This window comes from Netta rufina (genome assembly GCF_964035555.1).
Source record: "Netta rufina genome assembly, chromosome: 2".
Taxonomy (NCBI): Eukaryota; Metazoa; Chordata; class Aves; order Anseriformes; family Anatidae; genus Netta; species Netta rufina.
In genome coordinates this window covers 98,486,209-98,551,681 of record NC_140124.1, presented here as the reverse complement: position 1 = coordinate 98,551,681, position 65,473 = coordinate 98,486,209, and the positions used below count along the sequence as shown (strand labels likewise).

Here is a 65,473-nt window from a genome sequence, read left to right as displayed (position 1 = left end):
AGCCTGGGCTCCAGAAGGCCCATCAGGTGTTGCTGAGCTAACCAATGTGATTCACTGTGATGCTTCTACATCTGTAGCTACATTTCCATAGGAATCCCTAACTGGCAAATACACTGATCCTCGTTGCCTGACCAGTGCATAGGCAGAACTCAGTGACCCACACAGGCATCACCTAAGAGTTTAATCTGCTGCCACTTTTCTTAACCCATCAATTTCTTTGGTGTAATCCCACATGCTATCTATGGTTAGGCTGTGGGCAAGGGATGTCTCAGACTCACAGACATGAGTAGAAGGCTAGAGGTGAGCTTGGCACCCGCGTGCCTGCAGCCTCCCTTGCTGCAGCTGCCCAAATATGGGGGGCTGAAGCTTGGCAAAGGGTCCCGCTGTGTCAACAGGCATGGAAATGGGAGAGAGGCTGCACGAGGAGAGCTCAAATCAGTTCACTGTCCCCAGGACAGCCTCACCTTTTCCTGGGGCTCCTTCTCTCTGGTGTCTCTGGACATCCTAGGCCTGAAGACATGCAGTGCTTTGGATGCTTTTCCTTGCAGTTTGGACACTGGACCATGACAATGGCTCTCAGGCAACAGAAATAGTTAATTAAGCAGCAAGCCTCTGAGTGGAGCTGTCATGCAACAGGGTCAATTTAACTCTTTTGCCTTGGACTCTTGTCCCAGGACCACTGCCTCCACGCAGTCCAGAAGGACAGCCGAAGTTCAAGTAAACAAAAGGTTATTGGATGGCTCAGGCAAGAGGAGGAACAATAAAGTAAACTGCTCGGATAACCACGTACAGATTGATTGGTGGTACTATTGTAGGGCAATGGTAGAGGTTGAAAAAGTTCATTCAAGTTTTGCAGTGACAGAGGAAGAAAAAAATAGAATAAAATCAAAAACAAAGCCTTACCCAGTTATATTTATATGAAAAGTCATTCCACACAGACACTGAAGAAGTATACCGAATAGGAAAGGGAAAAAATATTTTTATCACACACACCCCCTCCACAGAGCTTTTAAAAGGGATCTAAACCAAATGTTTAGAAAATTGTTTGCTTAAAACAATACTTTGCTGTTTATACACTTCATATTTACAAATAGCTTACTAAGACCAAGAAAGATTTTGACATATAGTTACCCTGAAAAACAAAAACAAAAAAACACTATATCCAAAGTTTTTCTCCTCCCTAACTTCTTTCAGGTTTGGATGTTTTATGGTCCTTTATGGATGGTAACTTTTTTGGGAAAAATAAAGACACCACTGCACTCATTCAAGGTATCGGCTTTGTTATGTCTCTCCAGTTAAGCCCACATCCTGGCATGACTATATTCCTCATTACTGTAGAAAACCTTTTTTTTAAGGTTAGTCAGCTTCAGAGGATCTCTGCAAGGATCACAGCAAACACTGTCCCCTTAGTCAACTTCATAAAGACACGTGTCTAAGGTCAATGGAGTTTTTTTCATGAACATGCCCTTGCATGACACAGCTGATCCCAACACACCATCAAAAGAAACTCTCATAACCTATACAGAAGCACGTGCTCTGAAAGCTTAGCAGCTTTCAGGGGTACCTGTGAAAGCAGTCTTGCAAATAAGGATGTATTCACAGAAAAGATAGAAGCACAATAAACAACCCTGAAACTTCACCTTTATAACCCAATTCCCCTACAGCTGGACATTTGTTTAAAAATCTTCAGCTGTAGTTAATTAAACACTTGGCCACAGAGTGAGTCAGCAATTGCTTTGAGCTAGCACGCCACTGGCAAGCATTCACTAAATGCACACAAACACAAAATCTCCTTTTCTGAAATGGGTGTGCAGTATTTCTTCCTCCTCTGAACCTTGAACGCTTTAAAAAAAAAAATTCCAAGCAACGGGGGAATCATGTAAAAACTCCACTAGGAACAGACCAAGCCCCTCTATGACTCAGAGCCAAGCCATTTCAGTAAGGCCAGAGTGTGTTAGCTTAAACTTACGGTCAAGAAGCACTTGGCCCCAAAATTTTTTAGAGGTATTGAGTTTTCATCTGCCTCTGCCTAACATTGAACTAAAGGTGTAGTAAATCTGAGGGAGCAGGGCTGCGTGCAGTACCCGTGCTGATCCCCAGTCACCTCTAGCTGTGGCATGCTTTTTCTGCATCACCCGTGGGTGGGTGAGTTTTGAAGGAAGAAAACACAGCAGCAGAGCTGACAAAAGCCAGGTAACCCCACGCAGCACATATCCCTGTTATTTTATCTTGATGAAGAAAAAAAAATAAATAGATCACCTCAAGCTTTTAGGAAACCTTTTGTTCCTCACTGGTCGTGTTGTCTGGCAACAGAGCAGCTCTGTGTTTGGGCTGAGACCTTGGCTGGGCTGAATGCTATGTTTTTGCACAGCTACAAAATCCAGACACAGGTTTTGCCCCACTGAAGAAGATATTAAGAAGTTGAGAGAAAAGGCAGAAGAGAGGTATTCATTCTGAGGTAGAAGTCTGAACAGAAATTTTCAAAAAGAAATATTTTTCACTGCCACTTTCTCATGAATGAGCAGATAAGCTCGAGAATTGTTTTTTTATGACAGCTTTCCCTGTTTCAATTATTAACATACATCTATATATGTGCAGCTAGATAAACAATTAGGAGGATTATGTAGGTCCTTTCAACAGCACGGGTCAATAGTCCATTCGTGTTTTTTTTTTTTTTTTTTTTTTTTTGCATTAAGCAACCTTAAGACCTTTCTACCTTAGTTCAGTAAATCTGTTTACTCTGCTCAAGTATTTCTAATAAGCACTGCATCTCCTTCATGATTGTGCCTCTGGGGCGCAGCTGCCTTTGCACTGTGTTGCAAGAGACGTGCCAATCTCGCACTTACTTGCATTATTCTTTTCTATTGCCAATAGTTTAATGACTTCTGACTAGTCCCTTACACTAATTCTATTTTACTATGACACAATCTCTAAGCTGCTCGGTGACACGGTATTGTACAATATTTTTAGAAACTGGAGGAACGTCTGGATGTAAATGTCAGTATTTGGAGTACTACAGTCTGAAAAATAGCATGTAACATGTCAGTGAGCTTTTTAGTTGCCTTTCAGAGTAGAAATCTGAACTCGTGATGTCCCTGAATGTATCCTGTGAAGTTTTTGTTATCAGGGCAGGGATACGAAATGCCTGCACCCTAGTATGGACACATTAGTTGTAATAGTAAGACTCAAACTACTTCATGAAATGGAGAAATCAGGAGGATGATAGCCAGGGTATATGGTATATCTTTGATCAATGTCTTCGCCACTTGAAAGCCAGTAAAACTTGTGATAGTGTTTTCTGTTTACATTGCTTATATTGCAACACGCTGATTAAAATAATCCCTATTTTGTTATAGGAAAGAAATTCTGTCGTGCTGAGTGGATTTGGAATCTACATACAGCTGATCTATGAAACAAATCACTAAAAAATATGCTTGCCTAAGCAGACATGTTCCTGGAATAAGGCTATCCTTATTCCAGAGCATTGTGGCATGGTAGTAATTTATTGCATCAACTGAGTTGACCCCTAAATCTAACATGAAAGGAAAATTAACCTTTTAACAGCATCATATGAGTGGATTCAAAATGAGATTATTACATGAAGATTTACCCCAGGGACAGAATAACTAGAATGCAGTATGCCAGGAGAAATACTGTGCCAAGTGACATGCATGCTCCCTGTGTTTACTTTAAAATAACACTCCGAAGCACAGCACGCACCCACAGTTCGTCACAACATTCACACTCCTTGGTTACTCATTTTGTTCTCAATTTCAAGACAAAGCCTGTGGTCTTAATCCATTCCACACTTCAGATTTTTATTGCTCTGGTAGTTTACAAAACAAAAGAAAAATCCAACACTGACATATAGAGATTTCTATTTAAAAGGGAATTTAGACTCATCAGCTTGCCTGCTAACCCTGTTACTGACACCCTTCCTAGCAGAGTTATTAGGGCTGGTCAGCTCCAAGCAAGATCACAGTTTCTTGTATTCTGAGTTCCGTACCCAAAGCATAGTCCTTGCAATGATGAGTTTAAAATATGTGCATTTTTAAAGGACAAAAATAATGTAGTTTGGTGATTTGTTAGTAATGCTAACTCTATGAGTGTTTGTTTTAAATTCAGATTAGCAGCTGGAAGTAAGAAGGTCATCTATTTTTAAGGGGTTCATAATGAGCTCATGCTGATTTGAAGAACAAACTGAAACGTCCCCGCTTGGAAGCCTGCGACAAGCCTGGAGCTGCATTCCTGTGCCTCCTGCAACCCAGCAAGTCACGCCTACAGGAACGGTGCAGGCACATCCACGCTCACACTAAACTAGGTCAGAGTTTGCTCAAGCTGTAACACTTTGTCCAAGAACCAGGGTAAATGTTCAGGTGGTTTGTCTGTTCCAGAGAGAGAAAAAACAATGCTGGATTCATGGCAGAGAGAAGAGAGAAAGATCCTCTGCAGCTTAGCAGTTAGAGCTCAGAAAGAAAGTCCTGGCTGATTGTCCTTGCTTCATACTCCATTTCTGTTTTCTCCAGCGACTGTTCTCTCTGTCTCACCTACTGACACTTATTTGCCAACACCAACTTAGTGTATGAAAAAGTACAATTAGTTGTGAAGTCTGATCCTGTTGAAGTGCTTGTTATATGTGGTCTGAGACACCAGCCTGCCATGGGACCTCGAAGCAGACAAGCCTTGTTGGTCAGACTTGTGCATCCACTAGATGCTGAGCTTCTCAAGCATAAAATCATACATCCCTCAGCAAAGGTGGAGTAAATTATCTTGCATATGCAGCTAAGAATCAGAGCAGCCCACCCCCAGGTGCTGCCAAGAAGCTAGTTAGCTTTAAATCTACATACCCTAGTTCGTTTTCTAGTAATTTGTTCATCCATATCCTCCGGTCTGACAGCAGATCTCAGCAAGACAACAAAGTACATAATTACTTGTATTACTCAAATATTTCTGTTACTTCATTAGGGTCAAAAAGTAATTCTACAGAATCACCTGAAGATAAAAGAATTTCCCATTCTAAACCCAGAAACTGTGACTGCTGAAATGCCAAATTCCTTTTATAATTTATGAAGTGCTTGTACTCCTTAGACCCATGCAGAGACTGTTACTCACTGCAACCCTACTCTGAAAACAGATCCAAATAAACAGGCTGGGAATCCATTCAGTTTACAAATGAAAGGCCAGTTTTGCTTGCTTCCAGTTACCAGCCCACCAACCTGTGGGTTTCTGTGTCGTAAGCTAAGCTCTTTTTTCACGTGAACCCTCAGGACCTTCATAGAAATCATACCTATCATGCTCTTAAGGACAACCCTGAAAGCCCTGTTAATATATGATGAGTGATGCTAAAAGCATCAACTGGCTTCAGAAATGTCATTAAGGGAAATACTCCACTTTTTTGGCTTACCATTTTCCACTCTAACTACCTTCTCCTAGCCCTCAAAGCAGTTTCCAAAATATATTCTGTCAGTTATTTACCCACAGCTAATGGACAGTAACCTTGTAATTTCAAGCAATGCGAGGCCACATTTATCCAGGACCTAAGTAGGCGGAACTGCAGAGCTCCTGTGGAGCACTCTTACCTTGTAATGGGATCAGTCACTCAGCTTTATCCAAGCACCAGAGTTTACATAAAAAGGAGAGATTACTGCAATAACTGTGCTACTGGATACTGTTCATAGACACTGGGAATCCACAGGATTTCTGCAGTGTTCTGCTCAGGGACACCAAAACCCTTCCCTAAGGTTTTCTTGTGCCTAACTCCTCTTGACTGACAGCGCTACTTTTCTCTCAGTGAACAGAATCAACTGCTCCTGGCATTATGTGGGAGACCTTATTGCACTGTACCTGGAAGGAAGGTGTGGGGAGCTGGGGCCTCTTCTCACAGGTAACTAGCGATAGGACCAGAGGGAATGGCCTCAAGTTGCACCAGAGGAGGTTCAGGTTGGAAATGAGGAGACATTTCTGCTCAGAAAGAGCAGTCAGGCACTGGGATGGGTTGCCCAGGGAGGTGGTGGAGTCACCATCCCTGGGGGTGTCCAAGGAAAGGTTGGACATGGTGCTTAGGGACATGGTTTAGTGGGTGATACTGGTGGTAGGGGGATGGTTGGACCAGATGATCTTGAAGGTCTCTTCCAACCTTAATGATTCTATGATTCTATGAATTATACCAAACAGGACAGAAGTCAAAATCTATTCCTTATATGTGAGACTCGACAGTGCAATCCATTCTATTCTGAGCTCTGTGTTGGCAGCCACCAAGATCTACCAGTAGTTGCATTGCGTGTCCCCCGTTTTAGCAAGCTGGCAAAGAAAATTTCAAGAATTGCTTTATGCACACTCTGGCATGTCAGAAGATCGAGAACAAGTCTAACTACTTTTCAGAAAGAAGAGAAAATCCAGCATTAATCCTCAATCAAGATGCAATGTGCCAGCATCAATTCATGCGCTTGTTTGACCTCCCACTTACAAGCCAAGTCACTCACTAGGTGAAATATTTCAATACATAATGAATTAACCAGGAGAATGAATGCAATGTAACATAAAAGGAAAGCTAAATCAGGAAAGTAAAACTCAAATATGCAGTGTACCAGTTACTAGCTTCACACCAGATCTGGTCAGTCATTACAGCGAAGGAGACAGTATAGCTCCCTCCTCCTCCTTGTTTCTTCTGTACTATTTCTGAAATCCTTTTCTATGTTCAGCTCATTCATTCTGACCGAGTCTCAGATGACAATTTTCACTGCCACAGCCTTGCAGAAAACATTGCAACAGTTTTGTCAACAAGACCACAAAATTCATAAGCACCCGTTTACCCTCAGCACTCATTCAGGAAACAAAAACAATAGTGACTTCCTTTTTTCTTTTTTGCTTCTGCAGAGAGAAGTACTGACTTACAGATTTGTGCTCAGGCTCCATTTGCCTAGCTTTTACTCCCTGGCCAGTGCCTCTCTGGCATTCTGCAAACCCTTGACTGCAGCACGGCGCTGGACACAAGAGAAAGAAAGGCATTAGACCACTGTGCCAAAGTCAGTGAGCAAAAGAGACATTTTCCTTTCCCCATTTTATCAGATGAAACAAATGAGTGAGTGTACTGGCTTTACTCTGCACAAACCAAGAGGAAGACAATGCTGTCTCCACTGAAGGGAGCCCACTTGCCACTCTGCATACTTTTGAATAAGAGAGGATGGTCAAATTAAGGTCAAAAACGCAGGGCACAAAACAATTACTTCAGGATACAAAGGCAGTATAAATAGTGGTGTTGTATAAGTAAGCACGGTAGGAATACATCTGGTTTAAAGCACAGACCACCAAAACCAGCTTCTCCAAACAAAAACTAGTATGAAAGGAAATTGCCAGATCATTAGAGCAAGTAACTTGGATGGGATTTTGGGACAAAGGGCTTTGTTCTGCGAATAAATCAGTCTCTGCTTTCTTTTCTTTTTGCTGTCAGACTATGAAAACAATGACTCTCCTTAATTCACTTGTGTTTGTGGTTTTTTTTAATAGCACAGTACTTCTTTCCTCACCACACCCATCCTTCTTCTTCCTCTCATATTAGCAATTAAAAGCTAAAGTCTCATAAAAATTCCTCTATGACCCCTTATGGAATGCAGGTCTAGCCTTACTGTAATAAAAAGGAAATTTAATACTTCTTTATCATTTCACATTTAGAAAGCTGCAACAGTAATGCTCACCTCTCAGGAACAGCTTCCATCAGCACCCGTGGAGGGGAATATGAACAGACCAACTACAGGGAGCACGCTGTGTGCATCTACAGTAGGTTTTTAACATGGATCAGTTTCCCTGTTGTCTCCACTCACTGCATTTTTGGTTCACATTGTGGAAATTCTCTGAGCGTGCCAGCTAGACTGCTTTGAGATGGAACCGAGTTTGAAAAGATACTCCAGGGCACTGCATGATGTGATCCAGCCCCAGTAAGCAACCAGCATAAGGAACACAAACAGAGCTATACCATATCAAAGTTCCCAAAGCATGCATAACACAGGAAAAAACAAAACAAAAAACAAACAAACAAACAAACAAAAAAAAACACATCTCTCACAACAAGCATGTTGCTTTTTGCTTTATGGATGCACTTTGATTGCATTGCCCTATCTGTGGATGCCAACATAATTATCCCATTTGGAAATTCTTGCAAAATTATTTGAAAGGTTAAGCTTGTGTTTGCTTTTTGGTTTTTGTCTGGCCCAAACATGCAAACTTAAATGTTATTTTAAAAACTAACAGAAACTTCAGTATTTCAAACCCAGTTTACACGTCTAAATATCAACTTAGAGTTAATACATCCTTTTTAAAGGTCATCTGTAACAAGTGGATAAAGCCTGAACTTTTAGCTCAGTCACACCACATTCAGAACAAAAGCTAGGGCAAGAACAGGATGGTGTAAGAAATTAGCACCAGACAGAATCCCAACTATTGTCATATTGTCATCTATACCTCAAGTTAAACTTCTAAGGCAAAGATGGTGATGGGCGTACTCTAAGGGTGTATCTGTATCTCTAGATCAAGACTGATGGAAGAGAACAAAGTTGTAAGATACTAAATGCCTTCACCATTGAAGCTGTGCAAGATGTTTACTGCAAGAACCCAAGTTTTATTAGATCCTTGGCTGCTTTAACAGTAAAGGAATTACCACTTAAGGAATCCCATAAAGAATACGTAAGACTACCACATTGTCTTGTGCATATGTAGCAATGTGTTTAATGCCTCAAGTCACAGAACTTCCCCCTTCTCCCTGCTAAAATATATTTATTAAAGAGCTGTTGTTTACAGCATACCATTTCTTAGTTTGGTTTGGCTTGATGCAGGGCTTACACTGAATGCACCTTCCCTGGTGCTGCCAAGGGTCAGTGCTGACGTTACAAGTCCTGGCCACTGTCAGACAGGCAAAGCTTACAGGGCCACTGCTAACAGCGGCTACTTGGCGCTGAGTGCTCCACAGCACACCATCCCACCTCTCAAATATAAACTTCCCTGCATAAGGGAAGCATCCAGCTTTCACTGGCAAACAGGTTTGTCTGAAAAGTGTCCCAATATGCAAAAGCCTCCCTTCTGAGGCCTTCAATAAAAGGCTGAAATTAAAAGTATTTAAGCCAGGCAAGAGTAAGCAATTAAACTTTTATTCATGATCATTTACATATGCCTCAAAATGTTCACCACAAAAAGGCAGACTTTCAGTTATCTTGTATTTAGCATAGAAAATGGTCATCTCTGTAGTAAAGCACCAAGGAGCACACAACAGAACAGTCAGAAACAGATTCCACGTTATCAGTTTTTTCCCTTCACAATGTACGACAACAAAGTTGAAGATTACATAAAAGTCTAAAAGTTCCAGAACAAATTCTAGAGTCACCTGAGTGCTTGGCAGGAACAGTATTACATAGTAGTAGTTATATTACCTGTAGTGGAATTACACGCAGCACTTATTTTGTGCCTTTTTTATTTCTTTGCTCAGAAGAGTTACTTTTCACAAAACTGAGACAAACATTATTGGGACAAACACTGGGTTTCATATTTGGTCTGAATTTTCCAGTGGCAGCCAAACAGAACAGTTTGCCGGTAGGAATATCTACAACTGTAAGAGCAGATGTCAAGAGGGAAGGAAAGAATCACCTAATTACAGTCTATCATCTCATTACATAGGGCCCAACCATGTACAGGCCCTTACATACTCATTACTCTACTGAGCTTTTCCCCATTATGCTTATTTAAATTAGCATTTCAAATTTACTTAGAAGACAACATGATTTTTGAGTTAAGTAGTGTACATGGACAAATGCATGTACAAAGTTTTGGTAGTAATTTAAAGCTGCAAAACTGATATGCAAAGAAAGTCCTACAGACCCCATTACAGGTTAAGAAGAAATAACCAGAATCAGGGTGTTACATATAAAACTACTTTAACAAAGAAACTCATACAGTTATCAAGTAATTCATTAGAGAATAAATTGTTATACAAAAAGAAATGCTGCCTTTTTATCACTTCAGTACAGCAAATAAGAAGGCAACATTAAGAAAAGTGCACAGCGGAGAAGAACTGTTCAGTTTTCTGAAAAAGTTGAATTTGTCTTCAGACACCAGGCTTTCATCAGGAAACACTGGGTTAGGATTGCTTATATTCTCTCCCCGATCAGTCTCTTCTTGCATTAGTTCTTGGTAAGGCGCTTACTCTGACATGTAGGAACGATACATCAGGGCCACGATAATTGCTGCTATTGCCGGGATCACCCAGTTGGACCATGAACTAGAAAGAAGTTTTTGAAACAGCAGTTTAAGAAGTGACAACCACCAAGTTAAAAAAGCCACTGGTTAAAGTCCTTCCCTCCCAACATATACTTCAACATTAGGGCAAGAGCAGGACACCTGGACTGGCCCAGTAATGCTCTGGCCAAGTAAAAAAGCTTGTCCTGCTCAGACTTCACAAGAGAGCTTACAAATTTGTTTAGTAGAAGAATAAGACTCTAGACATGCTTAAAGTCATGGCATGCTGCCCAGAATATCATTCATTCAGAAGCCATTTAAGACATTACACACGACACTTTCAAGTACCCAAGCTCCCCACTCAAAGGAATATGGAATGGTGCTCAGAGGTTTCAGCAACAGGCAGCAGGATGTAACTTTACAAAGTTATTTCGGCAATTTTGAACATATCCTCCACATCACCCCATTCTGACAGTTTTTTCCTTTAATTATAGCAAATTTTAAAAGTGAGTGAATCCATGTCAGTAGTCAGCAGTGGAACCAAGTGTCTTCTACTTATCTACTAGCCTTCAGAAATGAAGGCTTGTACAGCACAAACAATTCAATAGAGACTAACACACACCAATGAGCAAAAAATTTAGATATTACATTAACATGCTTGTAAAATGGTACATAGATGCCAAACTGGACTTTACACAGAACAAAAATGATTGTGCTGCATCCTTTGGCATCTATGCTTCCTATAGATGCTATTCAGCTTTCTGAGCTTCAGGAACATTATCATGGGGAGCTTTGGGTTTGATACCAGATGTCATACTGTACCTGGAATTAGACTGCACAGTGGTTATAAGAGGTTCCTGGAAAGGAAAACAAAAAGATATTTACATCAGGTTTCATACTAATTGCCCCTCAATTTCTCAAAAATTAAGGGGAACTAATTTTGAAAACAACTCTGTGCATTGCCTTTGGAAAACATTTTATCAGATTTGCTGTAACAGAACTGTCGTATTATAAGCCAGATAGCAGCAGTTTCTGCAGTCAGCACTGCATTGGAAGTGATTTCCCAAAATAAAAAACTTCACTGCATGTTTTCCATGAAGTTAACGTCAACCTCAAGATACATTTTGAAAAGCTGTAGTTGCCTAAAAGACAAAGATCCATTGCTTGTCTAAAATCCCATCAAAGAGACTCCAAATGAATACATGAGAATTTCTTACAGGGAAGCAAGGTGCTGATTTACATCCACACAAGGCTTATTAAACTCAGCTTGTCAGTGTGGTGTTTCAGATTGCTTAAAAACTGCTGTCAAACTATTCCAGCTTTTGATTCTGACTTGTATTTCTTGTTCCATTTGCATAGAAAAAGAACCACTACAAGACCAAATCCTAGTTGGGTATTTATGCAGTTTATATGAAGACTTAATCATCTGAGTATTACTAATTGCACATGGCCCTAATTGCTTTTAAAAGATCCAAGCACTGAAAAAAAAAAAAATGTACTTTAATAGTACAAGATCCATCACTGAAAAATGAACTGACTGAGCTATAAATATTCTGATACCAAGGCAAAGAGTGAAAAAGATCCCTCACAGGGATCCTGCGTAGGTTTAAACAGGCTACATTTTCAAAAGCCCGAATTATCATAGGGTGATGCACAACAAATGACATTTTAAAATAACACAGCTCAGTAATTACATCCATATTGTTTTTGTGAACACCTCCCTAGAGAATTAACCCCAAAGCCAACCCATGTGGAGCGGCTCATGACCACACCATTAGGGCTAGCACCTTCTACGACAGACTTGCTGCATTCAGGGCCAGGGAATGGTTCCCCCCAACACTAAGACAGGAAGAATGCAAGCCAAAATACCAAAATACTATTAAAATATTAATAAATTCACCAAAAATACGTTTTTCAAACATTATGACACAGGAAAGTACCACTGATGGTACTTTAAACTGTGCAAGGATTAAAAAGACAAGCACAAGGCCTGCTGAAGGTTCCTAGAGGGCCAGGGCATAGGTTTGTCACACATCCAGAGGGCAGTTCTACGTGAAGCTGTCTTATCAGCTATGCCCACACATCCTGTTAGAGCAAAGTGTTCTGTGTTTCCAGAGAGAAGCTGGAAAGCACACATTAGTGTAGATAACCATGACCACCAGCACTAAAATGAGGGAATAAGCCAAACAGGAAGGTAGTAAGATGTCATTTGGATCTCTTAACTCCAACTGACTGTGCTTAGGCCAAACTACAACCCTATGTATTTCAATTCAGTAAGATTCTGTGAGTTTCCTATAGTAAGAGGTGGTATTACTACAACTTGCACTAGGCAATCTGTTTCTCAGTTGCACTTACAGTTGTTGCTCTTACAGCTTAAGTGTAAATTATCCTGAATTTCAAAAGAAGTCTGAATGACAGATGTTTTTATTGGTGGGAAGAAGCTCTAAATTCCAGTCACCACTGGATTTGTTAATTTTCCTAGTATACTAGTTCAATTAGTTATGATGACAGATCAACGGACTTAAGAGATTTATGATCTGAAACACTACACTTAAATAACCTGACTTATTTTTGCATGTGAGTATATCGTTTACCCAGAGATACACCACCTACAATGCCCAAAAGAAATAAGGTGACACTTTAAGAAACAATACTTACTGTTGGTTTCTGAAGTTTTGCTCTATCATCCTGCATGAAAATAAGGAGAGAAAAAATGAGTTTTAAATAAACATCCAAAACATGAAAAAAGTCAAAGAATAATTCAATTCAGTTCACGATTCTGTTCTGTTAGCATGTACCTATTTTTCCCTAGGAAACAGACTTATAAAAGAGGTATCAGTATGTGTTGTTGAGCTACCATAAGCAAGATCACTGCCTTGAATAATACTTCCCAGGATACAATAAAGAAGTGAAACTTAAGTCTTAAACTTTTTTTTGTGCACACGTTTTTGCATTTCTTTTGTCTCTCGACAGTACACGCCTCTTTAGCTTACACATGGATTACAGTGGTACTAGCTTACTTCTACCTAGTCTACTCATATTTATCAAACAAAATTATCTAACTAGCTTTGGTCTAACATCCAATACAAACATCCCAGATTCTATGGATGTCTCAGAAACCCATGAAGATTTACTTGGGATAGTCACATTCATTTCAAAAAGAAACAGCATATCTTCTTGACATTGTTTTATTTATCACAACTATCAAACTGCGTGTTTCATATTCAATAAAAACAGGCATTTATCAAACAAGGATGAACTGGACTGGTGGCAGGTTATGAACAATTTTACTGTTATCAGCTGCTGCCTGAAATAGATAAATCTAGGGCATTACAAGTATGCACCAGACCTGAATTACTTCATGCTAGCAGAGGCTACACTAGCAATATTCACCAGGAAAGGACCTAAGACAGGAAGAGGATCAGGACTCTTACTCTTAAATGCAATTTTCAAGACAGAATGTTTGAAGTTGAAAAAGGCAGTGATATTCACCTCAAATGAAAGACAAAACAGACAAGACAGACAGCTGAGGACAAGAGAAGAGGCAGGGATGGCAGGCAGTCTCTGCACACTACCTGCCTGGGTCTTCCAACAAATGGATTTCAACTACCACCACGCAGGAGAGCTCAGAAGAGGCATATCTGAAGGCAGCCATGGCCGCTACAGCAGCTCTGTACCTACGAACTACAAAGACTGGTGCTTGGTAAAAGTACAGGACATATGGAGATTACAGGAAAAAGAGGAAGTGACAGATGGAAATGTCAGTGACAGTGGGAACACATCATAAGCCTGGCAAACAAGTTGGTAATACAGCACAAAATGAGTGGAGCCAAAGAAAGGAAAAATACACAAAGCATCCAATTAGATTATGTTTGCACCTTCCCATCTGAATATCAGGAAGCACTTGTTTACTGTGGCGGGTGACCGAGCACTGGCACAGGCTGCCCATAGAGGCTGTGTGCTCTCCTCCTCAGAGACCTCCAAAAGCTGCCTGGATGTGGCCCTGGGCAGCCTGCTCCGGGTGTCCCTACTGGATCAGGGGGTTGGAGCAGGTGACCTCAAGATGGTCCCTTCTAACATTATCCATTCTACAATTCTGCAGCAGCAATCTTCCATATATACACACGAAGATCCAGACTGTAATTGTGGATCAAGATGGAAGCCTGGCATATACGTGTACAATGATGAAAGCATGAAAGTTGCTGAGTAATCACTTTACACATTGACTTAAAAAGAGGCCTAGACATTCCAACATTCCACCTTCAGGGATTATAGAGTCTTATTATAAAGCTCACAGGGTACAGCAAGAACAGCATAATTCCACATTCAGTTTATTCAAGAACTAAGCTGTAAAATATTCCAAAGAAGGAAAGTTTTACACATAACCATCCTCACATTATACTAGTCAAATCACTTTGCACTAGGGAAACAGTCTCAAAAACAAGTCTATCCACAAATGTCTGCAGAGCTGGCATCCAACCCAAACAGCAGCTCTCTTTATCTTGAAGAAAATTATCAGAGAAATAACTAGACATAAAGACACTATAGTAGACATTACATACTGGTACACTTGCATACTCACCGGATGTAGCTCCCCAATAATAAATGATTCGGACAGCGTCCTTGCATCTGTGGAGTGGCCAACATCTTCAAAGTTCTCAGTAGCATCTCCCCCCGCTTGCTCCCTGAGGACCTCTTCACCACCTGGGTGCTGCAATTTTTAATCAACGTTTATTTGTTATTAAAAACCATCGCACATTCTGAAAACAGAAGTTCATTTCCACATTTCTAAAAGTCCTTGCAAAAAAGAGTCACTAGACATGTCTAAAGCAACTGTAAACCTCCCTCAATAACTAGAGGGCTCTGTGCAATCTCAGAATCCAAAACCAAAGAAGCTAGGTCTCTACTCCAGTGACAGATCGGTAACAGGCTAAGGATGGATTTAAAACATTACTGGTATCAGCGTTTTAGCAGCCAAACTGTTATCTAAAGTTACACTGTGCTCATATTTCAACAGGAAACATTTTTACCCAAACAGTGCTTTATACAGCAAAAGGATAAAAGCCAAATGGTGTAAGTTGCAGAAAGGAACATTCCAGGTAGGTATAACAAAAAGAGATATTCACAACAAAAGTAATCAAACATTTGAGCAAGTTGTGCATGTTCCCTGGACAACCTCCATCCTTTCAGCCTGCCTAGCCAAGGCTAGGAGGAACCTGACCTAGTTAATCATAGCTCAAGCTGGGGCAGGACCAGATAACCGCTAGGAATCCTTTCCAAAAGAAATTATTGCATGGTTATCTAGTAAGCCAGCTACTTTGGAGCTGCTTCAGCACCACTGAAAGCTCATGCAAGACACTACAATAGCAATTTTGTTTTAGCAGACCATGGAATCCCCAAACGGCACTGTTGGTAAAACCCCTGAGATGGAGAGAAGTCACTCCCCTGCACCTCTTGATGCCTCGACCCACCACCATTCCCTTAACCAAATACCTGCTATCCATTGACTTCTATTCTTCCCCGGGATACGCTTTTGGGATTGCAAGCAGTTCCACATTTCTGTCCATTAAATAGCCCCATATATATATACACCAAGTGACAGTGCATCTTCTGGTTACTTGAGGTTGAGAAAACTCACTGCAGTTACTCTGTTGTTAGGTAAGTAACCAAAAAATTCACCACTCAACTTGCACGTGGAAAACTATGAAACTGTTCTATACAAACAGGAGTTGTTAGATGAGCAATTTGAGACTGTTTAAATATGGCCTTGGATTAAGGCAACCATATAATAAATACTAATGCCTCACAAAGGAATGGAAAATTAAGTCTCCAAAGCCTTATTTCATTTTTAACACTCCTGACTGCAGAATCTAAAGTGATGAAAATAGGCAAAACTTCTGTTATTTAGAGCCATGCCTAGCGTACAACTGAACAGAAAAGCCACATTTACAAAGGAGATGAAAGAAATGGCTTAAACATTTCTATCAGCCCAAGGAATTCAAGTTTGCATTTAATTCAGATCCACCATATTAACCTCCTATCAATCCTTTTCTTCTAATTGGGGAAAAAAAAAAAAAAAGTAAGACTTGTTCATACAGATTAGGAAGACAGTATGACTACCGGTTCCCAGCTGTGACAGAACTCCAAAACTTGAGTTAAACTTGTGCCTTTGCAAAGATTTTTTTAAAGATTGAGAAAGTTCCTTAAAAAAAAAAAAAAAAATAACCAAAACATCACAGCTAGAAGCGCAAGGGATGCCTACCATGACTAAGCAAAAGCAAGATTAAGCAATCGATACAGAGATTAGGCATAGCAGCTGAGCACAAAAAAAAAAAAAAAAAAAGTTAAGAGTACATGTAGAGTAAAGATTATGCAAACAGGCCTGCAAACATGGCACGCTCATCAAATCCTGCCCTTGAATCCTTTCTGATAAGTATTCAGGGAAAGGACTAGACAGACGTTGAGAGATCATTAGAGTTCAGTGCCTTGAAATCCAGAGTACACTTAGGAAGCTGAACTTGGATCTAACAGGCTCACAGATAGTGTCGTAACTAAGTCTCCATAAAATTCACTCCATGGTTTTTATACCATGCTGAAGTACTGTGCTCCCCAAAATAACCTATTCTCAGAGGCATGAGTCATGCTGTATAAACTGTGAAATGCCACATTGAAAGTATGAAATATATGCAACATCTCGAGCAGGAGGCAGAACTCCTTGGAAAAAACACGCTTATCTAACAAGACATCAACACCCAGCAAGAGGAACCAACGCGACACTACCCATAAAGCATTAACGGCACGTATGTTTACATTCATGCATAGGGTGAACCCAAGCCCTGCTCGCGCAAGTCGATAAAACATCAGTTACTGCAGCAAGCTGTCAGAGAAGAGGATCCCTAGCAGTACGACTGCATCTACGTTACAGCCATTTGGGTACTTTAACAGACTGCCTGCAGGCTGCTGACCACAGCATGGCCATCCACTGTGTTCCCAAATCCTTCCTGTGTGCTGTTACAAAGCAACCAAGTAGCTACAGGAGCAGCCTCACTGAGGCACTTCAGCTTTTCTCTGGAGGTTGTTTTCAGTCTGACCAGCAGCTGATCCCTCCAATGCCACGGTTTTGCAGAGAGTGTTACCACAGAGGAAGTATGGCCATGACCAACTCATCACACGTGTCAGCTGAAGGGGTGAAACTCATCCTGACCTCTGCCACTATAGCTGGATAGAAGTTAATTTTTTCCCTTGCGTCAGCAAGACTATGGCAAAGATAAATGCACAGTGCTTCCAACTTAAGCCAACTAGCAGAAGATATCCTTAATAACCTACTAGATGTACTTAAAAGTATTTTGAAACTTCATGCATTTCTTTTTGAAAATGTCTGCTTTAAAAACGCAAATTTACAACCTCTGTGCAAACAACCAGCACACAAAACATGCAATTAGTGAAGATTTGGCCTTCCCCAATGAAAGGATGTAACTGAAAAGCCTTACAAATTCCAAGAAATTACTTTTGTATCAAAAGCTTGGCATTTTCTGTGGTTCAATGAGTCTCTCAAAGTTTGTCTACACAAGGCCTTTGTTCGCACTTTGTCATACAAAGCTTGCTACCAGGATTTCCATTTTCATAAAAAGCCTCTTGCTAGCTCCCTGAACTGGAGGCCTACACTGTACCAATAATGACTCCTAAACTGAAATGCTATGATATAAATAACAAGTATTTTTGCAGGTAAAATTGTGGTTCGAGGGAAATAAAAAAGCTTTCACTAGTCTAGTTCATTCCTAGGACAGTCCCAATACAGTGTATCTAAGCTAGACGTGGAACAGAAGTCTGCACAAAGCCAGCAAAAGTACTTAGCACAGGCTAACTCCTAACAGCAGCACGTTAAGAAGATTTAGATGAAGCAACTAAGCAGTTAAATTCACTGTTATCATCTGGGTCAAGAGTCTAATTACTTCATTCTGAACACCTATCAGATCTCACTCTTGCTACAGTCATGCAACTTTCTCAGTGTCATAGTTCAAGACTATTAAAGTGTAACTACCTGAATTCACAACTCCTATCAACCTTTCTTCCCCCCTCCCCCCCCCAAACTGGGGGAATCAAGTCTTGGATCCAATTCAAGTCCCGGGGGAGATAACTGAAGGCCTCCACCAGTGGCAACCTCAGGCATTCAAGTTTTACACTCTACTGAAAATACAAAGGAGCAGAGACAGAACTAAAGGTGCCCTGAAAACTTTATTGTGTAAAAAAGACTAACACTTGTTTGCTTTAAAGCCACTTCCATGTAGTCCTCCAAATTATTTCTGTAAGCCATTCAAGTTCCAGGACAGAAATTCTGCACTTATAAAATTTAAGGAGCACAGGAGAGTACTTCTCCTTATGAGTTCACAGTTTTGAAAGCCATCATTAGGGTTTTAGACAAAGTGCAAAAGAAATGCTCCATAGTTGAGTGCCCATTTTCCCACTTAAAAAAAGATTACAGCTTGCAGTGTGTGTTTTGCAAAGAACACTTAGAACTGCTATTTTCCAAAGCATTTTCAAGTCCTCCTGCAAGCTTCACCACAGCTTTAGGAAGTGATAGCACCAGTTTTTATTTTTAGACTGCAAGGTTCTGCAGTAAAAACTCACGCAGTATTTTGGCAGACTTAAGAATGTGCCACTATTGGCACCCTTTGATGTAAACTACTCATTAACTTATACTACTCCTCCACAACATCACATGAACGTAATTCATCTCCACATGGTGGGGAGACCAGTTTTCACTGGGATGCAGTAAAACAGTATTAGTTTTTCTGCACTTTATTCAATCAGCACTCCAAAAGATATTTTGTGAGAGCTGTCCATGCTGTTTGGAAACAGTGCTGTCAAAGCACAAGCTTACAGATCATGAAAAAAAGACATCGTCCATTCATATTTTCACAATATAAACTGTACATCCAAAGCAAGCTTTAAGACCACCAAAAGGACTGTATTAGATTAATATTAAATATGTATCTAGTTAGTTTCCAGAACACAGCATTTCTCAGAGGCTGAGGTGTTGGCTTCTCTGCCTAGCTTTAGGAATCCAACCACGATTTCAGCAAAGGAATTGGGAAGACCCTCACCACAACAGGAAGCAGAGATCAGGGTACTGATCATTTCATTCCCATTTTAAATAAGCCCAATCACTCATTTAACTCCTGAGATCAATGTCAAACAGTCACTCCTGAACAGTAGAATTGCTTTCTTAAACTACAGAAAAATACTATCAAGCAATACCACCGTACTTACTCCGTTACTTGACACTTCTGATCACACACATATGGAATTATCTCCAATACAGACAGATATAGCCATAAGATCCTGCTGTCAGTTTGCATTCACTTCTCACAGCTGTTTTTCCTTAATGGATGTAGGGCCTGAAACTATGAAAAGGTTTCTCAAGTTTTCTGTAATACAGGTCCAACAGCTTTTCGATGGAAAAAAATATGATATACGAGTTCCCAGCCCCAAGAATATTCTTTCACGTCAAGAACATTCAGATAGCACACCCTAAAAGCTGAGGTCTCCAGATTTCCTCTTTTAGGGGATAAACATAGATAATTGAAGAATATTCAGAGATATATATTCACATGACAGTTTGAGAGATCCTACTTTTTGAGGAAAAAAACAGTTGCTGGAGTCTTCACCTCCAGTAATCTCTAAGATAAGGTGCCAACGCACATAATCCTTTTTTTCTCCAGCACTTCATCCCTATTTCAAAGGATCTTTTTATTTTTAAGCCTTGTCCTTAGGAAACCAAGCCAATGTGGTGACCCTGTGTGATGCCTCCACACAGCCCTACCACTCCCAGTGCGCACACACTGCTCCCAGTCCACTTACTAATTTCAGTCAAGTGTTGGCAAAGGCTGACGGTTCCCCACACCCCGGAAAAAGTTTCACTAAACATCTGCGAGCTTTATGCAGAGACAGCAGCTGTACAGAGAAAATACAGCCTTTAAGTACTGTAATGAAGTGAAAGGCAACAGCATACATTCACTTGTTAAGCAAGAAAACATCCAGTGTATCCGTAACAGCGAGGCACTGTAAAGTTCTCAAGTTCATAAGCAGAAAGAAAATAATTCCAAAGGTTAATGCAATAGTTGAGAGACTTTTTTGTTGAACTAAGAATTGGAACCAGTAAAGTCAGCTTCTGTTCCCAGTTCTTTACTCCCCAGTAAACTGATACGCTTAGATATTACTTAGTAGGGAAGAGGATTGAAGCGATGCATTAACAGTGCTCTCTCTGAAAGACTAATAGACTTAGTTTAATAGCCTATAACTAATTCTTGAAATATTTTAAGCTTTTCTACTTCCTGCAAGGAACACCAATAGGTAAAGCTGAATTTGACCAGTAATGCTATAGAAACTGCTCATGTAATCCCTGCTTCCCTGAGCAGTGTTTATCACAGTCCAGAACGCACCAGCAAGTGGCTCGCTTCAATTTCTCCTTATCTGTCACGTGTAAATCCCTCAAAGTGCTTGACAGACCAGAATGAATTAGTACATCACTTTGTAAGTTAACCACCTATCAAAAGCATTCAAAAAAGGCAAAACCCAAAGTACCCTATGAAATGTTTTAATCCAAGGGTTCTACCCTCAAAAAAAAAAAAAAAAAATCAATACAATGAACACTAGGATATTCAAGAACTTTCCTTGGGAGTGCAGCTGCACTTAGATAGTCATTTTCAACAAAGCAATCTGATCTCACTCCTTTATTATCTTAGCATATCAACCAGGAAGTTCAGCTCCAAAGCCAGCCATATCACAGCAAAAACTGTTTACCGTGAGGCTAAAGCCTGAGCCAGTATACCACAGTGCATCAGACATCCTGCAACTGTCCAAGAAAAAAAACCTACTTAACTGCTTAAAAACTGAATTCTTTTGGTTTGATAGTGAATTTGCCAAGTTATCCTGAGAGCTGAAATCAAGTCTACCTTGCAAAACATGAAACTAATACTTATCCATTTCGCATGCGTTCTGAACAAAGGGGCAGTTTGCCTCACTGTGCAGCTACTTAAATCATAAGCTTGTTAGTTCTTGGATTTGTCAAACGTTTTTCTGTTTTGTTTCTCTTTTAAATGAGGAAGACCTCACAGAACTGTGTACCAACCAAAACTGAGCGAGTCTCCAAGAACAGCTCTGTTTCTGAGACTCCATGAAAATTTTTTCTTCCTCAAGGCTTCTGGAGTTAAATTAGCCTTGCCTGTGTAAGTAAACATTTCCACACGTAGGTAATGAACCAGACCAGGGCTACGGCTAGATGAAAACCAGTTCAGGAAGGATTGGTAGATGCAGTTCACGACCCAAGTGCACTGGCACACAGCTTAAGAGTTGTCTTGTCAAATCCTTATTTGCAGAACACTCCACTTTAAAGTTCAAGCGCTTACAGTCATGAAAACCAAGACAGGGCCACACGACAGCAGAGGCTCACACAGTGCCGTGCCACTACAAGCTAATGTAAAAGCGCAGGAACTCTTCTAAATCGGGTGCCAGATCTTTGCGGAGTGGGGAGAAAGCTGAGAGAGAAAGCTCAAAACATCACGGATAAATCACTTTGCTCAGGAGTTGCATTTCTAAGAATTCAAAAGAAATTTCAATTTCTTTTGGCACTCGGAGGGACCCGAGTTTACCTCAGAAAGCTGGCACGCCCCCCCCCCCCCCCCCCCCCCCCCCGCCGGCCGTTTAACGGTCGCCGCTTAACGGTCGCCCACCTCGTCGAGGAACTTGGTGACGTCGTAGATGCGGTGGTGCAGGATGATCCAGGTGCTCTGGCTGGTGTTGTGCCGCTGCACCTCCTCCAGCCGGTAGTAGCGGCCCCGCCACGCCTCGCCGCCGCTGCCGGCCTCCCCCGAGCCCCCCATGGCCGCCCGCTGCTGCCCAGCCTCGGCGCCGCGCACACGGCCCCCGGGGCGCCCCGCAGCACGCCTAGAGCCCGGCCACCGCCCCGCCCACCGCCCCGCCCTCCCGGACCGCTCATTGGTCTACAGGCACGCCTGTCAAGCAGAGAGGCGGGATGCCGCGCCAGGATTGGAGGACGCCGCGGGGAGGGGCGGGGCTTAGCGAGGCGGCTGCGGGGCGGGCTCACAGGCTCCTCCTACCGCGCCGCCAGGAGCGGGCGGAGCCGTCCCCTCCGCGCCACGTGACCCGGTCACGTGCGTCGCAGCGGAGGTTGCCCGCCCCAGCCCCTCGCGCGCCCCGCCTCAGGCGGCGCCATCTTGCTGCCCTCCGGGCGCTGCTCCCCGCACGGCGGCGCCGCCCCGTGGCGCTGACGGGGAGCTGTGTGGGGTGGTGGTAAAACAGAGTAGGGAGATGAAATAAATGTATTGCCTATTGCAAGCTAGAGAAGCGTGAAACAAAAAAATTATAAAAACATCTTCCATGCATCCACTCTTCCACCTCCTCCCCCTGAGCGACACGGGAACAGGGAATGGGGGCTGTGGTCAGTCCCTCACGCTTCGTCTCCATTGTTCCTCGGTCACTCCCTGACCCTGCTCCTCTCCACAGGCTGCAGCTCCGGCCCGGGGCCTGCTTCTGCGGGGGCTCTCCATGGGCCGCAGCCTCCTCCAGGCCACATCCACCTGCTCCACTGGGGGCTCCTCCACCCACGGGGGGGCTGCAGTGTGGAGATCTGCTCTATGGGGCACCCATGGGCTGCAGGGGGACAGCCTGCTCCACCTGGGGCCTCTCCACAGGCCGTGGGGGAACTGCTGGAGCACCTCCTCCCTTCTTCACTGGCTTTGGTGTCTGCAGGGTTGTTTCCCTCACATTTTCTCACTCCTCTCTCCCAGTTTCTGTTGTGCAGCATTTTTTTCCACATTTCTTAAACCTGCTCTCACAGAGGCATAAACACTGCTTATCGGCTCACCTCTAGCCAGCGCTGGGTCCCATTTGGAGCTAGCTGAAACTGGCCCTTACCTAACACGGGGCAGCTTCTGGATTCTTCTCACAGAAGCAACCCCTGCATCTTCTCACTACCAAAACCTTGCCACATAAACCCACTACAAGCAGCAAGGCTGCTTGGGGAGCCTGGTCCAGCCTCCAACCACAGGTGCTTCCTCATGGTGTTGCTCAATGCCTGCTGGCCCCCATTCTGTGGTGCTGAGGGCCCAGAGAGCAGCTCCTTCACCTCCTGACAACTTTCTTTAGCATGCCTCTCCCTGTTTTCCTTCAGTGTTATTTAAGCTAAAACATCAGCCTCTTTGCTGTGGTCACAAACGTTTTTGGTGACTTTGCTTTCTTTTTGGCCCAGGGCAGCTCTCCTCACTGTGGTACCACCACTAAGGAAAGTCATTCAGCAACTTTAGGTCAACAGTACCCCAATTTACACTTTCCACTATGAATACAGACTATTTTATTTTATTTTATTTTATTTTATTTTATTTTATTTTATTTTATTTTATTTTATTTTATTTTATTTTATTTTATTTTATTTTATTTTATTTTATTTTATTTTATTTTATTTTATTTTTTCCTTTAAAGAGTTTGTTTCCAGTGTAACTTAAGTGACATAAAGTTTACAGAATGTGACCTCAAGATCCATTTCCTGAAAGCTGATGCTTAGCTAGTGGATTTGCACTTGTGCTGGTGCTGTTGGTTATTTGCGTGCAGGACAGTGTCGTACTTCCTTGCTGAATACCATACTGATTCTCAGGTCCTGTCTCCAGTTTATTACAGTGAACCAAATGGGAAGAGTAACTGCAGTTCTCCACAGCTTTGTGTCATTTTCGGTTTCAATAAGGAGGCTCTTTATTCCATCATCCAGGTCGATAATGAAAATAATAAATACTACTTAAAAATTCTATGATTTGTCCTTCTGTTTTGAACAAAAAACAGTGATGACCATTATCTGACTGAAGTTCATCTTAGCATGAGTTCAGTGTTGGTTTCAACGTCATGTGCTATGATTACCAGCATCTAGAGATGCAATTTCTCCTACACACCTAAGGCCTGTTACTTGAAGAGAAGGCTGTTGGGTTTATTTGATATGATTTCTATTTAGTACATCTATATTAAGTGGTACTTTTCTCTCTCTTTTACCTCTCCCCCGAAGGGACAAACCATTTATCAGCTCTCTGTCCCATTAGCTTTTATGATCACTGGGAAGGCTTAACTTACGCTGAACACAGTGAGTCATTCCCACAGGGGAGTTGTCCTCTAACAGCAAGCAAATCATTGGAGCACTGCAGCATGTGTTTTTACAACATCTTTTCCACAAAAATCCCCAGATGGCCATTTAGAATTCTTTTAAGCATTAATGAAAGTTGAGGACCCAGCCTTTCTTTTCTATGTTTGCAATCTGAGAAGATTTTTTTTCACATTTGTTTTAAAGGGTGCTCTGCCTTAAGCCATAGCTTTGGGAATTATCTAATAAAGTGGTAATCTTGACTGGCATTTTACAGAACCATAGAATATCCTGAGTTGGAAGGGAACCACAGGGATCACTGAGTCCAACTCCTGGCTCCACACAAAACCACCCCAAAATCAGACCCTATGTCTGAGAGCGTTGTCCTTCTTGAACTCTGGCAGTTTGGTGCTGTGACCACTGCCCTGGGGAGCCTGTCCCAGTGCCCGAGCACCTCTGGGTGCAGACCCTTTCCCTAACCCCCATCCTGACCCTCCCCTGTCCCAGCTCCATGCCGTTCCCTCGGGTCCTGTCGCTGTCCCCAGAGAGCAGAGCTCAGCGCCTGCCCCTCTGCTCCCCTCGTGAGGGAGCTGCAGGCCGCCATGAGGCCTCCCCTCAGCCTGCGCTGCTTGGGGCTGAACAAACCAAGGGACCTCAGCTGCTCCTCATACACCTTGCCCTCTAGACCCTTCACCATCTTTGTGGCCCTCCTTTGGACACTCTACATTAGTTTTACGTCCTTCTCATACTGTGGCACCCAGTACTGGAGGTGAGGCCGCACCAGTGCAGAGCAGAGCAGGACAGTCCCTTCCCTTGACTGTCTAGGAATGCCGTGCCTGATGCACCCGGGATATGGCTGGCCATTTTGGCTGCCGGGGCACACTGCTGGCTCATATTCAACTCACTATTGACCAGAACCCCCAGATCCCTTTCCACGGGAAAAGATCTCTGCAGCCTCTCTTCCCCATTTAAAAAATCTAGTTTTCATGACTGAAGGAAGAAATTTGAAAAGCATTTTCCTTTAAGGGGAAAGAAAATACTTAAAATTATGGTTACAAAGCACTAGTCTTTTGATTTTTGTAGAGTATGACTGAGATAAAGCTCTTTAATGGGTTACGCTGTAAGCAATGCAACACAAAATCAGAACAGCAAAGTTATCTTTGACATAGTTCCTCAAAAACCTTTCAGATCATCATTTTTTAGTCATGATTTACAAAATTGCTTTTCAGGTGAATACCTGGTGACAACAGATTTGTTTGGGCAACAAAATTGCTTTATACTTAATTCCTATCTTCACTGCTCTGGTAAGTCCATTTCCAAATAGGGTTTTCAGGTTTGGAAGTTGGTGGGAGATCTATCAAAATGTTTGCTTTTGGTGTGCATTGCTTGTGCTGGCTTTGGATAGCAACCAGATTTTCAACCTGCCTGCTTTTCTTTGAGACACTTTGATTGAGAATGCTGCTATAGTAAAGGAGTATATTTTCTTTGAATAATGAAATGTTAGTTGTTATTTTTTGGCATCAATATTCTAGTTCCTTTACACCGAGCCTGGCCTGCTCTGCAATGCTTGGGCTTGTGCAGCAGGCATGCAACAACCAGGTAATAGCCATAAGTTTGTGTCACTCCCACTGACATGAAATTGGTTAGTGCTGCTGCATCCCACTCACAAACCGTGGCCCACCGAAGGTGTTTGAAAGAATAAATCTATGGCAAGGAGGAAATTCCTGTCTCTGCTCAGTGTATCATCCTGAAATAGTCACTGCTCAGTTAAGGTGGTATGAATCATTATGGCATGATAACAGTTTGCACTATCTGGTCCCTTAGTCTGCCTGAAGGAGAAATAACAAGAAGGACTAAAAGGATCACATTCTCAGTCTGAATTTCTGGTTCTTCTCATTCTCCTTTTCAGTGCTTTTAAGAACATCCCCAAAATTACAGAGTTGCAGCATGTCTTTTCAGTGGCATGGCAATCAACATACATACGCTCTGTATTGTGACTTCTCATAAAATACCCAGTCACATTCATTTCAGGAGCCCAAAACTGCCTCATACTCTTGCACAAATAATATAGTCAATAATTTCTATTACAATGTAAAGCTTAAGCTGTGAGAGACAGCTTTGTTAGAACCACCATCTGTCTGATCACATTCCACTCCATATACCAGGTATGTTGTCTCAATCTTTTGATAAATGTTAGAGTGCAACTAAAATTCTGACCAAGACAAATGCTGTTCTGCATACATTCCTCCTTTGAGAGCAAGAGCAGGAGAACAGGTTGTCTGTGATCATTATTCACCATGTAATGTGATTCTGGATTAGTACAGATTTCAGTATGATGTAAGGAGGTAATGTGTTCTACATAGACAAGAACATGGTGTTCACCTGACACTTGAGAAGAGAGGTGGTTTTAAGCAGAAAGTACACAAATTTCCTGTAACACCAAGAAAGAAAAGATTTTCAGTGTGGATCCCTGTTTCCATGGTTTTCATTCTCTCTACCAGACTGGCCGCTGTCTTCGTATGGCTTGAGGAGGATATCTCTGTTGAGTTCCTAACAAATAAAATTTCTTGTTGGGCAGGAGGGGATGAGTTTCACAGGGTTCCTCAGGTTTTGGATCCCAGATAGATCCCAGCCCAGACATAGACTCAGAAGAAGATGGAAAGGATGCTTTCGTCCTTGTCTTTACTCTGAATATTTTGTCTCTTGTAAAAAAAAAATATATATATATATCTTTAAAATGTAATACGTTGTTTATAACAAGAATTAGTTGTCTGTTCCAGTTAACCAAATTACCTCATATTGCCTACTTAGTCTTAATCAGAAGATAATTAACTGATTATTGGTTTACCTGATAACATATACTTATAAAGTTCCTTAAATAAATATATGCTTTATGGGAATTAATTACATTTTTTAATTCAAGACCCAGGTGCTGTTCTGGGGATATCAACAATATAACATGAATGACACAAGGCATCAGTCTCTATTCTTTGTCAGTCTGCCAGATTTACAAAAACTCTGTGCCACTACAATAACACTGAGTTCCCAGCTACCAGAAAGCGAGACAAGGAGCACACAGATAAAAACATGCAGGTAATGAATGTTGAGGATTATTATTTTCAGAAGCTGCTAGTGGTTGCTATTCAAAGATTTTATTAGTACTACTAGAGTTAACTGTAATATAATTAGTAGTAAACACTATAAAATTGTTCCAAGTAATATACATGTAAGTTGTTGGTGGGGGACTTGCTAGGTATTGGAAAAAAACAACAACAACCCTTTCTATTGTGTTTTTAAATGTCATCATCTAAAACCAACAAGACCACCTCCTTTGAACTGATAAACAGTTAAAATTGTTTCCTGTTAACATGCAAATTCGGGTTGCTTTAGAGCATCCAAATTTTTGCTATTGAGCCAAATCAGTAGCATCTTTTGAGCTATTGTAAATGCTTTATGAAGGTTGAGACTGAGTGAACAGAATACTCAGAAAAAGTATGTACTCTGCTCAGTGCTCACAAACCTTTATGTTGTTCCCTGTAATAGTAAAGGGAAGAAATGAGAAATTCTGCCAAATGGAATGCTTTGGGGCAGATCTACTAGTTTGCCAAAGGCCTGTAGATTACATCTTAGACCCACTATGTGTGGGTTAAGAGCAAGTGACTTAGACTAGTCCAACATACTATACTCAACCACCAAAAAAAAACAATTAAGAATGGAATGTATTTTGTTTGAAAGGGTAAGGAAAAGAAATGTAGGCTGATAGAATCAAGTATGGAAGTTTATTGTTGATTTTCTTCTGCCTTCTTTGTAGACAGTTATTATTCCTGTATCAAGACATCCTTTCTGCACCTGTTATTGGAACACTAAACCAAATTTCAGCTGTAATGGCGGTCAGTAATCACTCTGCAAATAAGCATATGTAGTCATATGTGATGTATGCTTCTTTAAAAAAAAAAAAGTGTTGTAGTTTGTTTTGTTTTGTTTTGTTTTGTTTTTGAGGATGAAGTAAAATTACATAATTTGAAGCAAACTTTTACTTGTATGTGTTGGTAATGTAGATGACAACTTAGGTCATTTTTTCTTTTGACAAAATGACCTTTTCAGATGGTGAACCTTTTGTGGAACAGAATGAACTCAGTAAGATGCCGCTCAATTCACAATGAGATCAGCAGGAGCAACTTCTGCCATTTTGTTTTGGGCAGTCTTTTGCTTGCTTGGTAATATATCCTTACCTGGAAATGAGATTACATTATGACAAATGCCTTGAACTTATTTTAGCTATCATTCTCCTTTAAAATACAGGATCTGGTATTTTCTTTGAGTATTCCTCAGTATATTTTTCTAAAGTAGAGATACTGATGGACCAACATTTGCTTTATGATTTGATAAAACACCCATTAATTTCAGACACTTGAATTCTATTTATTTTTTTTTAGATACCATTTTACAAATCAGGAATATGTCAAGCCTATATAGAGAGACAAGGAGCTACCGTAAGTGCTGAAAGATGTCACATTTCTTCAGATTATTAGGCATTTCTGTGATTGCTGTTACCAGAGATGAGTATGTTTCATAGGACGTGCAATTTGCTCTGCAGAAGCCAAATTTCAGGTTAAAAATAAATAAATCTGTCCCATAGACAAAATGTCTCCTATGAAACCGGGTATAGTAAGTATACTTCATCAGAGTCAAAAGTTTAAAAAAAATCATCCTGCTATATTTCTTTAGATTCCTCTGCTGCATTGGAGTCCTGATCCCGTTCAGGAGAAATAATATTTGACCTCGAGGCAAAGACAGACCTGCCAAAGACAGACCAAAGAGCTCCCTGGCAGGTGTAATCCCATTTTTCTGTGTCCTATAGGTCCCATGAGTGAGGGTGTTCAGAGAGCTGAACTACCTCCCCATTCACATTTTGTTTCTGTCCAACACGTATAGGATTGTTGCAGAGGACCAAACCAAACCAAACCAAGACAAAAACACAGAGAAGAAATGGAACCCAAGAGTTTAGCAACTTTTGTTTTCAGACCATTATTCACATGCTTTACTATCTTGTATGCAATGTTTGTGGGGTTTATGATGGGTATACTAAAACTGCTAGGTCAAAAAAAAAAAAAACAAACAACTGACTGCAGTCAAAGCCAGTAGCTCTGGTGATTTATTTGCACAAACAGTTGGATGTATTTTTCTTGGTTCCCAGTTGTGTAAATGCATCTCTGCTTTTTTAAAGACATACTGCTCAAATACGGTCGCATTACAAAACTGTTTTATGTTCATTTGTGTAACTGACTCATCATGGTCAGATTTTCCAAAACCAACAGATGTGTAGTAATGCCTATATTTAATAACCATAAGCGGCAAGCAGATCTTTGCAGAATCTCATTAGAAACCTCTTGAATGTGTATTAATTAGATCTTTTTACCCTCCCCCCCCCCCCTTTTTTTTTATTTTATTTTTTATTATTTTTTGCTTAATATCAACAGTAGGCTGTACAGGACAGAGTCAAATAGACAACTAGTACTGCTAGATGAACAAAGCTACATTCACATATCATTCTTGTGATTGCAAGTGAATGTCTCTGGTCTTGAGTCTGACAGCGGAGTTAATATATGTACATTTGGGGAGCTATGGATATTATCTGGAAAGAGATGCATACCTAATAGAGTATTCCATACTTCAGCTAGTCTTCTCCCCGACTCTTTTATCAGCTGTATGAAACATCATATGAATTGTAGCAAACCTTACTCTGATGACCCATGAAATCTAAATGCCTACATTGAATATTGTGCTAACTGTCCTTTGTAGCTGTGTAGTTGAAAAGTAAAGATGTGTAACACTGGGATTTGGCTCCAAGATACAGTAGCAGTGTCTTTGGTAAAACTTTCACTGAAGCCTTTACAAAAGTGTATTGAATGATTAATGTTTTACTTCTCCTTTCTCACTGCTGTTATTAGCTGGAAGAACCGCAAAGAGTTAGTCCAGCCATTCTCCAAAGCTGCCTCTCCTACACACTTACAGCCAGACTTGCACCCATGTGGAACAAGGCTGGTCATCTCTTGGTGCAAGGTATTTGATTCACCTGGGCCAGGGATCAAGCATTTAATTTTCAGTTCTTTATTATTGCATTTATTTTCCTAATTTAATTTCCCCATTAATAATTTCCATAATTATTTCATTATTCTATTTTTATTTGATTGCATTTTTATTGTTTCTTTATCCAAGTTAACAGTCCGAAATGATATATCATTCACTTTTGCACTTCCTTATCCTGTTATTTTTAATAGACAAAATAATTATTTCGACTGAATGCAACATACCAGACTGATCATTTCCAAACCAAATGTTGTTGGACAGTAAATGTCTTCTAAAAACTCAGCCTGTTTTTCAAATTCATGCTTTCATCAGTGGCACTTCTGCACTTGGATTGCATGTTTTTCTAATAGAGAAGTGTTTTTCTGTCAGACCATCTCCTTTTACCAAGCTCTGTCTTTTTAGATAGAAGTTCCTTTGCCTAACACCTCTACCCTAATTCCTATCTAGGGGTGAATTACCAAAGTGTGGACAAATATGCATTTCAGATACATGTGCTCATACTAAGCAAAGCAATTGTGTAGATCATTTAAAATATACATTGAGAAGAGTGCATGTTGTCTTATTTCCAGTCACAATATTAGCAGTGTCTTTGTTTTCAGTGTCTTCAAAACCTATAACTTTTTAAATGAAATCATCTTTCAGGAATAACAGCTAGAAGTTGAGGGCTAGATGGTTGCTGATACAAAACTGACTTCAGGGAAGCATTGTCTAACAACAATGTGCTCCTGCTGCATACAGCTTGTCTAATCATATCTATGCTAAATCTGGGGAAAAATTCATGATAGATGGTAAAATATATAGTAATACTGTACAGGTTTGCTTTTGAGCTTAAGAAATTTATTAACTCTTAGTCAATTAAAAATAAGTCTATGTATAAATGCCTTTTTTTTTGGGAGAAAAAATGATGTGTAAATTTTTGTCCATTAATATCCTTTCATATATCTTTCTTTTAATTAAGAAGAAAATGAGTCAGTGAAAATTTAATTGATGTGGTGGGTTTTTCTCTCTGTAAGGGGACACACTTTTCATCACTCTTGACACAAATGAAATCATGTCATTTCTTCATTTTTTGCATGAGGACATTAGGCATACATATAGTTTAGAAAATAATGTTTATCTATTTTGTTTATTAAGGTAAAGATTTTTTGTCTTGTACAGGAAAGCAAAATGCAGTTGGTAAGTACAGTTTTCTGTTAGTGGTAAGCCTGTGTGAGCAAGGTGTGATTATATGAATTTATGATTGAAATACTCCCATGATCTTCATATTACCAACATAATGCCTTTTGGTTTTCATTCTGGACTAATCTCAGTCAAGTTAGACTTGATGGTTGATAATTCTTTTTTCCTACTATTAATCTATGGCCATAGATTGAAACCTACCATTAAAACATTATGGTTATAACAATTAAATGCACTTGCCTAAGATTACAAGTCTTGCAAGTAATGTGAAAGCCAGATAATAATAGATAGGCAAATGAACTAAACTGACTGTACAGTGTTTGTTTGCAAAATTAAAGTCACAAAGCATGCTGCTTAGCTATTGCAGAAAATACAAAATTAAATTTATATTTATACTTCCAGTATAAAAATTAAAGATTACATGTTGAGATATTGAAGTCTACATTTGCAACAGGACTATATATTCAGGAATTTAACGCATTCAGTCCCCATGTTACGGTTTACTTAACACTGGGTGAATATTCTGGGGAAGCATCAATAAGTGCTTGCCTTTCTGATAGATATTGACCATTTTTGGATGTGTAATACTGGGTTTGATGACTGAATACAGCTGATGGTTATTTTTATATTAACTACATTTGCCTTGAAAATGGGTATTTTTTATCAATCATATAGGTGTCAAACATCTGGTTGAATATACAACCATGGGAGCCATACACCTCACCTTCATAGGGAGGTGTATGGATTGTAATTGATTATTTTTATTTTTTTCCCACAGTTAAAATACAATTAATTTTTATTTCCATGCTTAGGAAGTCTTGCATTTTGATTTTCAAACTCAGCATTTTGACTAGCAGTTATTTTAAATAAACATTTGGTTTAGCTTTCCAACAGATGTATTATAGTTCAAAACAGGGTTTTGGACTTTGTTTTTATTTTAGTTCTAGACCTCAATGTATCGGAGACACAGCTTTGCATCAGTGTGGAGGCTTGCTCAATTCGGTTACCACCCCCTGAGGTATAAAACAGTTGCATTTTCTGTGGCTGTATTTGTCATGCTAAACTTTATCTTCTTTTCTGTAAGGTGACATAGTATTAGTGTGATGGGGAGGGAAAGTGAGACCGTTCGAGTTTGGGAAATTTGTTCTGTACTGTTATTTATTAAAGCACTTAAATTTTTAATCTCACTGATTTAAGTAGCCTTTAAAACTTGTACTTATGTAACTTTGGGCAGTGTAGGCTCTAGCATAAGATAGTGTGCAATTTGATAATGAGATATCTTATGAAATAAGCAGGCTGTGAGTCCTGATAGGAGAATAATAAGGTCTAAGCTTCACTGTATTGTGATATACAATTCTTTTTGAAATTATAAGTTTCGTACTGCTATGGAGATATTTGCAAATACCTTTTTTTTTTTTTTCCTGTTTTAAGCTGGAAGATTTTGATATTTCAGCAAATGCCATAAAGCTGTTTGCCAGCAATGAAAACACAGTTATTCACAGACACTCCATATTAACTAACTGGTGCTATGTTTTGCCAAGGTAAGCATCTGTTTTAATTCCAGCAGAAGCAAACATTTCCTGGAATGTATGACATACAAATTGCAAATTTAGTACTAGTGATAAGAAGACATCTGTTTTATAGACCGTTTTACGTTCAGGAAGTTTTCTTTTAGGTCTCAATGTTATGGAAAATGTGAAAGAAAAGTTAATGAATCATAAATTACGCACCTAAGTATCATTTCATTTTTAGTAAGCTCTTTGCTAATGTGACATGTAAAAATGTTACTTGTCTTCAAGTATAATTATAGCAGAAAGAGTCAAAGAAAAAAATAATCATCTTTGACACAATCTCTATTTTCACCTCTGATTTTCATCACAGCTGTATCAGGTGTAATGATATATTTTCTTTTGTTCTATACTCACTGGTAGTGAGCATTGCGGATGAGACTAATCAGACTGGTAGGTTCCAAGCACTTTTCAAAGCACTTCAGCAAATATCACTATGGTTTTGTCATAAACAATATGAGCTAAAGATGTTAGCTCTCCTAACCTAAAAATAATACATAACTTTCAATGCCAAAAATAAGATTTATTTTTTTAAGAAGTCCAATGTATTTTCAGCTGAGTTTTGAGACATCCTATGTAAACATTTCTTCTTTACCTGTGCACAGCATGAAAATGGGTCAGATCATAAACATCAGCCATGTAATTCCTCCAGAATCGCCTTTCCGTTCATATGAGGAATTTCAGATGCACTGGAAGAATCTGGTAAAAAAAAAAAAAAAAACATATTACTGTATTTTCCCTCCCTGCTTTGTGGATATTGAATTTATATTTGTATTACACATTTGTGAGTGTTCTTTAGTGTTTGTTTGTGTTTTTTTTTAGTACGGATATATTCTTCCAGAGGATCTTGAAGAGAGAAAAATATACTTGAGTGTTTATTTCAAGCCTATAGGGGAAAGGTTCTTTACGTATCCTTTGCAAATATTTTTCTTATATGCCCTCTGCTACTCTTCTATCTAAGACCTAACTTCTCATTTTTGATAGCACCACATTTTCTTCTTCCGTAATTTCATAGATGTCACTGGAATTGTTTCATTAGACAGTTAAATTAATACTGTGCATTGTTCCTGTAAAAATATGTCCACCAAAGATTCATTTTAAAGATAATTTTCCTGGTAGGAAAGACTTGACTGAAGATTACTTATACTGAGTAATCTTTATTGCAGTAGATCAGGATGGTATAAACATATTGAAGTCCTTTGACTTTCTAAGCTTCAGTACCTTAAGAAAGTAATGATTTTGTTCACCTTGTTGAAATATGTTTAGACACACTAATGGTTTGTTCCCAAAAAAGATTCATAATGGTAGAAATGTAAAGAACTGTGTTATGTATCCCTGAACACTATTCAGCTACCCTCTAAGTTGCATTCGAAGCCAACCAGTGCAGTATTTTGCTAGAATGGATTCAGAAAGTGTGTTGAACTCTTTTATTTCTGATCTGAAGTGTAAGTTTTCACATCTGTGTGGATTTCCAGTAAAGATGACAAGCAAAGCACTTTATGCTACACAGGAACTCTCCAGGGCTCCAGTACGTGTAAGGTTTTTTTTAATAAACTTACTAATGGCAGGCAGTTTGCTTATGGTATTCACTAGTCTGTGTCATAGTCAGAACCCAGTAATAGCATGGAGGTATATTTTCACAATGAAAATTTATCTTCTTTTTAGTAAATGTGTAATCTGGTATATATTTCTATTTGACGCTGTTATATTGTTGTTCACATGATAAATACAGTTTTTAAAAAGTTGGGGTTAGTATTACAGCATTAATTAGTTGCTGTCAGTTTGTGCTGTTCTGTTGTCCTCATTTTGCAGTTGGGTTTCCAGAACTTTCTCACACCTCTTCCATAAAAATGTTACTTAAAAAAATGGTTTGTAATTTATTTTTAAAAAGCAAACTGAGGAAAAGATAAAATTGCATGGATTTAGGCATTTAAAAGCACTAAAACTGTAAGATTTATTCTGTAGAGTAAAGGAAAGGAGGCAGGCAATCACAATGCCTGTAATTTGAGGTTTTAACAAAGGCTGAGACTCAAATTTCTTTGGTCATAATGTGTAAGAGGAGAAGTAAAGTAATTAATTCTGAACAAAGAATAGTGAGAGGAATGGCAGAGATTCTGAAATGGTATAATCCTCTTTGAAAACACAGTTCCTGTTTATGGCTCCTCCGTGATCAAAGCTAAAATGGCTCCTCCTTGTCATCTGCAGTTTTTATAGATATCCAGGCTCTCTTTTGCTTGGAACGTCCTTAGAAGGCTTAAAAGACAAGGAGCACTGTCAGAAAAAGTCTCTTTGCAGACCCCCCTCAAAAGGGCATTACCCAACTGGAAAGCACTAAACCAAGATAATGGCTGTAATTTAAGTCTTTCCTTCTGAGAAATATGATATTCCAGCATAGTTTATAAACAAACAACCGGGGGAGGAGAAAACAAATCTTCACTTGCAATGACAACAAAATACTGTTTAAAATATAGATTGCTCTAACTCAAAACGGGAATGCTTACAGTTATACATTTTAGTGTGCATCAGGTATATGTCATACAGTGATGCATTAGGTGTCACTGTCAGATTTTTAAAACCAGTTCATTCGATTTAAAAACTCTTGTTGTATTGCAGGAAATAAAATCTAAGCATATGAAATTGGCTGATGAGATGGTTTGTGTAGTATCTCTAACCCAGGCTCCTCCAAAGAAACAGACTTTGCCTAGCGTTTCTTCACCATGCAGTACAGAAAATAGCCACTGGATGGAGCGTTTGATCAAAGAGCCAAAACCACATATTTTTTCTAGTAGCAGAAGTATGGAAAAGGTTAGCGTTGAAGTACAAGAGCAATCAATGAATCAGAGGCGAATATCAGGAGTATCAGATTTACCAGCTCTGAAATCCTTAGGAATGCCTGTAAGTTCAGCCTTTGAATTTCCCCGCAAAAAAGTCAACAGAACTATACCAATTTTCAAAGGAAAGTTAATGCAAATGAATGGAAAGACTACAAATCAAACTGATGGGAAGAAAAGAAAAAATGCTGAAAGACATTCACCAGTAAAAAATATGGGTGCTTCGTCTTCTGCGTTGACTGTTTGCAAGTCCAGCATAACTCAAGTTTCCAAACCCATTCAAAATACATCAGGCAAAATTCCTACCCACAGCAGCTTTATTCAGATAATGACTGAGAAAGCCTACGTAAAACAAGGTGTATCTGTATTTCAGTGGAAAAGAGAGTCCAGTGGACAAATGACTGCTTCTGTTTATTCTGATAACTCAGCTGCAGGTCACAATTCAGGCCAAGAGAGTCACAATAAGGCAAACTCTCCTTCCTTTCTGAAGAATGTTGGGCCAGTGATTTTGAAATCTAACATCAGTCCGAGCCTGAATACATATGCATCTATTACTTCCAGTTCAAGAAGGGGAAAAATGTTTCCAAGTCCAAATACCACACAAGTTCTAGAGAAACAACACCAGTCAAAGAAAGCACATTTGCAGATTTGTAAATTAGACAATGGAATGACAAATTGCAATTTATCACAGCAACAAACAAATGAAGGACCAGGGTTAAATATTCACAAATCCATCTTAAATGATATGGTGTCCATCACCAAAAATGATGAAAGGAAAGCATCTTGCAGTTCTAAAGATTGTATTGCTAAAACAACCTGTCTTCATTCCAGACCTAACTGTGAACAGGTATAGTAAATAACACTCACTCTCACTGGTTGTCACAAATTCTATATATTCTAAAACAACAATAAGCAATAAAGAGTGTGACTTTCATGATGCTCTACCAACATTCTTGATATAGTTTTCTAAAATTTGTACCATATATATACGCTTTCACCCATTGATGTTTTTTTTTTGGTTTGTTTGGTTTTGTTTGTTTGCTTGCTTTGTTTTTTCCAAAAGGGATTATTTACTTTGTCCTCTGAGATACACACTTTTTTATTGGGACTTTTAAGGTGGGATAATTAGTTTTAATTTCTTTAAAAGAGTTTTATCGGCTTATCAAGATTTGTGTAAGGAGAGTATGGTGAATTTTTTTGTGTTCATTCTGTCTTCATACCAAACCTGACTGCAGTGCATATAGACAAACATGGAAGATTTTGAAAATACAAGTTTAATCAAAGTTTAACTAAAATCAGAAGTTCCAACAAGAAGACAACCTACTGCGCATAGTAGATGATCTTTAAAGGTCCCTTCCAGTCCCTAACATACTGTAATTCTTTGGGCATAAGGAAAAAAATCTTCAGAGAGAGCGTGGTTAAGCACAGGAACAATTTGCATGGAGAAACTGTTGAATTGTTACCCACTCAGATTCTCTGAATGTGACTGGGTGAGACCCAAAGCAATGTGATCGAATTTTGAAGTTATCTTTGTTTGGAGTAAAAGTTACAACTAGATGACCTCCAGGCATCCTTTATAGCCTAAATTTCTATGATTCTGACTGCATTTTAATAAAATAAGTAGCTGAGCTGATTTCAGTGCAGTTTTTATGAGGATAATGTCCCACAGATTGAGCACATGGGTATAAATGTGTTGTGTTTATCACTGTCTTCACCTATAAAATGTAATTTGCAGGATTATCTCAACTTCGTGTTATTAGTGCGTATTTTGCCATTCCGTGAGCACAGCCCTTCAGTTGTGTTAGTTCCTAAATGCCAAACAATCAGAAATTAAACAGCATAAGATTATTACCATCTGACAGTTACAGATTAGCTTTTAGAGTGTGAAAACATGCAGCAGTTGCTAAATGGGATAACTAAGGTTATCAAGATGATGCCTGGATTGAGGAGCAATGAGGTTATCTGTATAAATCATGTTGGTGTTAGTGGTGATAAAAATTATAGATTGGGATGTGTTGTGTTGATAAGATCTGATGGACAAGATAGTGTGGTTCTTGTTTCTAATAAAGGTACAAATGTCTCTATTTTAAGATGTTTACAGGAAAAGAAAATCTGAGATGTGATGAAACACTGACTTCAAAACTGACTTACTCAACGAAGGAGAGCAACATGGAAGCATCCGTAAAGAAAGGTGGTGCCAGAAGGAGACAGGTAAAAAAAAAAAAAAAACAAAAAAAAAAAACACCACCACACATACACCCCTTAGCCCAGTCTATGAGGACTTGAATGAAAAGATAAAAAGGAAAATGTCAGTTTTATCATTTTATCTTGTTCCACTTAAAATAGGAAAACCAATAAATATTTTTGAGCCCACCCTGGGTGAAATTAACCTTAACCATCAGTTATGTTAATATTACTTCAAACAAACACGCATCTAAAATGTTCGTCTTCTGCAAAAGGTAATACTAAAATGAAAGCATTCAATGATGGTATGTAAAGTAAATATGCTTCTGAAGCAGGTTTTCTGATTCTACAGAAAACAGTTTGATTCTCTCTAATTGAATTATGGGCCTTCTCACTGGCTATGTAAATAACTCATCTTCAGAACTTGAATTCAGCATTATTCAGCAGAAATGAGCTCTTAGAGGCTACTTGTAATTCAGTGTGGGATTTTAAAAGATGTATTTTCTTATTTTTAAAATATATTTCAGTTGTAATTGTCTTACTAACAAGAGCCAACAGCAGCAATTAAATAGGTTCTTAATACCAATTGGATTTTTTTATGCCTTTTCCTCTGGATTCTGCTCTAACTTTGTGTGATGCAGTGTGTGCTTTTAAATTCCTCCTCAAAATATTTTTCCCGTGATTCTTAAGTATTGCTTTTACCTATCTCTGGGCTTCATTTCTGTTTCGCAATATCAAGTCTTTAAAACTCGGTTGTATCATCAGTTAGCCTTTCCTCCTTACAACCACATTCTTGAAGTTTTCACTACCTAGAAATGAGGCAGATTAGCAAGGAAGAGGTCCTACGTCTCCAAAGCTCAGTAGAGTTGTATGTTCTTATATAGATATGTAATTATTTGTGCTAATAGGCAACTGAACATACGTGCAATTACTTTACAAAATAAACCAGAAGGAGGAAAAGTTACATTTTACTCCCTTTCCATCCAGATTCTCTTGCCTTTTATATTTTATCTCAAGCAATCCCATGACCATTAGAGGTCTCCTTACCTGTGCTCAGTATGAATTGCCTGTGCCTAATCACATGGTACAATATATAAACTTGTCAAACCTACTCCTAAACTGTTAAGAACTAAATCATTCAGATTCTTCCACTTAATTTGCATTTGTTAACATTAGGTTTGATTTGCTATCTTTTTGTTTTGTTAACGTTTTTCAAGCCAAATGGGACGATTCTGGGGCTTTGAATGGTGATTAAAATGAGTGCAGTTCAAATGGCCAGCGGAGCAGCCCCAAGGGCCTGCAGCAGGAACTGGGAAGTACCCTAGAGCTCAGGCTGCAGCAGGGTCGGGAAGAGGTGGTTTGGGGGACACCGCCCAGCTGCTCTGAGCTGGCCCAGACCAACTGCAGCTGGGAAAAGCCCTTCGACACAGCCACAGCTGAGTCACTGCGGATGCTGCAGCAGCCAGGAGTCATTCTCACACACAGACACACCAAAACCAACCAACCAACCAAAACAAAACAAAAATCAAGTAAAAATAGCTATGGATATCAGAATCACAACCCCACGTGTCTGACTACTAAAGAGGGATTTAGACCATAATCCGAATGAAGTGCTGGAGGCCTTTGCCTTCCACTGGGGGAGACCGATCTCAGCCCCACCAGGGGGTGTAAGCAGGCTGGACAAGCACAGAGCTTGTAGCAGGGCTTGTAGCAGCCCTGCTGAGATGGGAAGGGGCACTGTCCTGTCCAAGTCATGAATCACAAGTGCCCAGCGCTGTTCCTCCCTCTCCAGGCAGGTCAGTAGTAGCACAGGTAGCACCTGAGTCCTGACAGCTGCTTTAGGGAAGTGGCAGGAGGTGACAAGTCCTTGCTGGCTGACTGCTAGCACTGCTGCTGCTGGCACCACATGAGGTGGATGCACAGCTCTAGGGACTCTTCTGTGCTCATTAGTCTGATCCCTCCTCCATCCAGATGAAAATATAATAGTGTTAAAGGGAATAGTAATAGTGTAATGGGGACACAGCTGAACACTGCATTCAGCTGAACCTTTCACTCAGAAAGGACTTTTTAGTTAGTATTACTGCTTTGTTGGCTTTCCTGTTGTTTGTTTGTTTTGTTAACAGAAAGAAGAAGGTTCCTCCAAACCAAAGAAAGTCAAAAGAAGTAAGCCTTCTATTTAGGATGTCATGGAGTACTGAAAGAAAATTCTCGGTATGCTCATTACGGAGTTAAAAGAGTTTTCTCTTTGTTAAAATAACTGCACATCTATAATAACTCCTTGTATTCATCTGGATTCTGATAATGATATCAAATGTCTCCAGAGGAATCACTTTGCTGAACAAATAGCTTCTAGAGCAAAATAAGAAGGTAGCAGAAGCCAGGATTCTTGGTTTCTTTGGACACTAGCAGATAAATACGAAGGCATCTTGTACTTAGTGGTACTGAGAACTTGGCTTCAACTTGTATTTGGATTGGCTCCTTTTCTTTTAGACTAAAATTAATCTTTTTTTCTGTTGGTTTTCACTGGAACCCGAACTAAAGTTAAAACCATAAACCATTAAAGTGAAGTTTTGTATATTATTTAATATCGCTATATGTAATAGTGTGGCTAGATGCTTTTGTGGTGCCAGGATCTAATCCAAGGATGAAATGGCCCGTCATGCAAAATTAATGAAAATTAGTTTTGTGGCCAGATATCTGAACTCACAGCATAGACAGTTGTTGATAACTGTCTTGCAGGATAGAACAAGCTTTTGCATTGAATATTCCTTTGAATATTAAGGATATATATAGCATACGAAAACGCCTGCTTTTATTGTTCTCCTTGCTTATTGCACATTACTAGGAGTAAAATATGCTGGAAGCAGGAGCCTTTGCAGTTAACTACTTCAGAGATAAGTAGAAGTGTATTTACTCAGAAAAAAAATACTGGTATAAACACAACAGTCATGACAGTACAGCATGACACAACAGCATGAAAATATACATTATACAGAACAAATAGAAAAATACAACAAGAAAGAAGCAAAATATAAAATGCTTGTCTTTTAACAGGGCTTTTGGCTTCAACATAAGGGATAATGTGCCTGGTAGCCTAGCATGCATTTTTGTCTCAGAAGTACACTTTATGTCCTTCCATTCTTTGCATGGATAACTTTCCTCAGAGGAACATATATATCCGTTGTATATCAGTTGTTCCCCCAGTCTCTGGGGAAGGCCATATTCAAAATAGCAGAGCTGAAGTTCCCAAGCCAATAGTCTATAGAACTCTTCCTGTAGCTCTACCCTTGTGTTGTCAAATGATAAAAAGACTTTTGGTTTTAGTTGACAAATTCCATTTAGCAAACAAGAAGCAATCAGATATAGTAGTAATAATATTATTTTACATGAAAGTAATTGCTGCCTTTGCTGTAAGGAAGCTATATGAACAAAAGAGGAAGGCAGGGGATTCACACAACTGGAGTTATGTAAAAATTTTCATTAGTTTTGTATATAAAGGCTAGAGCTCTATTGGACTGTTTCTTCTAAAACGTGGATTGCCCAAGGCTAATATTTAGGAATTTCTCTTGTGATTAGAAGGATATGGCACAGAAATATCAACAAAGCCATCTTTCAAGTGTTTTCTTGATGTGACATATCAAGTCAAAATAATACCTTTTTGTACATTGTATAAATGTTACACAATCTGGTTTTATAAAGAAACACTTTCAACTTAAATTTGAAAACATTTGCCTGGAAATTATATGTGGTGAAAACATTTGTATTCTCATTTTATAAAAAAGATTCTGAAAGATTTTAATCTTTCAATGAACAAGCAACTTTTTCTTTTATGAGGAAGGAATACTTATTTCCAAATCAGATCTACTATCAGATACAATTTTTGGACTACATGCATTAGTAAGTTGTTGGTACCTAGATATTTGAGCCATACCCCAAAAAGTATATGCTACCATAACGTTGTTGCTGTTATCCTCTCCATTTTTCCATTGCTGCACATTTGTTCCTGCTTAGGGATAACCCAATTTACTTCATGGTCAAACGTTTTAAAATGCTGAAGAATGGTTTCTTCAGATTCTGTCTCTTATTTTTCTATAGAGCTAAGAATATGACTGGGTTACCTGATCTCAGCTAGTTAAGAAGGCGTGAATACACTTCTGCAATGGAAGTTGCTCCCTCCAGCGTGGCAGGAACAGTATTTTGAGGGATTTAAACTTAAAGACCCAACCATAAGAGGAAAGACAACGCTGAGTATAGTGTGTATTTACCATAGCTTTATCAAGGACAGATTTTTTTACTTTTGCTGTGTAAAACTGCAAAAACAATGAACTTGAATGCTTTATATACAAACTTTGTAAAAAAAATTAAAATACAAATTCAGAAATATAGCAGTATTTGTTTTTATAGTAGCCATACAGCTCTGAGTTGCCATTTGATTTCTTTTGTGATCTAAGCTTTTTCTGTGTTTTCTTCTGTTCAGGCTTCCAAAAGTGCATTAACAGACTTGAGGATCTCTGAGCTTCGTGAACTTTGCTCTGTTTATTTTGTGTCATTGCTACCTGTTTCTGGATGACAAATGGAGGGTTAAATACATGCAGTCAAGTGAATCCATATATCAGCTTCATCTCCAGACAGTTTAGTTAATAATCCTCAAATGGATTTGTAAATTCAGCTAATTGCTTAGAGTCCTTGAATCACATTATGTCTGTCCTAGTACTTGCTTACATACTTAATCACTGTTCCAAGCTATTTTGAAGTTTCAAGTCTATCTTTAGCAATTCATGCAGAATATGTGTAGCTGTCGCTTGAGTAATTTTATCAAAATAAGTGTATCTTCGAAGACCTACTTGAAGATGTAGTCATAAATATGTATCTGTGATTGTTGTTCCATAATTGTTGTTTTTAAGTGAATATTATTGTGTTACATGGAAATTAAGAAGCAGATGTCACAACACTAGCTCATAAACTCAGATACTATACAACTGCAGTATAATGTTTGCTTTGGATATACATCTGCAAAACTTTTTTTCTAAAGGAATTGGTACAGTGAAATTTTATGTGGTTTATGAAAACTTTACAGTGCCATAGTTGTGTTTTTATTTACCTCATGTTTCAAATTAAGATTTTTCCTTACTACAACAAGATTTTTTAAAAATAATTATTATTTTCTAATGTTAACTTTTAGCATAGCTCTAGTTTAATGGAGCCTCTGTTTAAAAGGAAATGGTCACTTCAACATATAAATTTCTTGTATGGAATGCAAAAAATTCAAAATAATACAAATAACACAAGAAGAGCAATATATAGTCAGCAAGACATTAAATCATATTTACCTTTTTTTCTGGAAATTGGTACACAAAGCTACTTTTCAAATGCTGTGAATTAGTTATTCCTTCATAGGCTTGACTATATGTAATTGTTCTTTTTCTTTCTGACAATATGGAAAAGCTGGTAGAGCAACTACATTTCTGCTGTGCCACATAAATTAATGCTTCATCTGATCTGTTTCCTGTTGTTGCTTTTTAAATGGTGCCTGTTGCCAACATTTGCCTCGTATCTTGTTATTAGTGGAAGTCATTCTTCATTATTCTTGTATTTTAAAACATTTGCATCATTTTGTGTTATCTACTCCAAATAGAGAAAACACAATTATTTTAGATGCAATTTATTCCACTTAAAATAAACTACTGAATAATTCATATGTGATGAATTGCCAAATCCTTTCTAGTCTATGGTGTGGGAGGGAACCTGTTTCTCTGACCCACCTGCCTCCCACTCCTCATAAAAGTGTAGTAAGGGGTTGATACGGAGTGAAAACACATGGGGTGTGGGAGTGCTGGTGGAAATGCCACTGCTGATGAGGGAGGAACAGTGCTGTGGCTGCCTTCTGAAGATTTATCGATGCTGAAGGGACCTTTGCTGCTGCCTTCACCTTTCACTGTTCACATGGAGGGGTGGCAAGAACCTGTTTGTTTCCCCTTTTAATCCATTCTCACAAACAGGGCAGATGTCCTCGCTGCTGGCAGGCACACCTGGATGTCAAAGCACAGAAGCCCTCACTACCTAGGATCAGCTGGAGCCTCCACATGCGATGTCTGCAGGCTGGATATCTCAAGGTTAAAGGAACAGACAGACCCACCTGCCCCACAATATCCTGTGATGTACATCACAGCAAATAGAAATGTAAAAGGTTAAAGCAATCCCCAGGTGTGAGAAACTGGTAAGAGGCTAAACGGCAGAAGATATCACCTGCCCTTTGATGGTTAGTGGGTTTTATAGTTTTTTATAGCCCTCTTACCAGTTTTCAAATGATCTGGCTCTATGTCTGAGTCAATTCAGATTTACATTTGAGAAATCTCTGGCCACAATACTAGAGGATTCAGAAAACTACAGCTGAGGTATTTGTAATGAATTTACATTATTTAGTAAACATAAACTTCCACAGAGTGATCTTGTTTATTTTGGATATTTTCATATGTTGGAGCTGTTCTTTGCCTCCATAGTCTTCGCAGATGTAAGCCGAAGGGACTTCTTGCATTCTTTAAATTGGCATGTGCTCAAGCTCCATGTCAAACCCAGACTGAGAAGGTTACAAATTATTTTACAAGTGGTTGTAACAGCCGGGGAGCTGCTGCCTAGTTCCTTTGGTGCAGGTTTTGTACCAGCTTGTGGTTAATAGTTGTTTCAGTGACAGTCAGGTTAAAGCCTCTGCCAGTACCATGAAGTACTTTAATGAGCAGAGCACTCTGAGGACTTAGGGCTGCGTGCTGACCGGCATCAACATGCTTGTCCTAGCTTCATAGAGAACCGTGAAGAATTTCATGGCATCTCTCCTACTCGTGGAGGAAAATGATGTGTTGCAGCTGTGATCAAGTTTCATTGTTCTGCCGTTGTGCAGAACTGTAGTTTTGATAGCCCACAGGCAACGCAGAGCAGTGGCTCAACCTCTCACCTAAAAATTTGCAGCCAGGATGAGCAAATATGTTTTCCCTGGGATCTGTGCAGAACTGGATGCAAACTCTGAGCAGCTTAATCCCCCCAGGGTAGCATTAGATTCTGGGACAAAGCAGTCTTACTTTGCTAGAAAATATGTGAAAATTGTTCCCAAAGAGCTTGCAATTCTGTCAGGAACACACATAGCTTCTTGCAACGATTGCATTGTTATTCAAAACAGCGACAAGAAATTTCTGTTTAGACTCTACGTAAAAAGGATTTAAGCTTGCACCTGTGAGAGAAATCAAACGTGTTAGAAGCTAATATGTCTGATCATGCAGGGTGGATCTCCTTGCCAGATAATCCCTTCTAGGAGGAGTTTTGTTGCAGCGTGAGAGCAGCCCACTATGTGTGTACACATAAATTATATACTGCACGTGTGTATGTGTGTGTGTTAGAGCACGTGTGTGAATACACACCCATACATACAGCTGTACTTCATTACTGATGTTCAAAAACATGCTGATAAGAAAAAAGATTCCTTGGTGCAGAGTTCACACTGGCCAGCAGTGCTTGGACCTCCCATGTCCCTCAGGTCAATGCAGGAGGGATAATCTTCGTTTTGCCATCAGGATCCACGACACAAAGCTCTGCTTCCATCACATGGGAACCGGCTGCCAGTGCTTAGCTGGCTTTAGCTGCATATCAGCGTATGAGTTTGCTGAAAGTGAAACTGTGTGCTTCTTATCTTCAAAAGAAAAATATTATCAGAAAATGAAGTTAATTTTTCTCTGCCATTCATACAATGGAAAAGTATATATATATACTTTTATATACACATATAGTATATACATATAAAATATAAAGAACTTTATACATATAAAATATAGTATACACATATAAAATATAAAGAAGAACAGACCCACTGTAAAACATAACCCCCCAGAGCTTTTTGTGCATCTTGTAGCAGATATGACTGGTATTGTGAAGAACTAAAATTTGTGTAAATTCAAGCATTTGTTAACCAGATACCTTATTTAGTGCTCTTTCTATTGAAAGAAAGACTCAGGTAAGACTCTGTTGCGTTAGGTTTTATTTCGCAGGAGATCAGACACTCTGAAGGCTGACAAAAGCATTTCAGCTTACATCAAATTTCAGCTCCTTTAGGAATGTCCTTGCTAAAATGCCACCCAGAGAAAGCAAGCACTTGGTCCTGCGGACCGAACTTGGCTTATTATTTTTCAGTCTTCTAGTACTAATTGGATATTCTGCCTCTGCAGCTTATCTAATTTGGAAAGAATAACAACAGAATCGGGATTCTGGACACCGGTGGAAGCGAGCGCATTCCAGTAATGGAGAGCGCATGGCTCCTGAGCCCTGGGCACCGGGCCAGCCCAGCTTGGTATAAACACACATCTTCATTAACTCTCGTTTAGAGAGGGATCGACTGATGTTAGCGTAAACCCAAGTAGTGTAAACCACCATCCAGATGTAAAGGAGAAAAAAAGCCCTCGGTTTCGGGGTTTCGGCCTTACTGGGAATACCGGGTGTGCCTACGTCCACTGGCTATGGACGCGCCTGGCTCTGGTTAAATGTGAGGCTGCAGCTGGGCGAGGGCTGCAGGACTGCAGTCCCTCACGTCCTGCACTCGGCCAGCAGAGCCAAATCTGCCGACCCCCGGGTCAGAGCATGGTTCTCACCTACTTTCCCAGGCTCTTTCTGGGCTGGAGGGGTGTGGGAGTGGGCGAGAAGTTGTCTTAAATCACAGCGACAGTCCTTTAGAAAGCTGCCTTACATCTTTGACGTGTGGCTACAGAGATTAATTATTTTTAAATGAATCTAAATTAAAAGCTACTTACTTCCTGCATTGTGAGTCGGTGACATTAGCACAGTGGGTGTTTATCATGACAATTATGCTGGGAGTTTCAACACTGACTGCTGTATATATTTGCATCTTTATAGAGAAAAGTTGTCATCTGATCAGTTTTTTTCAAATATTACACTTGCTGTCTAAACTGGAAGGTTTAAAGGGTGCTGTAGAAGTTGGGTTTTCTTCTGCATTGTAACTTAACATATGTGTTTTTTCAAACTTCATTGAAAAACATCTATTTTTGTAGCATCATATGCAATTTTTGACCCAAGATCAAGATTTAAAGCAGTCTTGATGGCAACCGAAGAGGAGAGCACAAACTGGAAGATCTCACAAAAGGTCTCTGTAGATTGAGGAGAAAAATGAAAATGCAGAAGGAATGCTTTTTGCAGAACTGAGCCCACCCCGCAGCCCATCAGGGACGTGCCCGTCAGCGTGCCCAGCTAGCATCTCATCCAAGCCTACTTAGCTGTGCATCAGTAATGGGATAATGCTGGAAATATGCATCACTAATTTTTAAGAGGGCTACTCTTAGAAGAAAGCTATCAGACTTTGTGAAGAGCCTATAGAGACCTGTCAGGGCTACGTTTTATCACCACAACATTTTTATTTCCATGTCTCTGAAGAGCCAGGATCTGTTTAAGTTCCTGCAATGCTCACTTATTGTAGAGTTTCACACAGTACCCGAGGGATATTTGATGCAAAGTTTAGCTCCTTCACGTCAGCTGTAAATGCCCCTTGCTGCGTGATCAGGGAGAGGAGTGCAGAATAATAACACAGCAGCCTTTTAATGTGCTCATGGCTAAAAAAGGTTTAGCACCAACTACTTTTTTGCTTCATTTTTGTGAACACAGGGTAAGATATTTTTGCAGCAAGACACTATTTCTTCTAGATATAATATGTTTTATTGCCAGTTTTGGCAATAGCAGCTATGTAAGCTCAGAAGGTCTGTAAAAACCTGAAGGCAGCATGGCATTGCGGGTGTGCTGCTCGCAGCTTTGCTTCGTTTGCATGCAGGCAGGCAGGAGGGATACACAGTTGAAGGCCCCTGCTTCTGATAAGAGCAGACAGTGGGGTAAGCATCAAGATTTATAACTACATCTAGGTCACCTGGCTTCCACTGAGTTCTTTGTACATGAAATCATGTTTCCCTTTATGATTGTGACGGCGCTTCTATTAAAGCCAGTTAATCAATCATATTGAGTTCTGTGTTACATCTGCCTCTCCTCTTCCACAGGTTTGTGCACGCTCAGGCCAAAGGCACAGCTCTGTGCCTGCAGCCCAGGGAGGGCCTCCCCACCTCTGCCTCAGAAACTACAGCGTGTTTAGGACTCCGGTGTGAATAATGCACTTTGGGGAACGTGCTACATAAAGTAGTTAATGAGGCTGGCTTTCATTCCTGGTGAGTCAAGTTTGGGCCAGCAGTGATTTTTGTACAGCTTAGGTCGGTCGTTCTGCTGCCTAACAGGAGAGATGTGACTGAATGCATTCACCGTGGCAGAGCCAGGTGTCATCTGAAAGAGAATCTGACAAGAACTGAGGTAACCTTCCTTTTCCCCATTTTGATCTTGTGAGATCAAGGTATTTCATTCACAGTCATAAGTGTTAGATTTCCTTTACCTTCTCCTTGTAACTCTTCCCTGCTGTGTCCCTCCTGGGCCAGGTGTCAGCTGGCTCTGCCCATGAGTATGTGCCAGAAATGTCTTCTTGAGCAGCCAGACATGCCCAGGAACACCAGCCTGCACCAGCCTCTCCAACCAGGCTCACTCCCTCTCTCACTCTCATCCTGGTCTGACACGTTTTCTTAGTTTCCCAGCCAGAAATCTCTATCAACAGTCAGCATTTTCACACCCTGCCTTGGCTTCCACACATGCGTCAGCCCAAGCAATGACCCGTGGAGGATCAAGACGTTCACCAGTTTTCTATGCTTGCAGGATTTGCTTTGAAGGGACCTTGAAAGAGGGACCCTGGGACTTGTCTTCTAGAGCAGTGGCTTTTCCAGGGTGGGAAGGTGAAGGAAAGTGCCCACAGCCAGTGTGCCCTGAAGAGTTGTGATATGGGTACAGGAGTGCTCTGGCCTCAGGAATAACCTAATAAAGGGGTACAGAGTTGGCCTGAGAGACCAACCCTATAGTTCTTGACTCCGCTAATTAAAAGTCATGGGAATTTCCATATGTAAGATTTGGCCCAAAACTATTCTTAGTACTTGGGGAGTACATTTTATGGCTTGGAGTTTGTGATTAAATGGGGAAATTAGTTCTCATGCCCCTTCGTCTCCCATTTATCAGCATGACTGCATTGCAACCAAAATAAATGACCTTAGAAAGGAGAAATTTATGTTACAAAAATATTCATATAGTCTGTATGGGAAGCATGTGAATATTCCTGAAATATGATCAAAACAAAACCCAGATGACTTGAAGACATTGAAGTAACATTATCTTCCTTTTATTCAACCCAAGCAGAATTTAAATCTGCTGCAGGCAGTCTCTAGAAATAGCACTTAATGGGATGCCAGAACACCCTGCAGAAAAGGTACAGCACTCATGTATGTGGATTGTCTCTGACTTCATTCAGTTGTGTGAAAGGGCACAGTCAGATATCCATACTAATGGTAACTGTGGAATCGACCCATTCGGGATGACTGGTTACGTGCAGTGGGGCTCTTCCTGGTAGAGGGCAGCAAAAAGAAGTCAAACCAATGTCTCAGTTACTAAAATACATCTTCATCGGCATGTTTTATAGGGGTCTACTCTGACACTTATATCAGAAAGTTAACAGTAACTTTCTATAGTATTTTATAGGTTTTATTTTTATTTATTTTTGAGTATTGGTACTCTTCCTGCCCTTACCCTGGGGCCTCGGGCTGATTTTACACCTCTGTGGGCTTCAAGGTCTGGTGGATTTATGAAACATCCCTGTGCTTGCCTCAGGTTTTCTGTCCGTCCTTATGGTGACTTACCCCTGAATCCAGACTGTGAACAGACTGCAGGCGGACCCACCCCAGTGCAGGGACATCGAAATGCTGAGTGGCATTGGCAGGTTTTGAATCTGAGAGGACTCTGCAGAGGAAATATTTCAGTACAAGCAGTAGAACATACATTAGCACTGGGATCAAAGCTTCCACTGATTTCATTGGAGGCAGAAACAGATTTTTTTTTTATTCTTTCTTCTCGTTTTTCTTCATTTTTGAGAACTTTCTTATTCTTCTGGGCATCTGAGGCCTCAGTTTTTCTGTCCATCTTGATTTTAAGGTAGAGTTGGCAAGAAGAAACAGAAACAGAGAAGAAAGCAGAGCTATTGAATACCGCAGCTAGGCCTTTGAGATTTTTTCCCTGTGAATTTTGTTAGAGACAGCTGAAGTTTTGAGTTTCATTTCATTCTCTTTAGTCAGTCAGGTGGTCAGCTGATAATGTCTTTTGAGTTTCCCTTGCTGTTCTGACTTACCCCTCAGACAGCAAAGTTCTCTAACTTCAGAAACAGAAAAGAATGCAGATGTTCATTATACAAAGCAGAGGGACAAATACGTAGGTTTTTGTTTTGTTTTGTTTTGCCAATTTATGATAATGCCTGCCTAGAGAAATATTAAAATAAAACCATATGCTCATATTGCAATCAGTGCCTTTTGAAATGCCGCAACTTAAATTTACTGGTTGTTCTTTTTTTTTTTTTTTTTTTTTTTTTTTTCTTCTTTCTTTTCTTTTTAGTTTGAGGTTATTTAAACAAATGCATAAAGAGCTTATCATTAAAAATGCTGACATACATTCTTGCAGAGCATTTGGTTGAGTGGACATTGTTTGCCAGTGCCTGACCCTGACTTCCCCAAAGCTGTCTTACTTCATGAAGAATAGATATTAAGAATAGATGGCTGAAAGCCAGTATCAGACAGATTTAATTGAGAAACAAATGAGAGTGATTAGCCATTGGAACAAGCTATGAAGAGAAGTGGAGGACTTTCCATGTCTGGATGTCTTCAAATCAACAATCAAATCTCACATGGATGAAATGAGTAATCAAACAAACATTTCTGGGGCCTCAACAAAGGGCAACTGTATCAATGTCAGTGGCCTGTGATCTGCAAAAGATTGCAGTGTTTAATGGCTCCTTCTGGGTTTATGTCTGAGTTCAGGGCAAATTAAAGTACTGATAATGTGAGTGTGACTGTCTGAACCCTGAATTCCCTTGCAGATCTCTTTGTCCAAGTCTGCCAAACGTCCAAGTATTGAGCGAGGGGGGAAATAATCTTGGAAGAGCCCAGTTTTGAAAAGCTGCCAAGAAAATCACGGGCCCACATGTCCCAGGAGACATCTGTAGGTGAAAATTTCTCACAGCAGAGGGAAGCTGTGAGGAGCCTGGCTGAGGAGGGCTGCCCGCCACCGGGCAGGCCCTACCCTGTGGCCCTGAGTGTCCCTTGGTGACATTGACTAACCCATAAGTCACCCCTGGTTCTGCCCAAATACGCTTCCCATCTAAGCATTGATTTGTGCTAAAACCTTTTAGCACTCGCTAAAACAGAGCTGTTGGTAATTCAAGCATAAGAACAGAAAGCGTTGCAAGGCCCCATGGCACTGGCGGTGACACCAGTGAGGCCAGCAGGCAGGCACTGCCCAGGCGAGCTCTGCAAAGGCCAGCAGCTCCCCTCTATCACAAGGCAACCGAAATAACACCAACAGCAACCACGGCACTTGTAATCACACGGTTTTTAAAATTCCCAGTGTCACAGCTCTCGGCGCTATGTAGCGAATGGCAATTAGGGGAAGGCCTTGATAGCCTTTCTCTTCACACTCGATTATTGTCAGTGAGATATTTGAGAAGCTGCAACTCTTTCGATCCATTTTCATAACGTTTCTCTTGTAGAACAGGCAAGCACATGCTTTGATTTCAGACCAGCACTCTAACCAGGGGTAGTTGCTTCAAAACTAGAAAGACAAATTGGTTCCTTTGCTCCGCGTGTTCCTGTGATCTGAAGTCACAGTGAGATATTTCCCCTGTTATCAGTATGCAGACTCCTGCTTTAAATTGCCAATTTCTGAAACACTTTTCAAGCATGCCTGAAATAGAATATTTCATGTGGAAATAAACGAGTTTGTGAAAGTCTTTTAATTATTTTACTTCAGTGAAAAGATTTAAATCTTAGTCTCTCTGGTTCCACATCTATGTTTTAACTTAAAAGAATATGAAGAAGGTTAATCATTTTCATGCCAAATACAGAACAAAGCATATTTTTCCTTTTCCACACATAATGGCCTGATGAGGTTTTGGAGGGGAGGATGTAATTGTTGCAAGGGAATGTTTGGGAATCAGGTCACACTGGACCTCAGACTCTGGGTCTTTCTGAGTTTGTACAGCCTTGCAGTGACATTTGCAGCCAGTGAACATACCAAGCTTCGTGCCCGGCTCCCAGGGAAGCCTATTCACTCACAATAAATTAAATGAGGACTTCCACATAGCATACCAGCCCCTGGGTTACAGCTGGTGAGCACTGCACCACACAGCATGGTGCCATGGAAATGTTGACTGTGGTTTGGTTTGCTGTGATTTGTATCTGTGCCATGCATTTTAAATCAGGTGTGCATTAATGCATCAATTATCAAGAATGAACCGAGCAGAATGCTGAGGGTTTTTTATAAGGACTTATTCAAGGCGAACTGATTTTTTAATGTGTGTTTTGTTGCAACCAACATTACAGTAATTGAAATAAAATTATATGCAAGATGAAATAGGAAGGTTTTATATAACGAAGAAGCCTAATGATACAACAAATGCCAGAATCATTGTTCATGCCAATTCAAATAAAATGTTTAAACGAATTAGCTATGTTTTTTTTTTTTCTTCAATACTGAAATCCATGAAGATTTTATTAAAAATTACTTCAAAAGCATTCACATCTCTGTTAACTGAGGGCATGCCCATATTTCTAAATAGTATAAGGAGTGGCATCAGAGTTTGGAGTTTCTTTTATGCAGCACAGTGAGCATCTTTCACAGCAGCAAAGTAATCTTGAATATTATTGGGGATTCTGCATCTCAAAGTCCTCTCTTGCTGCCTGGTTCCCAGATAGTGAATCTGTTCTCTGAAAGTCATTGCTTGAGCTGGAGCTTCTACAACACCAGTTTCACAAAAGAGTCTGGGAACTTAGGGGACACACACATTGAGGCAGGTCACACATTAGGGCTACTCCTAGGTATGAAAGTGTTGGCATCTGCAGAACAATCCTTTTTGCTGAGCAGGCACAAAATAGCAGATCCTAGACATTAACACTTGTAGGCAATTTGGCCAGAAATATACACTAGTTCAGTTCTCTTTTTCTGTTTCTGCAAATACAGGTGTTGTTTTTGTTCTGCCTTTTTTTTTTTTTTTTTTTTTTTTTAATTTTCTCCGAAAGGTTTTGCTTTGTTTAATTGGTATTTCTCAGTCTTTACAAAGTCACTAGAAAATCCCCAAGCAGCCAGCTATGGAAACTTTACAAAAGAAATAACACTTCAAGTGTCCTTGAACCCAGTCTTAAGAAGCAGTGCGCTTCTTTAGAACAATTTATCCCCCGAATCTTCCATAACGTCTCATAGATTGCTGTCTGTTTTCCTTGGCTCTGATCCAGGCTGGTGAGTGGTTCAGGTCCCCAGCTCACTCTGTGGCTTCATCATGAACAGATTTCCTGCAAAGTTTCATTTTTTTCTTGTGCCCCTCAGGTATTCTGTGTTTCCTAATTGAGTCAATTTGGGCCTTCCGTGCTGTGATTTCCACCAATGGCTAGAAGGGTCTCTGCTCCCTGGACGCATAGTTGATGTTTATTCATCTAATTCCTCACCCGTACTCACTGTAGGTACATGTCAACACATTTCACCACCTACTTTCTCCTGAAGCACAGCTAAATGCCACCTCACCTTTATAGCCTGAAAAGGGAAGTAAGTGAACTTGCACCAAACTTGACCTTGGCCCCAGGGAGGCTGATCTCAATGTTTGAGCTAACCTTTTTAATCTAATTTGGGTTCCTGCAGCTGTAGCAGAGGCATGGCTGCAGCTCCTCTCCTCCCCCCAAAAGCTCTGAAGGAGAGAGGTGTCGGGCACTGTTTCCTTCACAGACATCCCATCGACTGATTTTCTCAGACTATGGAGATGGTTGGTGTTTTAGAGCCTCCAACATCAACATCAGCTGGGACTTCAGGATGGGCAGGCAGGATGTCACCCCAGGGTGAGAACACAAGGCATGGACAAGAATTGTAGCCTTTGGGCTAAAAGTGATGGCCTACAATCCCACAGATCGGGGTTTCATTCCTACCTTTCTTCCAAGCGTTTTGTGTCCTTCAACAGGTCAGTTCAGGCAAGGATTACAAGTTCTTTCAGAGCCTGGAGAAGCATGTACGTACCTAGCTGGAGCATCAGCCTGTCAACTTTTGTATCAGGATATCCCAGCCTGTAATACAACTAACTCCTTGCACAACCATGACTCAGTTGTACAGGCAGTGGAGACCCCCTGGGCTGGCCCTGGAGTGCAGGAGGTACAAAGACTGCCCAGTGCTTAGCCAGAAATGAGCACGTAAAGACACCCTTAGCAATAGTCCTGAGGTTTTGAATCACTGAGGCTCAATTAAAGCCTGAAACGTATTTTTGTAGACTGCTTTGATACTGTTTATTAAGAAAGGCCTGAATTTTGGTGTTGGACGTCACCTGCTTGTTTATCATTATTAAAAATAAATTTCCTTCTCTGCAGGAAGGAAAGATAAAGTATTGTCTCCATGCTTGTCTGCCCTGAAGCAACAGGTAATAAGTACAAGATAGCAGATAATGAATGTATATGTCCAAACACAACTTGACTGTGTGACTCTGCTTGCAGCCCTCAGCAAGATGTTGGTCTGTCATCAGAGCAATGCCAGACTGCAGCCAGTGAGGATCTGAATGCTAATTTTCCCCTCCCAATGGTTTGTACTGCTTTGAAAAGAAGTTTCCTCTAATGAACATCCCATTAAAACGATTCCCTTACACGACAGTTAGTTGAGAAAGTTCCACCTAGTTTATTTTAAAAAATAATTTTCCAAATAATACTGACAATTTTTTATTCCAATGATCAGAATTTCTTGAATAATGCTAGAGGAATAAAAAATTGTTGCTTTTTTTTTTTTTTTCCCAGAAGAAGTATATTGCAAAAGATACTTGTGGCTCCACCAGGACTGCTTTTGTGAGAGCATTTGTAGCTTTCCTGATAGCAAGGGCTGTTGGACAGCTAGTTTGTCTGATGTGTGGGGGCTCCCTGACATGTCCCATTTCATAAATCAGGGGAAGCCACAGCTTAAAGTGTTCTCTGCCAGATTCTCAGACACCATAATAAACCACAACCCCATTAACATCACTGGCGATGGGTCTGTTTACAGCAGCTGGCACAGTGTGAAATGCAGCTATTGTCCATGGAGGGAAGAGGATATGAAATGTTGGAGAAGCAGACACTGACAAGCAGATTATATTTAACAACAAAAGAGGAGCAGGATGAAGTCTCCATTACTTTTTTTTTTTTTTTTTTAATGCTGCAATTTAATGCTCTTCTACTAACTATTGCCATAAATCTACTGCTCTTCTTTTCCCTCCTACAAGCAGCAGGCTTGTGCTAGCACTGTTCACACCTTGCAACGTGACAGCAATTTCTGAGGACCCTTCTAAGGAAAGTCTTATGGTAACTATCAGACATTTACAAGTTACAACAAAATTAGACCAAAAATCCTTAAAATATTCATCCCAGGTGTTCAAAAGTCAAAATGCTGTTGTCAATGGTAACAAAACAGCTCAGCCAATTTCCTTGGAAGCCTGAGACACCAACTGAACAGAGCAAGCAGAGAAGTCTGATAGGATTTTGGCTGTGGCATTGCCATGTTCTGGTCAAAGATAACAAAGCCCAGGGCACACCACAGGTGCAGCAATTCATGCCAGTGATTTCCAACTGCTTACTCAATAGATGGAAATATCCCTAATTCTCAGCCACAAGCTTTTTTTTTCTCTTTGAGCTCACTAATTCAGATGAGCCAGTTTTTGTAATTTTTTCTTTTTTTCTCTTTAGCAGATGTCATTCTGCTTCTTCTGCTATGCAGCAAAGAACATAAAATGGAAAATAAAGCTGCTGCTGCCTCTTTTCTGCACTCGTAGTTAGCCAACCACAGGACAAGGTGTGCACAACCCTTATGATTTCTGGCATTCAGAGGGGCTGCCTCTCAGTTTTCTGAAGGTTGGGGCTGCCCCTGACTGACATGGAAGTGGAAGGCAGGCCAGGAGCACCACAGCATCGAGCCAAGGAGGAATCCTTGCCAGCCTGAGCTGCCTACAGACCCACAGGACACATTCCCTGCCCTTATCCACCCAGTATGGGCCAGGCTGACAGAGAATTACTCTATCTGCAGCATTGCAAGGAGTCAGCTTCTGGGTATCCAGCCCTGATTTGTTAGTGAAAACTAAAGGGTTGAAAACTGCACTAATTAGGAGGTCTTAACAGCCTCTGACTTAATCTTCAGATCTGTTGTAGGTCACGTACGGGGAAATATGGTTTCATACAATTATAAATTAATGAGGAGTATGTGATTAGTGACAATGAACTCTTTGTGGCTTACGGTTTAGTGGAGAATATTTGTAAAAGAGGACTTTGTGCTCTCAGGGCAATTTATGTTGGAGCAAGAGTGTCTATAATCTGCAGGTGTCTCATTAAATTCGGCTGCTGATTAGAAGAAGCAGCCATGTGCGGAGATGTTCATCAGGGGCTCCGTGATTTGTGGTGTCATGCCTGTTTTCTTCTAGAAATAGCTACACACTGCTTCTAGAAATAGCTACACACTGCTTAGCATTGAAGTTCAGCTGCTATGAGCATAACTCTGCAAAAATAGTAGGTTTCCATTCAGAAGCGAATGGCATCGGGCCAGCTATTGATTTATAGATTGACTTATATACCCCTGCGTAACGAGCGTGAGAACACTTGGTATTACCTGTTACCTTTCCTCAGGAGTACATTAAAAATAATTTTCCACTTGATAAATGGACACATGAAGCGTGATCTTTTCACTGGTCGTTTTCACAGAACTGCGGCGTGTGGTTTTACACAATTACACTGGGGAGGGGGAGGTTGAGAAAGTTTGCCTGTACTCCCAGTTCTGGTTACATGGCTTGGCCTGAAGGCAAGATGGATACATGCCCATCTCTTCCCTGCTCTGACATGTGGTTGAAAGCAGCAACTTGGTGTAATGCCTTGAAAACCAAGCAAACAAATAAACAAACAAACAAGCAAAAAAACCCACTTTTATATCTGCCACATGTACTGCTTCTCTGGGGAGAAAATATTGAAGCTTTTAACAAGAGTGATACACAATTTAGGATCCCACTACGTCTTACTCATCTGCACAACTAAATGCATTTATTTTGTTATTTCTATAGAATTTATTTCACAATTCTCTGCTAGTTACCTGACAGCTACCTTTTAAAGTCTTTGTACCTCCAGCGTCTGACTGGTCTCTTTTCAGCCTTTGTCTTCCAATTTCATCTAAGATAGACAAGGAGCAGTGGGATTTTCTCAGCACTGAGGTTCTGTTTGGGAAGACATATCTAAGTCACACCAAAGGACACCAAACTGTTGGGCTTGATTCTGATTTTTTTCCACACTGGGGTCTTGCAGTGGGTATAGATGATTTCAATATCCACTTTTGTCCCTGAAGGTCTTTCATAGAGTGGTGTAGAGAGGTCCAAATGTGAGTGCAAATTCAGGCATTGCTCATTACACACATGGTGCTGGTCCTGCACAGCACCTAGCACTGGGGCTCTTGTCCACTTAGCCCAAAAGAAACAAAAACATGTTTAAAATGTGGCCATATTGTCTTAGAAGTTCAGATGGAGAACTTGCTAGGTAGAGACCAAATATGTGCTTTTGGCCCCCTTGCGTAAAAAATATCCACAGTTGCAAGAAACATCTGGGTATTTTGAGTAATACCAGTTACAAAAGACCATCATGTTTCTCTGATTTTTAACTTGTGTGGCTGGCATTTTAGAAAAGGATACATGCAGGTACTGAGACATGGAGGTCACCTAGTCCTACCTCCAGCTCATCAGGTAGTTAGACCAGATTTCTTGGGGTCTTGTCCTGGCAAGACACCTTTGAATACCTCCAAAAACAGACTCCACAACCTCTTTGGGACCTTCTTCACAGTATAAAACTTGTTCTTAATATTGAGTTGGAATTTCTTATTTTCTGCAGTGTGCTGTTGCCTCTTGCCCTGCCACCACGTGCTTCTGAGAAGAGTTTGGCTGCATCTCTTTATGTGCTCCCCTTCTTAGGGCTCTTTCTTTTCCTTCTTAGTCTCTTCTTAGGGCTAAAGAAGCCTGGTACCCAGCCTCTTCTCATAAAAATCTTCCCTGTCTTTATGCAAGAGAGAGGCTGTATTTGTTTGGTACAGCTTTCTTCTAATAAAAAGCCACCATTATCTTATTCATTTAATAGCACTTGATAGTCCCAGAACTGTCCACAGAGATGCATACAAACAACCTTTAAAAACCCACACCTATCGATTTGTCACTGCTCCAGCTCTGCTCTGTGCTCCGGCAGAACCGCAGCCTGAGGACGTATCCTCAGAGCAGCTCCTTTAAATATTTATGGCTGCATAGTTGCACACTCCAGCTACCAGGCTTTTATCCAGATGCCCTAGCAGGTGTGTGTGTGCCTGCACAGTAATTCCTCACGCTTCCAGAGACAGCATCTGACCTGGCTGACAGTTTTGTGAACTCCTGGACTACAAATTAGACATAGCCCTACTGTGCTTTGCTGCCTAAAATGTGAAAGGAGGGAGCCCAGCAGATTCTTTCACTTCCTTCACACTTTCCATAAAAGCTGCCTTATGTCATGGAGAGTGTTCAGACGAATCTTATGTCTCCCACATTGGAGAGCAGATGGTGTTAAATTCCCCCCTACAATCTTTTTGCAGTGGGTTACATTATGATAGCAGGTTTTTCTCAGCAATGTTTGCACGAGGCTTTCAAAATCCCGGAGCTGTGAGAATGGGGTGAAATCAATCCACAAGGCACTTCCGTGGCTCTGCATTTGCTTTGTTTTATTTCACTGCCCTTCTTGGCACGAATGCAGTGTTTCTCTGAGGCTCCAGTCTTTCGCTGGCTTACAAGGGTGCCGATTTGTGAAAGTTATGAAAGAAGCTTTCCAGGTGGAGACATCACAGGACTGGGGACTGAGCTAGAGGATCACCCTTTAGCAGCCTGTTAAGACCTAGCAGAGAAAAGGCTTTTATTTCCTAGCGAACTTGCCCTAAGAACTACGAGAGTTAATGCTCACTGTCAGCACTGTCAGGACCCTCCAGCCCTGAATCTTGGTTTCTGCTCAAAGACTCACTTTAAATGCTTTGATTTTGTCTTCGCCATTTAACTTCTTTTACATGTGAGGCTTCTTCAAGATTTATGAGTGCTCTTGGGTGACTCTGTTTGGGAAATTATCCCAAGAAAGCTTTGAGGGGGGGGGCAGCCTGAGAGAAAGAGCTCTGCCCCGTGTCCCAGGTACCAGGACACTGCTGCCCTCTCACTTTGCAGACCACTGTGCCAAGGACCACCTTCTGTGCACAAGTGGGTGACAAAATGACTGGGTGCTCAGCTGCCACAATGCTACATAGCGCTGAGAGTGACTGAAGAGGATGAAAGGAGCTGAGTTACCACCTTGAACCAGTGGGTTGGGTTGGCCTGATCTACCTGCTTGTCATACCAGGTAGAGAAGAAAAGAGCCTGTGACCTGGAGCTCCCTGCCCCTTCCTAGAGCTGAGAGGAGGTGGCTGAGGTGTGAACAGAGTTATAGCCCTGTTGCTGACATGCCTGATGCCCCTATCTCTCTCCACTTACAGTGCAAGGGGCTTCTGCTGTCCTGGTGACATGAATCAAGATCAAACACTGACATGTCAGTGAATTATGCTGGTGTAGTGTGATACAGCCTGAGCCTTTAAACATGCCTAACACCATATGTGAGTTCATCTAGGTACATATGCAAGGGAAAACAAACTCAAAAAGACTGAGGTGGGACCAAGGATTTCTCCCTGCTATTTAACACAGAGTCCCATTGCAGGCATTTCCGTGGTGCTTGTCACTTTGCTGGCCAAGACTTGGCTTTACTTCTCGTTTTAGAGAGGTATCTACTGAAATGACAAAGGAAATACTGTATATAATGCAGTAGAATTGCATTAACTAATGCCTCTTCAGCAATTTTGCTTTGGCTAATATAATACTGTTCACCTGATGTCTTCTAAGAGCTGGAGATGTGAGTTGGATCCAAAAGTTTAACTCTTTAGTCATGTAAAAATATCGTAATGAAATCAATGGGTAGAAATGGGTAAAAATGCAGAATTTGATTAAGTGCTCCATTATTTTTTCATTATTTCTGAGTAGTGTGTGATGTTCATTCATATTACTGATTACTCTCGCATTTTCCTGATTTACATAGTAAATGGTAGGAAAAATAAAAATACTGGGCATTTGTGCAGTGTTCACTGAACATTTGTTAGATGACACTGCAGTTCATCAAATAGATGCAGGAGTGTCCATGTGTGTATGTGATGCCTTTACTACACCAAAATAAATAAATAAATAAATAAAATATGTTGACTATAGGAAGCATCATAGATGTAAATTTGTCAGGTTTTTTTTGTTGTTGTTGTTGTTGTTCCTCTGTGTTCAAGTCTGGATACACAGTTTTGCCAAGAGTCAGTTGTACTCTTAATCCATCTGAAAGCATATCTGAATCTAAGGTTGGCAAAACATTTATTTGTATGTATGCAATCTAGAATCAGATACCACGGGTATGATCACATTAAAAGCTAAATTTTGAACACTGGAGTAATTGCACAGATATTTACTTACGTGCTATATATCCAGTCTATTAATCAGGTCATTGTTTCATGTAATAATTATTTAGCCACTGATAACTGTCATCTGCAAGGTTAGAATGGTGCTTAATAATCCTTGAACTAGATATAAAAAATGAAGGAAACTTTTTTTCCAGCTATTACCTTTCTTAGCATAATGGGAAAAAATCTATTTCCTAAGAACATGGACAGCCTGAAATGTCCCACATAGAAATGGAAAAGAAATCATTGGAATACATGTGAAATTTGGAGTAGAAAACACCTGCTTTATTTTCTTTTGAATGGGGAAGAAGTGTAGTTTTTAATTATGCAAATGCTTTTGTTCTTTCCCACAACTTGATATCTCGTACCTTTAAGAGAATGAACCCATCCTGAACTCAATGCAGTTTGGTCTTTTCCTGCTGCATCATGAATCTTGGAGAGATTATGACCAATTTAAGTGGGGTGGGGGATTCTGTTTCTAACTAGCTGCAAGCAAACCATTAAGGAACCAGCAAGGGAAAATGAGAGGTATTCACAATAGTCTCTGGCTTGGATTACGTGTACCTTGAAAGCACTAGCAGCAGATGCTTGTGGAAGTGATTATGCACTGGATCACATGCAGATCCTTCTGACTGCCATCGCCACTTATGCACATTTGTAGTATAGGAAAAAACCCCTGCAGTTTAAAGAACAAGAGGCTCAAAGTATATTTCAGAAGGCCAAAATAATCCCAGAGCTTTCATGGAGCTCAGCAATCACTCTGCTGTTTAGGGGCCCAAGCCTGCAGGATATTAGTTTATCAAAACTTTAAAGAACCCTGCAAGATAATGTATCATAGCCTTTCTAGAGATTTCAACATTTTGCCATAATGTAATTTATAAACATACAACACTTTTATTGAGAAAAGTCCTCTTTTCTCCTGTTTTCTTGGGTGATATAAGATGTTGGTAATTGGGGCAGTTTTCTGCATGTATGTAAATCATACTAGTAAAAGCTTTCACTAAATAATTTTATTCTGCCTGCAAACATCATTGTATTATGTCAAAAATCTGCTGTATAGACCTTTAGATGCATACAATGAATTACTTTGGAGATATCATTACTGCACCCCCTGTGCTGTTGTTCTTTATATTTTGAAGAAATATGGTAGGAGTTTTGGGGATTTTTTTTTTTTTCCCACAATCAATTTCTTGGTGTTCTCTGATTTTTCAGGACACGGTCTCTTATTAGCTTTCATTCTGAGCTTAGTTGTCCCAGATTTTCATTTTCCAAGCAACTCATTCTTCCGTTTTCTACATGTTGCAGCCTTTTTCTGACGCTGAAAGCCTAATCAAAGTGCAAGCCTTTCTCTTGGTTTCACTGAGGATCTGGAAAGGAGACAGTGCCAGCAGCTCCTGGCGGGTGACTGCTTATTGCTTGGATTCACTGCAGATCAGCCCCAACAGATGGATTTCGCTTGCTCTGGGCTTCTGACAGCATCTGCCTAGGTCGCTGAGCTGATTGCACACTTCCACTGATACCGGTTCTGGGCTTTTTTTAGAGTTGGTTGTCCAGATGTTATTAGAAGCACGAGGCTCTGATGTCCCAGCCTGATACTTAATAAAAGCTGCAATTTATCACTGTCCTACCCATTGCATACCGCAATATGAACTGCTGAGAGACAGGTGGCATGGTATGTGGCTTTAATTCCTTTAAAAAATACAAAAGAAATAAAAAGGCAATTTGAGGTCCACACTTGCAAGCAAGGAAAAGGAAAAATCCATGAGGAGTCCCTAACTCCTGCAACATCCTGATCCCATTTTTCACCTGTAGCAATTGCTTATTCAGTGTTTCTAATCAAAAGAAAATAAACGCTTCCCTCTCTTCTCCCTCTGTCCCAAATAACTATTTTTGTATCTACTGCTGCCTCAAGCAATGTATCTGAATGCTGTCAGTGAACTCACACTAGGCAGTCAGTAGGCTCTACATGAAATACTGGCTATAGTGATGACCTGTTCTGGGGTAGTCGCCATTATGTCGACCCCATAAGCACTAAGCAGACTGTGCAAACCCTTTGGGGCAAGTGGACTAGGAAGTGGACTTCCAGCCATACTCACCTCTTGTAAACTGTGGGAGCAGATAGTGTATTTAGGTTATTGCAGAGCTGAAACACCTGCCGTTAATGGAGATGCAAAGAAGGAATAAACAATGACTTAATGTCATTCCTGTTTCCCAGGGAGCCATAAATACATGAGGAAATTGCTGAGTAAGGCACTAACGCAGCAAGTGATAGAAATGAATTAAGAGGTAGTGCCACTTTTATAGGGAGGAGAGGATTCAGGAACAGACTGACCAGGCAAAGAGATGGGGTGGAGATCAATTTAAAGGGAACAGACTTGTTGGGCTGAGTGGCCACTTCCAGTACAGCCAAATGCTATTAGTAAACCTATGTAAGAGGATTTTTTTTTTTTTTTTTTTTTATTTTTGTATGGAGACGTAGCTGCTTTGGAGATAGTAGGAGAAACCAAGCAGCCAAGGCCCAGCAGCAGGCAGGACTTCCATTCAGTGCCCATCTTGGCTGGCCAAACCTCCAGGTGCATGCCAGCTGGTTATCTCTTTATGCCAGGGCTGTTTTTGGTAGCCACTGCTGCCAAGGCAGCTTGAATTGGGCTTTGTCAGAAGGGAGCATCGGGCTGAGGAATCTTTCATTTTTTGCCATAAAATATGGGTGTAAAATAGTGCATTCTCAAATGGTTGTAGTTTGCATCTGCCTCCCTCAGGCAAATGGGACTAAACCATTGTCTTCATTTTCTTTTCTTTCTGTCATAAGGAGGAAAAGGAACTGTGCTCTTTTTTTCCTGTTTTGGTCATTGGTACCTTAGCTGAATTAGTTGGAATTTTTCATTGGCTTCAGTGGCAGCGGTTTTCTCTCCCATTCCCCAGGTTTGAGTGACTTTGCAAGGTGCATGGGACAGTGGAGGATCAAGCCCTGTGTTCACACAATCTCTTAGATTCGCCTCGTCTCCCCCTTCACCAAAGCTAGCCGGAGCTGGCTGCGTAAGTGATATGCACCCTCACAACCCAACCACATACAAATAATCCTATTGTGTTATTACTGAGAGGTTTCTGAGGCACTGTTCATTAGGATTGCACTCTGTATCATGAAAAGAATAAACGAAACTTAATGATCTGGGAAAGTGCATGACATGGGGTAAGGAAGTCCCTCTCAGGTGGAGGTGGCTGCAACTAAGCCCCAAAGGGTTTGGGGAAAGCTCTCTTAGGCAGATTTCCTTCCTAAATCCTGCCAAGAAGAAGGATCTTCTGAATAAAGTGACATCCAACCTGCATTTTTTTGCCACCGCATTTCATTTCACTACATCCTTCTTCTCCCCTCCCATTTAAAAACTGAAACATCACAGCCAGTGGAAATTTGACATGACTGAAATGCAAATGTGAAATTGTGAAGGGGAACCCTGCCATGGGTCACCCTGCTACAAAACATCATGTGTCTGCATTATGTGGCCTTTTCCCTTACAATATGCTTGGGAAGGAGGAAATGATTAACATGATCAGGGAAACAGGGAAGTGATCATAGAATCATTAAGGTTGGGAAAGACCTCCAAGATCATCTGATCCAACCATCCAACTACAACCTATATCACCCACTAAACCATGTCCCTAAGCACCAGGTCCAACCTCTCTTGACTTCACCACCTCCCTGGGCAACCCGTTCCAATGCCTAACTGCTCTTTCTGAGCAGAAATGTCTCCTCATTTCCATCCTGAACCTCCCCTGGCGCATCTTGAGGCCATTCCCTCTAGTCCTATCAATGGTTTCCTGTGAGAAGAGGCCAACCCTTAGCTCCCCACACCTTCCTTTCAGGTAGTTGTAGAGCACAATAAGGTCTCCCCTGAGCCTTCTCCAGACTAAACAACCCCAGTTCCCTCAGCTGCTCCTCACAGGACTTGTGCTCCAGGCCCTGCACCAGCTTCATAGCGCTTCTCTGGACACCTTCCAGGGCCTCGATATCCTTCTTGTACTGAGGGGCCCGAAGCTAAACACAGAACTCGAGGTGCAGCCTCACCCAGTTTTTTCTTCCCCAGACTAAACACCAGTTTATTCAAATTTGCTTCATAAATGAAGTCTTCACTAAGTAAGATGCGTTTTTTCCTATTTCTGCCTTGTCTCTTTTTTCTCATCTTCTCTCTGCCTTTGGTGGTCATGCGCAGACCCAGGAGTTGGACTCAGTGATCCTTGTGGGTCCCTTCCAACTCAGGATATTCTGTGACTCTATGGTTCCATGATTCTGAGATACCTCATCTGTCCCCAGCCCTTCCCCACAACCTATCCTTAAACATTTTCTCTATCTGTTTCACAGCTTTAGAACAGGACTTGCTCTGGAATTCATGTTTCTTCTTATTCTGTTTTGTTTTCCTACTTTTGCAAAGGATGATCTTAAAATAGTGAAATATTGTTTGTCTCCCAGGCTAGAGAAGTGTGGGCTGAACACAACCTGATGAGCCAGGAGCTCTGCAGTTCTAGTTCTGGCTGGGCAGCAGTTTGCTTTCAGTACAGCCCCAGGCAAGGCAGCTGATCTTGTACTCTCCATAAGCTTTTTCAGT

General features: G+C 40.4%; 2 protein-coding genes across 2 annotated transcripts; one reads left to right on the top strand and one right to left on the bottom strand.

Moving 5' to 3' along the window:
* Window positions 1-9,119: 9,119 nt before the first annotated feature.
* CYB5A (cytochrome b5 type A) lies at window positions 9,120-22,154 on the bottom strand. Its single transcript, XM_084281886.1, has 5 exons — window positions 21,954-22,154; window positions 14,804-14,932; window positions 12,880-12,909; window positions 11,044-11,078; window positions 9,120-10,264 (listed from the first exon to the last, which is right to left on the bottom strand). Exons 1-5 carry the CDS (start codon window positions 22,101-22,103, stop codon window positions 10,186-10,188), a joined length of 423 nt encoding a protein of 140 aa, XP_084138012.1. The 5' UTR covers window positions 22,104-22,154; the 3' UTR covers window positions 9,120-10,185.
* Window positions 22,155-27,323: 5,169 nt separating this feature from the next.
* LOC311222428 (uncharacterized protein C18orf63) lies at window positions 27,324-40,396 on the top strand (the record flags this gene model as incomplete). Its single annotated transcript, XM_084306706.1, has 13 exons — window positions 27,324-27,457; window positions 28,176-28,254; window positions 28,801-28,857; window positions 30,316-30,427; window positions 31,589-31,630; window positions 32,575-32,651; window positions 33,065-33,174; window positions 33,807-33,903; window positions 34,024-34,109; window positions 34,552-34,735; window positions 35,815-36,879; window positions 38,124-38,243; window positions 40,340-40,396. 13 exons carry the CDS (start codon window positions 27,324-27,326, stop codon window positions 40,394-40,396), a joined length of 2,220 nt encoding a protein of 739 aa, XP_084162832.1.
* Between the last annotated feature and the right edge of the window lie 25,077 nt (window positions 40,397-65,473).

Excerpts from the sequence above, each read along its gene's own strand:
- CYB5A (XM_084281886.1), bottom strand. The coding sequence starts at position 22,103 with ATGGGGGGCTCGGGGGAGGCCGGCAGCGGCGGCGAGGCGTGGCGGGGC. Across the intron at positions 14,933-21,953 it reads TCACCAAGTTCCTCGACGAG|CACCCAGGTGGTGAAGAGGT; the intron begins GTGGGCGACCGT and ends TAAAAATTGCAG. Across the intron at positions 11,079-12,879 it reads CAAAACTTCAGAAACCAACA|GAACCTCTTATAACCACTGT; the intron begins GTAAGTATTGTT and ends TTTCCTTTCCAG.